The 50,837-nt window shown below is 38.3% G+C and overlaps 1 protein-coding gene across 9 annotated transcripts; it reads right to left on the bottom strand.

Annotated features, from left to right (window-relative positions):
- Nucleotides 1-14,073: 14,073 nt before the first annotated feature.
- Nucleotides 14,074-40,701, bottom strand: tial1 (TIA1 cytotoxic granule associated RNA binding protein like 1). Of its 9 annotated transcripts, none has more exons than XM_062976006.1 (14): nt 40,460-40,701; nt 32,630-32,697; nt 27,386-27,482; nt 24,598-24,696; nt 24,354-24,408; nt 23,677-23,764; nt 21,843-21,918; nt 20,571-20,679; nt 19,320-19,415; nt 19,151-19,235; nt 18,575-18,698; nt 18,235-18,374; nt 15,643-15,734; nt 14,074-15,269 (listed from the first exon to the last, which is right to left on the bottom strand). In XM_062976006.1, exons 3-14 carry the CDS (start codon nt 27,395-27,397, stop codon nt 15,217-15,219), a joined length of 1,029 nt encoding a protein of 342 aa, XP_062832076.1. In that variant the 5' UTR covers nt 27,398-27,482; nt 32,630-32,697; nt 40,460-40,701; the 3' UTR covers nt 14,074-15,216. The 9 variants fall into 9 exon arrangements, with proteins under 9 accessions (XP_062832076.1, XP_008105003.1, XP_008105001.1 ...); XM_008106796.3 differs by having other exon boundaries at nt 24,598-24,747; XM_008106794.3 differs by lacking the exon at nt 32,630-32,697.
- Nucleotides 40,702-50,837: the final 10,136 nt, after the last annotated feature.

Below are 50,837 nucleotides of genomic sequence, written 5' to 3' on the forward strand. Positions count from 1 at the left end.
AATAACCACATCCAGTTTGCCCTGTCTCATAGATCTTACATTCCAGGTTCCTATAGTGTGTTGATCTCTAGAACATCGGATTCGTCCTTCACCTCCAGCACCATCGGCCATTAGCCTTCCTTTCGGCTTTGAGCGTCATCACATCTGGGGCTACTTGGACTAGTCCTCTGCTAGCATTTTGACCATCTTCCGACCTGGGGGTCCAATCTTCCAATGGTATACCAACATTTCTCTGGTTGTACTAATCCATGTAGTTTTCATGGCAAGAATACTGGGGTGGGTTCCCATTACCTTCCCCAGGGATCGTGCTTGGTCTGACCTCTCTTCCATGACCTTCTCATCTTGGATGGCCCTGCATGGTATAGCTCATGGCTTCATCGAGGCACTCAAGCCCCAGCTTGAGTGTCTATGGAACATCAATAAATGTTCCTGGGTCTCAACACACAATAATAATAATAATAATAATAATAATAATAATAATAATAATAATAATAATATGTTTATACTTATTTATACCCTGGAGACTCATAGATGCAAATTTAGTCCCATCTCATTAGCATACATGCAAATGATGATGATGATGATGATGATGATAATAATAATAATAATAATAATAATAATAATAATAATGGTGTTTATAGAACATCAATAAATGTTCCTGGGTCTCAACACACACATTATTATTATTATTATTATTATTATTATTATTATTATTATACTTATTTATACCCTGGAGATTCATAAATGCAAATTGGGTCCCATCTCATTAGCATACATGCAAATAATAATAGTACAGTAATAATAGTGGTGTCTATGGAACATCAATAAATGTTCCTGGGTCTCAACATACTATTATTATTATTATTATTATTATTATTATTATTATTATTACTTATTTATACCCTAGAGACTCATATATGCAAAATAGGTTCCATCTCATTAGCATACATGCAAATACCCCTCAATGCAAAACCCAAACCATTGTTGGAAAAGGGAATGAAGGAGGAGAACTACACACCCCATTATCCACCATTGGCTTGCTCCTGCTGCCTTGCAAATTTGCATTTCCTAAACATTGTAACTCCTCTTGCGTTGGTTGCATATTATTGTTGTTGTTGTTGTTGTTGTTGTAAGGAACCCATAAAGAAAGAGAGTCAGCTCAAACTCACCGTTCCAGCTTCAGGAACTGTCCATGAGGACTCCAAAATCTTTTTCACACATACTGCTGTCGAGCCAGGAGTCCCCCATTCTGTATCTTTGCATTTTATTTTTTTCTACCTGAGGTATTCTGCATTTGTTGTTAGTTTCAGCCCATCTCTCTATTCTGTGAAGATCGTTTTGAATTCTGTTCCAGTCTTCTGGAGTATTGGTTATCCCTCCCAATTTGGTTTCGTCTGCAAACTTGTGACTTCAATTCATAGGCCCAGTTCAGTAGAAATAATGATTCAATGGGATTTATATAACTGTGGAATTACCATTTAGCCATTGTTTTCATGCATCTGCTGAAATTGAAACTTGTGACTATGGTTGGACTGAAGACGCCTCCTCACAATGTCTGGAAAGTTTGCACAAACACAATATGTTGTTCACTAGGGCCTTCCAAACCTTAGTTTAAAATTCAAACAGGATCTGGAGGGGAAGGCAAGGGAAGGATGTCTACTTGCAGCAATTTATTTGCATGTTCCTACATCTGGATGCCGCTCTTCTGTCCAGTTGACCTTAGAATGTAAACTAACAAAATGGAAGTTGATTTATGGAAACATTCATTGTAACTTTGCATGTTCTAGAAACATATACAAGAAGGTTAGGATAAACATTGCATCAGAGAGCTCGGCCCTCAGGCCCTGTTTATCCAATTCCTAACCACACACAAATAACATGTCTAAATAGAGCCACCTTACTGGTAACAACATTACAATCATTACAGCGTGATCCAGTCTGCAACCAAATGGCACCATGATGGAATTAAGAAATTACATCAAAATGCTATATTATATATAAAACCGTAGTTGGGGCATAAAAGCACCGAAGACCAAGAGCTTGTTAATGTTATATAATTATAGCATTGTGATTCCATTTCAGCTGCCATAGTTGCATTACAGGGAGGGCATTTATAATTCTCAGAAAGAGCTGTAGTGTCTTACCAAACTCAATCCCAAGATTCTGTAGGATGGAATCATGGCATTTAAAGTAGAATTATAGCATCATAATCATTGGGTAAAACAGCCCCAAGTCTCTGGCCAGCAAAGGGTTTCTTTAGCTCTTCTTCGCCATACTATTAAGTTGTTTTTGAGTTTCAATATTCTGTTAAGGGTTGTAGACTTGGTAATGTAGCAATGCACCATCTTTCTTCAGTTGTTTTTTGTTCGCTGCCATCAAATTTACTTTGACTGACGGTGACATTTAAAATGAGAGACCTCCAAGCCAGTTTTGCTCTGGTTTTGCAGACTCCAATCTGTGACTTCCTTGATTGAGTCGGGAAAGTTAAAAGTTAGTTACTATCAGGGCCGGCCCCACTATTGAGGCACCTGACGCCGCCGCCTCGGGCGCAGGCCCGGGGGGGCGCCGTCAGGCTGGGCGGGAGGCGGGGCACCGCCCTGACGGTGCCCCGCCTCCCGCCCAGTGCGCCCTGGCCCGTCTGGCCTTTCCTAGCTGGCCAGACTTCAGCGGAGGTCCCTCCAGGCCGCGATTGCGGCCTGGAGGGACCTCCGCTGAAGTCTGGCCTGCTAGAAAAGGCCAGACGGGCGAGCGGGAGTAGCGTGGGAGGCGGGGCCAACTCTGGCGCCGCCCCCCCGCCCAGCGTGCCCTGGCCCCGCCTCCCACGCTGCGTGGGAGGCGGGGCCAGGGCACGCTGGGCAGGGCCAACTCTGGCCCCGCCCCCCTCACTATTCGCCCTGGCCCCGCCTCCTACGCAGCGTGGGAGGCGGGGCCAGGGCACGCTGGGCGGGGCCATGGCGCCGGTGGCGGGGGCGCTTTTCAGCACCCCCGCTTCACATCAAAAAATATCTCCGGCCGGCCCTGGTTACTATAGCATTTTGTAGCCTATTTATGATGTGTGAAATTAAAGTTTTACTTTAGCATACTGTGTGTTTCTTTTTTATCCTATGATGCTTTCATATGTTTTTGTCATATAATGTAGAAAGCAATCTTCAAGAGAGTCAAGGGTTGACTTCTGCAAGACAAATACCTCTAAGGCAGAGCTCAAAATAGCTGCAGCAGCAACAGCTGCTGCTTCTCTTTCTCCCTGTGCAAAATATACCAGCTAAACAACACAAAATATATCATGCAAGCTTTCAATACGCCCCTGGCTTTTTCATCAAGCAAAAGTGGTATCACTGTTTTGATGGATTTTGTTGTATTTTGTCACCCATGACTACCCCTGAATAGTGGCTTCTGAAATTCTCAAATGATATCAGAGTAAGCAGACCAAGAACAATCCGAAGACCCAAAGACCTCAACGGCGGAGCAGGCGGAGGATAACATGATACATGTTACAACGGCTGTGAAGGCTGCAACAGACTGAGAAGCCACTCTCGTTGTGTTAATCAAACCACTGCTGGGACCTCAATCTGTGAAGACTGTGTGTTGACCGGCCGTGCACCGACCTCCACACATTAAAAAAAATCACACACAGGCGTCTTCCAAGAAATGGAGGACCATCATCCTCGAACTACGAGGGATCACCTAAGTAAGCAGTACATATGCACATATACTCTCCTGTCTTGATATAGTATTTTGTTGAGTCAGATCTCTATGCAAAATTCCTGAGAGATCAGGCGAGGCAGGGATTCCTGTGGGTCACCTCTGAAAAACACCCAAGCCAAGTGATTCAGCTGATCAAAGAAGGGTAAGAGAATCATTACTGCTAGGATAACCTCCTGAGGAAGAAGTCAGAAAGGACTTGATGGTTACAACCTTCTTTCTGTTACAGAATACTGAAGCTACATTGAGTAAGCAAATTTTGCTTTCATTCCATTTCAGAATGTTTCATATAACACTTGTACTGCAAATGTGAATACAATCAGGCTCTATAGGATTCTGCATTCATGGATTCAACCATACAGTTTGAAAATATTCTCCTCCCACCACCTAAAAAGTCCTGAAAGCAAACTCTGATTTTGCCATTTTATATAATGAACACCATTGTACTATGCCAGTGTATATAATGGGCCTTTTGCAGTCATAGATTTTGGTACCCACAGTGAGATCTTGGAATAAAACCCTAGCAAACACCAAAGGTCCACTGTACTTTTGTGAAAACTGGCCATGTTGAAGAGCACCAAATTCTACCAATCATCCACCCATTAATAAATCAGGAAAATAGGTGATATGTTGCAGGGAGGGTGAGAGAGTGAAGTTGACTGTGAGAACTCATTGGCTCATCACAGTGTTTGTGTCCTGAAGTCTGGATTCAACCGGATCTCCAAAAGTGTTGGTTGTGCTTCTTTCAAACCCCATCTTTCCAGCTTGGAGAAAGCAGATAATGATTCTGCCTTGATTGAGGTACAAGCCAAAGGAGAAACATTCCTCAAGTTAGTACTATGGTTGAACAAAAAGGGAAAAATATTGTAAGTGTATGAGAGGATTGAAAAGGGAAGGAAACAAAACAGATTGCTATCCTATTCCCTGACATCATCTGAAACAAAAACAGTGGGATGTGGGAATTTTCTCCTGGTCCTCCAAAGTTCCTTACCCCCAAGATGAATCTGGAACAGGATAATAACAGTGGCCATCTAAAAATGAACAAAAGGAGAACACTGGAGAGTGTAAGAGAAAAATACGGACATACCATAGAGAGGATTATCATTACAATATAGTATGAGACCCAACACAGCTGCTTTTGACCTTTAGGATAGGGGTGGACAAGATGCAGCTTTCCAGGTGTTATATTATATCATCCAGAAGTCCAAGCCATCATAACCAATGGTGTGGAATGTCAGAAGTTGGAATCAAAGATTTAGAGGGCCACACTTGCCAAAGTTTGCTTATGGTAAATGAACTACTTGCTATTTTTATTGGAGATGTGTGCACACATAACAACTTATGACTCTGATTTGCATTCTAGCATCTGGAAGACCACTATGAGCTATATGATTAATTTTCATGCACCTCAATATGATTACTGAGACACAAGTCTTGCTGAGTTCAGTTGGACTTACTCCCATTTAAAGGTGCATTTACACTGTAGATTTAATGCAGTGTTACAGCACTATAACTGCAATGGCTGAATGCTAGGGAATCCTGGGAGCTGTAGTTTCACAAGTTCTTTAGCCTTCTTGACCAAAAAGTGCTAGTGCCTCACCAAACTACAAAACCCAGTATTCCAAAACATTGAGCCAGGGCAGTTAACATGCTGTCACATTGCAATAAATATACAGTGTACATGCTCTCAGTGTACAAAGGATTGCAAAATGCTGCTTTGAAGAATAAAACACTGTGAACCAACAGGCAGCATGCCAGCAGAGATCCATCACTGTTTGCTATGTATAAACTGAGAATAGACTCTTATTCTAAATATTTTTGAAAGTCTTTTTGAATTCACGGTCTTCATATACAAGCCAGCATGAATCTTCCTGTAAAAGCTTGTGCTTGCCAGAACTGCAATGAATACAAAGATACTTTTATTGCTGTGCTGTACTGTAGTAAAACATAACATTAGGAATTTGAGCCCAGATCATATTTTGTCAAAGACTTGCATCTACCAAAGCCAAATGCTGTCAAAGTATCAGCAAGCCAGCAAAATGAGAAAAAATAAGGATATTTCAGCTCATTTAAACTTGGGCTCTAGAGCCCCACATGCTTTTTTTTTTGTAAGCAAGAGTGAGGAAAATATTGTAGTTGCATAGGAGAGAACTGGAAGAGAAGGGGGCAACACAGTATTTCACTTGAAACAAGATTGAAACACTATTGGCACATGGCAGCAGTTCTTAAAACTTTTTCAACTTGCAACTCCGTTCTGTCTGAGAAATGTTTTCATGACCCCTTTCTGCCCAAGACATTTTTATGAAACCTCAGGTATATAAAACAGAAATAAAAATAAAACATTTACTGATAATAAATCAGCATTTGCAAGGCTTGCTAAACAGACTAACTTTCCTTTTTCCTGAAGTATAGCTGAAGCATTTTCTGCAGTCCACTGTAAACACTGCATGTTGTTGTAAATGTCTAGGTGATGTTCAGAATTTTTTTTACTGTTGCCAATTTTTGCAACCCCAACACTGAACTAAAGAGACCCTACTGGGGGCCAGGAGCCACAGTTTAAGAAACGGTGGTATATACAAGACTGCTAGTTATCCCATTATTTTTATTTTTCCTGTATAATTAATTAGATACTAAGTCTAAACAAATAACTTCTTTGTGTTCATTTAACAGTCATGCAGAAGGTTTATTATACCACTAACATGAAATGCTTAAGGAAATGATTCGAAGGTTTTGCTTAACAAAGCTGACTCATTTTGATCTTTTCCCCAAAAAAGACCTCGTAGCTTTTCTTTTCTGTTTCATCCAGCTGTTTTCTCTCTGTACACAGAATCATCACATTTAGGCCCCTTGTATTACATCTGAATATAACATCAAACCCATGTTCTCATATAGGTATCCAGAATTAATTAAGCTTCAAAGTACCCTTTGGTGCCTATTCTGCCCAGTTGCTAATATCCCTCCTCTCCTCCCTGCAAATTCTGTTGTATAGGATATACTGTTTTTTTCTAAATGATTGTCTCCTCTTAAATAGCCATTAACCTAGTGAAAACATTTCATGACTTGAGAAATTGCAAGAATTATGCAAAACCTAATTTAACTGATTTACAACACCATTAAAAATTGTCCAGCAGCATGTGGAGAGGAATGAGGAAGTAATCCATCAAGGACTCAGTGTCACAGTGGATGATGAAGCAGCAGCTCCCCCTGTGGCCGGAATTGAGCATACTCTTATGAAGCCTGAAAGCTGGAATATGTTAAATTGCTTCTGTGTCTTCGTCTCTGTCTCCGTCTGTATGTCATATGGCATTGAATGTTTGCCATTAATATGTACATTGTGATCCGCCCTGAGTCGCCTTCGGGGTGACAAGGGCAGAATATAAATAGTGTAAATAAATAAATAAATAACACCTGCCATCATAGTAAAGATGATGGCTAGTAAACGGGCTAGATCCAAACTTCGTTGCATTTAGGATTGACCTGAGATTTGTTAGCCATTATTTTCTTAATTTCCAGTTATTTCAATGGTCTCCTGTAAGCATGATCAAGTTGAGGTTCAGTCTATTATCTTTTGGAGATGCTGGTATTCCAAAGAATATATTCGTCAGACCTTTAAGCCTTGATTATTTTTTTTCCGTGTCAGGAGCAACCTGAGTTGCTTCTGGTGTGAGAGAATTGGCCGTCTGCAAGGACATTGCCCAGGGGACGCCTGGATGTTTTTTGATGTTTTTACCATCCTTGTGGGAGGCTTCTCTCATGTCCTCACATTGATAAATGTGGCCTTGATAAAATAAGCCTTCTTAACGCTGAGTCGAAATGTAGAAACCACCTGGTGTAGATAATAGGAGGGTTATTGTTAATAAGAGAAATAAGATGTTATTTTTTCTTACCGAAAAAAGAGGATAAAATATCCCCAGACCAATAGTTTAACACTAAGTAGCAATGCTCAATGAAACCATTACTAAAAAGGTCCTTTAAAAGCTGCTAATTTCATATATTTTTAAAGCTGTGATGTCAATTATAGCCCAGCAAGTTGACACATAGAAGTTGTGCTTGAGCTTCACACTATGAAATCAAAAACAGTGTAAAATACAGTAACGGTTCAAATAACATTGTGCTGCCCTTTCATCTTGCCATAAAAATGCGGTTTTAGAAATCAGCCAAATGGTAGGGCTACTCCTGCTCTGTGAACATGTTTATAGCTCGAAGAGTTCATAAAAACACTTCTTCAGCACCATTCCATTACTAGAAACATGACAGTTTGAGAGCCTCTCTTAAACACCGGTGCTATAAAAATTAAAGCCAACTGGTAAACTATGAAGACTGTGAATACATATAACAGGTATGCATTAGAATAAGCATTCCCATGAGTTAGCCATATATAATATAAACGGGCTTTCCAGAAGAGTTTGCAAGGACTGTGTTTACTATTTAAACCATCATGTGCTTGACAATTAATGCAGTTAAAAATATCCTATCTATCACAGGATCATTGGTTGGACCATTGTACAGAACAGCTATTGTATTATTTTTTTCTGGGGTACTGCTGCTATAAGTATTTGACCAGGAGTCAGAGAAACAGTTTACAGACTTGTGTCAATACTCAAGCATGATAGGAATGGGCAAAAGAGGGTGAAGTGAAACATAAAACATGCCCACAGCTACATCTGGAATATCTACACTCAGGCTTTCTCTTGGCAGTTTAATTGTTTGTTGCTCAGAAAATCTTACAAAAGTACTGTAACTTCCATTGTTTAAATTAAAACACTTTGTCAGCTTGACTTTGAAGCACTTTTTAAAAAATTAAATGACATTGTATATTTAAATTGGAAGCCACAGAACCTGCTATTCAATGTATTTCCAAAATATAGTCTGAGTCTGGAAAGCTTCTATCTTTGGTCACTAACCCATAGAATCCCCCAGATATCATGCTTATGGTTTCTGGGAGTTGTAGTCAGAATTTTTCCCCTGAAATTCTGCATATAATACTTATTCAAAAGAATACAGAATTAGTATGCACAGGTGAATTAGTTTGGCTTTCTAGAAACTGGAGAGGCTAGGATCTAAACAATCCTGCTAATACTGTTTCAAAAGCTGCTTCTTAGATGGCAGAGAATGCAGGATAATTCTTATTAAAGAAACACCAAAACCAGAATAACTTAAAATTTATTTGAAATGGAGATTCTTGCAGTAATCACCGTGGATCCCATTTGTTATTATGTGTGTGCTAGAAATCAAAATTATTAGAGGCAAATATTGTAAAGTAAGTTTAGGATACCTAAATCTATAGTTGTCACCTTCCAATTATCAAGGAGTTGCTACAGAAGACTTTTCATATGAATATAAATTCTATGGGTGAGCAGGAGGCCTTTACAAAGTGTCTATCTGTATTTGAAAAGCACTTCCAAGGCTAGATTAGTATTTTTCAAAATGTTTGAATGCCATATCCCCTTTCAATCTTGATTTATCCTCCGTAAACACCATTCACCCCTAGCCAACTTGTTCTAACATGATTTCTACCCTTGCTGCTACCCTGTTTCCCTGAAAATAAGACATCCCCAGAAAATAAGACCTAGTAGAGGTTTTGCTGAATTGCTAAATATAAGGCCTCCCCTGAAAGTAAGACCTAGCAAAGTTTTTGTTTGGAAGCATGCCCGCCAAACAGAACACCAGAGCAGGCAGGATCAGTAAATGTAAGTACCACACATTGTTCTACATGGAAATAGTGGTAGTAACAAATTCTTGATAAGATTAACAGTTTGGTTATGCTGGTTTGTGATGACAACTACTATACAGTATATAATAAATGTTCATTTTTTTGTTCAACAATTAATGTGAATTCTCCTTCATGGAAAAATAAGACATCACCTGAAAATAAGACCTAGCGCTTCTTTGGGAGCAAAAATTAATATAAGACACTGCCTTATTTTCGGGGAAACACGGTATGTACATGCAATCTGCTGTTGCAAGCTGGAATCTGTGGAGGTTGGGGCACTATGACAATGGTATGAGACTAGAAATATATTAGGATGTTTGACATACTGCATAAGAGGAAACACCACCAAAGCAGAACAGGAGTTGCTCCAAATCTAACTGGAAGGAGAAACAGTCATCTAGGCAAGTCCAAGAACTACCAGTGAGTGCCTGGTCTATAAGCCCAGAACCATCTTGGCCTTGGACTCTGGATGGAAGGCACTTCTAGATTTCTGAAGATACTCCTCTCATTGGAAGTTTGTACTACCGATTTAGACACCCACACCTAAAGAAATAGATTTAAAGTCTTTATTAGGGACTCTCAGGAAATGGTTAACACCTTTGTTTTTACCAGTTGATGATATAATGCTCGTTTCGAACTCCCAATATTCTGCTTGGCTGATAGCTTCACCTTGTTTTCAGAATTGTTTTATTTTAAGTTTTGTATAATTGCACATAATTTTTGTTCATTTGTTGCTATCACAAGAACTAGGTGACAAAACCGGTTGTTTTCAGTTCACTTGTTCCACCACTCTCCAACAACTGGCAGCAAAATGTCTCAGTGAAAGATGGAAATATCATAGAATCATAAAGTTGGAAGAGACCTCATGGGCCATCCAGTCTAACCCGCTGCGAAGAATCAATTCCCCTCTTATTATGAACATCTACTGTATTACCTCAGAACATTGCACTCAAGAGCAAAAGATATTTATAGGTTCCTTAAAGTTAGACTGGTTATTTGCATATACTGTATTGTATAATGAATTCCACAATGAGGTATTTATTTTCTCCTTGTCTCTTATACATAAGGCACAGCCTTTTAAGACCACCTATAGTCCTAAATTACTTAACAGTTGTGCAGTCAAATTGGAGTACTGCAAAATTACTTCTGCTTTAGCTGTCCTCTTACATTCTTTTTGCATCTTAAGATTAATGGGATAAGTTGGCTATATGATCCACGTATTGCGTGATTTTTAACACTTGATATCCAGTTATGTTTTTATTCAGACCAAACCAATGTGCCCAAAATTGTGGGAAATATGACTTATCTAGATATCTCAACTAGACAAAATAGCAAAATCAAGGGTTGAGGGCAGAGGGAGAAAAAAAGCTAATAACATTGAAGTCATAGAGTTCGCATCATTAAAGTGAAAATAGAACACAGAAAAAGGCAAACACTCAGGATTGTTGGGACTAACGCATAATGGCTGGCGTCCCATCCAGTCCCCCCAAATCTGGAATTTCAATTAACTAATTCTGCAGAAATTGTATTTTCTTGCAACCGGTTGCATTCTGTGCCTAGGCTTGTAAGACGCCATTTTAGCCAGGTACAACCTATCCTGTATTTTCCAGGTTTGTGTTCAAGGAATAAATGTATCCATTTAAGATTAAAATATTATAACACTAGTAAGAAAACACAAAAAACCCTATACCCTCATTTTACTATTAGAGCATGGGATGTGAAAGCCTTCATTTTTAATTTGAGAAACATCCCATTCCCTGAGAATAAGGAAGCCAGTATAGTGTAAGCAACACTCTGATCACTGTTACTATTTCCAAAAATAAATGATTTTCCATTCCAGGACATTCTCATTAAATACCACTTAGATTTCCATGTGTGTTTATGCATTCATTCCTGAACAACTGTTTATGGGCTGGTATTTTGGATGGATTTTCCATCAGTATATCCCGTTCTTAAAATGCACTTCTGTATACTGAAAACTGTTTCAAGTTTGCGGCAGCATAAACCTCAACTACAGATTTCAGCAGTATTTTCAATCCCTCTGCACAGATGTAAACATATTCAAAATGCAGGAACCAAGGATTTATGTACAATACAGAGTATCCAATTAAGTGATGCTAGGTTTTGACATTATCATGGGGTCTAGAAGCCCTGGGGTTGAGTGTGACTGGCCCAAAATCACCCAATGGACTTCCACAGACAAGGGGGGAATTGAAAACTGGTCTCCAGAGTCATAGGCCAATGCTAAAAGCAATACACCTTGCTGGCTTAATGATCCTCATTTTAAATAGTTTCCAGCACAGAGCTGCTGAAAAAATTCATCAAAAATATTGCATATTAATTTCAAAGCAAAAGTTCTTGAGATACTTACCTCTTCCCAATTCACGTCCAGATATGGGGGACTGGGACTCCTTTAAGCACAGGTGTCAACAATTGCCAACTCCAACACATAGGCAATTAAAAGATGTTCCTCTTTTGCAATTGCTACAGATGCCTTTGCATCCAATATGAAACACTTTTAAATATATGTAATTGCTTTAGGCATCTGTGTGTCAAAAGGAAGTTTATTCAAGAATCTTCACAGATCCGAGTGATTTGGGGACTATATTACTGCTAGCACAACCAAGAAAGTTAGCCAGCATGTACAAAAGGAATTGTCTGACCCTCCGTGTACTAATGCCACTTCATTGCTTATGCTGGTCAGGGCTGCTGGAAGTTGCAGTTCAACACTTTGCTATTGATTCATTAAGAAATTCTCATCACTAGTAGACGGGAATCGTGTAAGTAAGAGTGTATGCCTTATGTGTTTGTTTTATTGAAATATTTTCCACAGAGGCAGATGGAAACCTTAATTTAGGCTACCATGTGCACTCCCAGTTTCAGCAGTTTCTGTGTTTCACATTCCAGTGATACTAAATGGAATAGGAGATCTCTACAGCCAATAGAACATTTTACTTCAAACAGCATGTAGCACTCGGGGGGGGGGGGGGGGGGGGAGAGAGAGATAGTATGGCATCCAAAATACTTTTCTGCCAAAATCTCCAACTTTTTTGGTTAGTTATTTAAGAAACCAACACTTGGTGCTCAAAGAATTTAATTGTGAATTAAGTCTTGCTAAGCTGCAAAGGAATGCCCATTTCTGATCGGTATATGACTGCACTGCTGTTCAGCCACAAAAGGTTGGATCCAGACATACACCCACAGAAGAGGTCATGCAGAAGGTAACAATCTGTCATGTTCTCTCTACCATAGTTATCAAAATACTGCCTTGAGAGTAGCAAGCTACTAAGAAAAATAAGAGAGAAGCAAGTTTTGAAAGCAAATGACTCAATCTGATTTCATACTCCAGTCAGCAAGGCCCTCAAACCCTGCAAGAGATTATTTCTAAGGTCTCTGCAAAAAACAAGAACAGAGTCAGTTGCTACCCATCCTTTCTGCACGTGAATATCTAGATCCAACCCTATGAATACTGCAGCCTGGACAGACTGGAAAAAAGCACAGATCATTTATTAAGATTAAAATACCAAGAGGGTGCATTCCCAGATGCAGCCCTCTATAGTTTTCTGTCATTCTTTCAGATGTGAATATGAAAATATATATATATATATATATATATATATATATATATATATATATATATATATATATATATATATATATATAATAAAGAATTTTAGGCTTAGAACCTCAGCTGAGCTTCCTGTGGCAACTTTCTAAAAATAATTCTCAGGCTGAGAACATATATTTGCTTAATGCAGCCTTACCCCACATGCTTCTCTAAATATTTTCGACTACATCTCCTGTGAGCTGCAAGCAAATAGTCAAGAGATAAATGTGTTCTTACAAAATCTGCCACCAGACTATGACCCATTAGTTGAACATCTTTGGATAATGTGTGATTTTTCAATGTACTGCTGCATAGTTTGAAAAATGAAGCTTGATTATATAAAATCCTTTTTGGAGCAGTTGCATATTTTATGATGAACAAAATGTTTTTAGCAGGAAAGGAATGTTGAGTACCAATGAAAAATTTGCTATTCAAGTTTTTATATTTTCCCCTAATTCTTCCAACCTTTAAAAAAATAATAAGTTTAAAACTCCTAAAGAATATTTAAAATAAAGGACAGTTGTGTACTGCAAACAACATTGACTAATATCAGTGCAGAGAGCACCTCCAAACATAGACAAAACACTTGATCCTTACACACAATGAAATTGTGCTACATGCAAGTCTATGCCACAGCAACCTAATATAGATTGAACGTCCTTCATCAAAAATTCCAAAATCCTGCAACACACAAAATTATCCACAGGGGTGGCTGGGATAGTGCCCCATCTTTGCTTTCCAGTGATTCAGTGTACACAAACTTTGTTTCACGCACAAAATTATGGAAAATATTGTGTATAAAAATACATACAATTTAGGTTGTGTGTATAAGGTGTCAATGAAACATCAAGGAATTTCATGTTTAGATTTGGGTACCATCTCCAAGATATCTTATTACGTGTGTATACTGGTATTTCAGAATCCAAAATACTTCTGGCCCCAAACATTTTTAATAAGGAATATCCAACCTGTACTCCAAATTAATATTTTTTGCAAAAAAAATCAAATATGCAAGGATTCCTTTTTTTTCTGGGAATGGAGTCCACCAAAACAGAGGTCTATTTTTTTTATTAATGGAAGAGACTATTCAGCTCAGTGATGGCATCAGTATGTTCAGAGATGAAACATCTGCACCACCTAGCTGTCATATGTTTAACACACAGTTTTTGTATCTTAACATACATTCATTTTCAATTTCATGGAGGCAGTTGTGTCAGTGTACGCAGAGTGAGAAATATCCCAGGATATAACATTTGAGCAACTTCATGATTTTATCCTGAAACTACTCAGTGCACTAACAACTCAGCCTCTGTACAGGTCTGTCACATGCAAGCCATCCAAAAATACAAAAATAAAAACAAAAAACCCTTAAGTATAAGTCACAACTGAGTATACTCTTTCAATTGTATTTCTCTTAACCAAATGGCACATTGAGGAATTTCTAAAATAACATTTTAACAATCTGGTTAAAAAAGCATTGGGCTAAATATTTCTAGACTTTAAAAAACCCCAAGTTCTTAACACTCAGATACTATACAACTTATAGGACCTTCAGGTAGGTATACAAGGTTGTCAACCAAAATATTTACATAATGAGTAACATAAAGCAAAATAAATCAGATTCTACTGACATAAGGATTGAATTAAAGGTTTATGAATTTAAAATTAAGGCTCTTTGTAGAGTAACTTTTCACTTTAAATAGTAGTTAATTTTGGAAGTGTCAGACTTGCATATTCTTGACAATTCCACTGCAAACAGAGCAGAATTATGTTCAGTATTATGCAACAAAGCATTACATTGAATAATTACATTGCTACTTCTATTTCTGAGCATGCTTTTGTAACATTGTAGTTTGGTACAAACTTTTACGTAACACAATGAGTATGGCTACCAAGGTGCCATACTTTTAGAAATCCCAAATCAAATGCAATTTTGCACTTCAAGCAAACTAGAATTTTTTTAATACTCTCCTGAATGTGGATAGCAACTATTTGCTCAAGTATTGCAGACAACAATGTTTTCCAGCAAAAGATTGAAGCATTTATACTATGCTTCAGTTTCTTCAAATCATACAGAAAAAAGATAGAGATATTTCCACGTGTATGTCTTCTGATGGCTCTGTGGTTACTGAAGAAAACACTGTCTTCTTTGATGTAATGTTTGGTCCACAGTCAAAACGCCAGGTATTAATGTTCAACTAAAAGCATCTTTAATGTCATTTTTCTTAAAATCTGTGATGTAAAACACTGAAGACAAAAAAAATGGAATGGTAATCTAAGAATCAGATTGTTAAACATTTCCTCCTAATATACCAAAATTTGTAGTCAGAATTGTCTTTATTGACTTTATTTTAAATTTTATACATAAAGAAAACATGTTCATATCCATCATGAACATAAAACTTAAAAAGGTGTAACTAGAAGATATTTGTGTCCTTCACCAAAGCAAATGCTGTGCTAAAGGTTCCAAACAGTTTCCATTTTCAAAATAAATATTCTTTCCCCCCCCGCCAATGTCTATATTCCAGTCTTCAGAATAATCACTGGAAATTGAAACCTATTTTGAAATCACACTTTTTAAACAGAGTCCCAGCTCACTGTGTTTGGTAACTTGCCATACCATATCCAGCCTGATTTGGTATTACAGGAGGCGCTTGTCCTTGGGCAGGCTGAGCACCAAATCCACTCATCCAGGCTGCAGATGGCGTCTGACTTTAGTGTGAGAGCAAAAAGAGAAAGAGAAACAAATGATTTATCAGGAAAACCAATCAGCAACCAAGTTAACACAGACATCTTTCAATTTGAAGACACTAGTCTTCACACTAAATAGAAAAGCTGAAAAATTCTGTTCACTAAAACTTCAGGATGCTTCACGAAACTTCGAATGTATTGAATGAGTTCAATCACCCTATTCTCACACCTATATATAGCAAGTTAATGTAGTAGCAGATACACATCTATTCTGTACGCTGTTTCCAGAAACAATGCCACTACAACAGCTTGAAAAGGTAAACCAATGAATCAGTGGACTTGTAACTTTTTATCATTAATTTAAGAAATTTTGAAATTGTATTTCAGGGAATTTCCCTCAAAACGTAGTTTACAGCCTTTAGAGTCATGGTAAGATAACATTCAAAAATTTTCCAAATTATTAAAATAAAAGTACTGGATAACAGAAAATAAAATAATTCAGTAATACATATAGCCAGAACTTGTCCAAATGTGAACTAGAAATGTTGTCTTCATAGATGACATCAACAGGCAGAATGTGTTCCTGTTGATTCTGACTGACATTTTCAAGGCTTTTAGTGCCATCAACAATGGTAGCTTTCTGGACTGCATTATAAAGAAGGGACTAGGAGCACTATTTTACAATGGCTCTTTTTCTATCATGAAGTTTGTAGGCCAGGGGTCTCCAAACTAAGACCTGTGAGCTGGATGAGGCCCTCCAAGGTCATTTCCTTGCCCCCGTCCTAAACTTTAAACTTAGGGTTACCCAAAGTCTGAAACCACTTGAAGGCATACAACAACACTCCTAATTAACTTGACTATCTCATCTGCCAAAAGCAAGCCCCACACTTTGCATTGAAATACTAATAAGTTTTTGTTGGTTAAAACTGTTCTTCATTTTAAATACTGTATTGTTCTTTCATGTGTTTTTGCACTGCACATAAGATATGTGCAGTGTGCATTTGTTTGTGGTTTTTCAAACTATAGTCTGTCCCCGCAACAGTCTGAGGGACTGCAAACCGATCCTGTGCTTCAAAAGTCTGAAGACTCCTGTTCTAGACCATCTTTAAAGGTAGCCCTACATGGAAAACAATGCAGCATCCAAGTCTGAATATTATCAAAACTGTGAACCTAGCCCAATAGAAGTTCAGCCCCATCTAGAAGCAGCTTCACATCTCCGTCAAGGTAAGCAGATTTTTCAACCTATATAACTTCCATCATTTCTGGAAAAAGTTTCAAACAAAACAACACTTCAACTGTGAAACAGAAAATCCTCAGCATAATATCTTCCAAACAACCACGACAACCCACTATCTCCATCCTCCTCTTTAGACAAGATGCAGAAGAACATGACAGGTTTATTTATTTATTTATTTATTTGCTACATTTATATGCCGCCCTTCTCACCCCGAAGGGGACTCAGAGCGGCTTACAAATTAAATTTACATACAATATTATATTAGTATAGTACAATACTGGTAACAAATTACTATATTGTACTGTATCAACATATTGTAATATTATTAGTAATATTACATGTAAAATATGATATATAATTAATATTATTATATTGTATTATTAGTATTATTATCATTATTAGGTTATTATTAGGTTATGCTTTTAAAGCCAGAGAAGTTCAGTAGAACTATCAGGGATGTATTCCCCACTTCTATCACATCCATCAAGACAGTTCCCATCTCCAACTGGCCTGGAGCTGGACTGAAATGAATTTAAACAGTATCTTCCAAGATAATTTTGGTTATTTCCGATTATTACGAACATAACACAGAACATATGGGAATAAACTCTTAAGTGTATTAATATACCTGCACATGTTTGTAACTATTGCATATTTAATAAACCTAAATCCATTTTATTATTTCAATGACACAAATTTCAAAGATTTCTCTACAATATTGGAACAAATGAACGTATTTTAAGAGATTTTTCTCATAAATATAAAAAGTGTATATTTAGTTAGGAATAGAGAAAGCCGGTAACAGTTGGTAACAAAATGAAAACAAGTTAGTATGTTTCCAAATTAAAGGCTATAAACATTTGAACTCCATTTACATTTGTTCCATGATATAAATAAAAAGTAATAGTCATGACAGTGGCTACTTAAAAAGTATTCAGCTTCACTAGAAAAAAAAAAGTGATGTCAAGTAAGACACTGGAAAAGACTGTGTTCCTGCATGTGTCTTCAAGCCACCTGTTGACTTCTGAGAATCCCATGAATTCCTTAGGGTTTTCTAAGGCAAGGAATACTCAGAGACAGTATTGCGAGATTCTTCTGCCTACAGTACCTGATATTTGCAAGTGCTTCCCCATTCAAGTACGAATCAGAACTGACACTGAGTAGTTTCCTAGATCAGATGGGATCTGGTGTGCCCTTAGGCTGTCCCAGTAAAGATTGCAAAAGAGAATTTACACCCTTGGAAAACAGTGTATGCAAATACAAATATGAAATGGAAGCACTTACTCCACACCAAATCCTTGCTGATTCCATGCTTGTCCATACATTCCATAAGATGGTACTTGCCATCCATTGGTCACATATTGCCCGTATTGTTGTGGATTCCCATACACTTGACTCCACTGTCCCCACTGACTGTAATCTACCTGGTGGTTGATAAAAAGATTCTATTTCAGAAAAAAATATCAAGTACTTAACACTAGTCACCATCTGTTTATCAGAAATGGAAACAGAAATTTAACACTTACTGCATTCATTTCCAGATTCCAAACACTGATTTGACTCACTTGTTCAAATGCATGCAAACACCTAGGGGGAAACACTATCACACTAACACTCCAATTACCTGTTGGAAGTTTTTTGTCATATCAGGTGATTCTTTACCCCAGTAGCATTTAACAACATGCCCTTCAATTGTAGTGCCGTTGACTGAAACAATAGCATGTGCTGCACTTTCATGAGTTGAAAACCTAACAACACAGTAAGAGAGTTTTTGTTACTGTACGTAGAGTGAAAAGTCATCTGGCATTACTTTACAGAATTTACAAGTTATAGGCTACCAGTGGAAGAGAAAACTGCCTTAAATCGCAAGTATGTTTGTGCTACTTTGCTTGTCCTCCTTCCTGCTTACAGTCTTTGGCATGAATAAAGTGGGACTAGGCAACATTCAAACCTTCCATCTTCAGGGATGTAACTTAGCGATTCAACTATTCAAAAACTTCTAATACAAAGATGTGTTAAATAATAAAAAAAACTATATACACAACTTTCAATGACACAGCATTTTTTCTAATTCTAATTATGCACCTTTATTCTTGATTCAAAAAATGTAAGGCCCCTTCCCAATTCTTAAGGCATAGATGATTTTAGACAGTGTTTTCCATGTATTATGGATTCAAACATGGAATATTAATTGGCCTACCTCACAAATGAATAGCCTTTTCCTGGAAAAGCTCTTGTTTCCAAAATTTGTCCAAAAGGAGAAAACGTCTGTCTCATCAGCTGATCTAAAAATAGTAGAATTTTCTGTTAGTTGAATTTGTGCTAAATGGCTTCAGTAACTGTGTTGGAAGTTTAAATGTGATTATTACCTGTTAATCCAGAAGCAATTCCTCCACAATACACCGTGCAGTTTTTGGGGCTTGACTGATTTACTACATCTTCAAATCTCAATTGTTTTGTGGTGCCTGGAAGAAAAAAGACTTTGTAAATGATTGCTATTTAGTTATTTTCAGAAACTGCTAGTATGGGAATCACTGCTTTTAGGAATACTAGCACTTACTTCTATGGCGAACTGGCCTAGTGCTGAGATGGGAAGTGCCTGGAAAAACGTTTTTACTAAAGACAAAAACTCATCATGTGTCCCATATCACAAGATGTGAAGGGACCTTAACAATTACATCACTTTCCGTAAGCAGTTAGTGACGCATTGTATTGTCTAAATCCATTATAATGCAATATATTCACTTTCTTTTAAAGACACTGGCAAAGATACAGTGAGGAAAACTGTAATAATCAGAACCTGTCATTTCAGTGCCCCCTGATATTTAACAAATTAAGATCACGAACTTCTCCTTTTTATCTGCTCAGATTTTGCAACTTTAATGGTCAAATAAATTCTATGTATGTTTATTTAGATTTTTTTACTATGTTTCCATGTGATGATGACACATTAGCAGTATCTACCATTATTATCCAATTTTGCAAAGTATCAGTTTTAGATGGACCAGTCAACTCAAGATTCTTCTGATATACATTATAAGATATATAACCATGTGGTAAACATTGGTTACTCTTGTGACAAATAAGAGTTCCCCCTATGCTGAAACTTTCCCCAGCTCAGTGTAGATTCTTTCAATTGGAAAAAGAACAAAAAATTCTTGCTTCAGGCTGAGGGATCCTAGTTCCATCAGATACCTTCCTCATTCAGACATTAATACAAAGCAAAAACACTAGACCTGTCCTGTGCTTTCTGGTGAAAAGTATTTCAGTGCCTTTGTTCCAACATGACCCACTCAAAAACTATGCATATCTTCTGAGCGAACCAGAAATTACACTAAACACAAGATCAATTTCTTTAAGGCTGTTTTGAGATTTTTTTAAATTGATTGACAGAAGAAAACATAAAAATGTTTTCAGTATATATTATGGCTGCTAATAAAACAGGTGGAATTTTGAATTGTTCTGATTCTCAACAACCGATTGGGCCAAACTGCTAAGAGATAGGTGAAAGACAAATTTTCTCTGTACGTTTTTATATTATGTGAAATAAATCCCCACTTCTGGTTCTCATTAAAATATAGGAGTGAAGTTTCATCCCTGTCCACCATTAATTCACTTACTTTCTTGTGTAGTTTTGGGGGCAGGCGGCTTTCGTGTTGCCCAGTTAGTCCTGATCTGACGACCACCTAACCACTGGCCTCCCATGTGCACAATTGCATTTTCTGCATCCTGCAAGGAAAACCAAGGGTTAGTACCAAATGGAAAGGAAAGGCACTTTTAAGCAGTAAATGTTGAAGTTAAAAATCAAAAGAATGGGTTCAATCTGTTTATCCATAGTCTCTATTTCCTGAATTTTGATCACTTTGGAATCTGTAGGATGGCCAACTATCTTTCTTCATGGCTGACAAGTTTTCCAGGGAGCAATTACATGAAACATCCTTGTCAACTGGACCTTGTCAAGAGAATGTGTGAAAACCCGGGTGCACACAGAAACCCATTTATATACTCATAAGCTATTCTATCCAAAAACTCTGCTTCTTTCACGCATGAATTGCAAAGTTCATTTTGATCTAACAACTTTAAAAGTCTGTTCAGTCAGACACTACTCAGACATGAGACAGACTCATTCGTTTATCCTGTTCTTGCTTATCCTAATATGAAAACCTCGGTTGTGTATTATGCTATTGCTTATTTTGTTATGTGAGCCTGCTAAATTTCTTCAGCCATTTATGGCTCTAGACGAAGTTTGTCTCAGTGACAGTTTGAGATTCACCTCTGGTCAACTATAAAATAGAGTAAGTCAGGTGTACTAAAATACCTAAGGGAAATTCTGCAGGAAAGTGGTTCAATTAAGAACAGGGAAGTCTCTGCCATCATCAAAACCCCCTCCACCCAACATGAATGTTTTTCACATTATTGATCTACTAAATGCAAGCCAGTTCCCAGGGGGTCATTAGCATAAAGGTTGATAATCCCTAATCCGGAATTTCAAAACATTCCAAAATCTGAAATGATCCACATGGGTGCCTGAAGATAAATGGCTCAACTTGATTATATGCACAAAAGCATTAAATGTGCTGTATAAAATACTAAACATAAATGACGTTTTGTGTTTAGGCTTGGGTCCCATCTCCATGCAAATACAGGTATTCCAAAACCTTCAAACTCCAACAAATTTGTGGTCCAGGCTATAAGGAATATTCAACCTATATAGCAAGTCCTCCATATACCATACCTCAATAAGAATAGGAAATTCTGCTCTTTACATACTCAACACTCAAGTAATATATAGAAATGGAATTTGCAGTAGCACACATTAAGCATTTGCTTGTAATATATCATATACTCTGAATTAGTTACTCAGAGAAAGGTGTTAACTTTTGATTACTCACTAGTTTATTGTAAAACGATACAAAGCCATATCCTTTTGATTTTCCTGTTGCCATATCTTTAACTACCCGTGCATCCCTGGGAAGAGAAGCACAGTTATATGAGGAAAATATTAAAGATTTTCAAAATAAAAACTAAAAGGAACCACACACACGGTATTGTGAGCATAATTTTCCCTATGATAATCTCAATAACTCCTATAACTATAGCCATTCCTATACTCTCCCTAATCCTCCTTTACCTGTTAGAAAAAAAGCAGTAGGACAAAAAATAACATGTAATAAACATGCAACCTATCCATATAACCTACACTTTCTATAACTAGACTGTTCAGATCTGAAAATTTTAAAAGGAACTAAGTTTCCTTTTCTAATACTCTATTGGCTAGGGTTCACTAAGGTTCACTGTTCTATAAATTACTGTAACATTTCTAACTATTTTTACCATGCATTTTCTAAATAAATGCCCTCTGCCTAGTGATATAAAATATGAAATATTAAAAAATTGAAAAAGAGGAAAAAAATAGGAATTAAAAGGCATACATGGCCTGTTAACAGATTTCTTTATTTTTCTTGGTCAATTCTCTACCATCATTTTGGAGTTTGGGCAGCTGTAAATTTTGAAAAATTGACATTTTCAGAAATTTAAGAAAGGAGAATAAAACTAACAACAATGCTAAGCACACCAGTACGAAAACAACAAATTTTACACATAAATTTTAGTGAGTAAGTTAAAATGATTGGAAATATAGAACTGCACTGAATATAGAATGTTAAAATGTAAATACTAAAATATGTATATATAAATAATGTATAATAAGAATAAATAGAAATGAGAAAAAAAATCTACAACTGAGTTCCAGTGTGCACAGTTCCTTGCAGTTAGCTTCAAGATCCTGTCCATTCTTATGAGCATTTCTGTAAAATAATCAGAATGCTATTACTTTTAATTGTGACTTGGACTTAAGAAAAACTGCAGGTCTCAGGTATAAATAAAGAGTGAGAAATAGCAACCTGTATTAAACCTTTTTATATTGGCTCATAAACAGTACTACTTACCACATTGAGATAAAAAGCAAAGTAAACAAAACAGACAAAATAAGATTTATGTTTCATTTGTAAATATGTACAGTATATATATAGAGAAAAGATTTTTATTTTTAGCAGAAATATGTTCCTGTAAAGTTAACACAAAATGGTCAGGTTTTGTTGTAGAAGCTAGATTATGCAACAAAGGAGACAGATATGCTACAACACTTACAGGAAACCTTGCAATGTTAAAATGTGCAGTTTTAAAAGTATGGATATATTTATATTGGTTTATACAGAAAAAGGTATGTTTAGAATTGGAAAACACTGTTGTAGTTAAAAACTTACCAGAAAGATGTGAGTTTTAATCTCCATAATCAAAAGCCCTTAATAAAATGCCACTTTCAAAAGAATACATGCATACAACTGGGTTTTATAATTTGCTATACTACATAATATATTTCCTCTGCAGTTCAAAACTACCTACATAATCAATAAAGGTATAAGATACTTTGATTCTTCTAACATGTCTTTATAAACCCCCAAAACACAGATTCGTTCATTTTGTCACCCGCAAACACATTGCAAATGTTGAAAGCACCCAGCTTTCAAAAGATTTGATACTGAAACCTTGTTTGTATGCAACAATATGATGCAAGGCCCACTCCCACCACAAGATCATTGTATACCACAAACCTTAAAAGAACAGTCTGAGCAAAGTTAAGGGCATTACCTATTAACAGAACAGCAATCTTGTATCATGACTCTTTCTGCATTAATGATTTAAAGTGAAAACTATGGTACTTACGATATTTTACCAAAAGGAGCGAATGCTGACTTGATGTCTTCTGTTGTTATTTCTGGACTTAAATCTCCCACAAACACATGAAAGTGATCTAAAGGAAAGCAAAATGGAGCAATGGGTTAAACCTTTGTGCCAGCAGGACTGCTGACAGCGGGTGAGCTCCCTCTGTCAGCTCTAGCTCCCCATACAGCAACATAAGAGAAGCCTCCCACAGGATAGTAAAAAAACAAAACATCCAGGCATCCCCTGGGCAACATCCTGTAGACGGCCAATTCTCTTACACCAGAAGCGAGTTGCAGTTTCTCAAGTCGCTCCTGACATGAAAAAAAATTCATAGATCTTACGACATCTAAGCTGTATTGTTGCTATATAAAATACATACATAAACCAGTTATTGTTATGCAACTCTTGAACTACTATATGAACATGCATGTATTTCAGATAATCTTATAAATGCAATAATAACAACAATAGCAAAATTTTATTTGTTACTTGTCTCATAGAGATGTGGTTAACAAATCACTAATTAATCACTAAGTCTCTTCTCTGGCTTAGTAGAATATTTAAAGAAAGATGGACACTATATAAATGTGAAGTGATTCAACTATTGCACAAAGTCAAAATGCAAGAGAAAAGTGGCAAAATGAATAACTAGTTAACTTTGGTATAATGTTACTTACTTGATGTATCTTTTTTCTGGCTACTTGGTGTTGTTGCCCAATTCACTTTTACTTCCTGAAAAGAAGGAACAAATCAATACCAATATAATTCTAGAAAGCAAACATCAACCCAGTCAACAAAAAAGTGTATTTATTCCTTATAAGAACATAGACTTTAATCTAAGAACAGTATCAAAATGTATGCCAGGAGTCATAATTAATATAGTTGCTTCATTTCCTACATCTTTTTTTCAATGCAACATACCTTTCCCAAAATTTTTCTTCCATTCATTGCAGCTAATGCAGCAGCTGCATCTCTGTGTTCATAAAACTCCACAAAGCAATAAGGATCATTGCTTGTATGCTGCAAAACAGAAAATCCAACAGAAGAGTTGACCCTTCTGCTATCGGGTTGCTGAGAAGAAAATCCGGGAAAATATATTACTTAAACTAGAAAAGAAAATGTAATTATAAATGCTGATAAAATAACCATTAAGAACTGCTGTCCGCACCATCACATTCGGTGCTTAATAACACTCACAAAACTGCACTTGTGCCCCTGATCTAGAGATGAACATAAAATAAAACTGTAGGTTTATTGCTGTAAACCAGAATGTCTCTTCTAAACGGAAGCAATGTTAGCGATACTACTGAAAGAGGGATTCAGTCATCTGACACTGAAGAAGTTACTCACAAATGTGACACTAAAGCAACAAAAGAATACAGAGAACACAGCACAGAGCTGGATATTCCCCCCCCCCCCCCCGCTCCCCCTTTTGGGCACACTGGACTGGATTCAAAAGAGGCTAGTGAAAAACAAAACTTTCAAAAAGGTTTTTACGCAGGGATTATTACCTTCATTAGATTAGGTTGTGTATGTATAGACTTCCTTGTTCCTTTTAATAATTCACTCTAATCCCGGATATATATATATACATATGTGTGTGTGTGTGTGTGTGTGTGTGTATCATACTAAGTAGTTGTTCATTGGGAGTTGATAGAAAAATGTTTTCTGTCTTTTGTAAGACAACCATGAAAACCATGGGGTAGATCTCAATATTTATACAAAAATGAACTAAATCATGTATTTTCTCATATATCTTCAGATTGATATGGAGAAAATTAGAGGCAATCTATACTCAGGTCATACATGCTAGAGGAATCTACTAATACAGACTAGATGCTACTAGAAAAGAAACAGGAACATTCCCTAACTTTCAATATGAAACATAAGGTTTATTATTATGAAAACCTTAGCTCTATAAGGCAGAGATGGGCAACCCATAACTTTCAGAAGTTGGACAGCAACTCCTTAATAACAGCTCACAAAGACAGGTGTTGCAGTCAAATATGTTAAGAACCGCAAGTTTCCCACTTCCACTCTTAAGATCTCAGATTAAAGAACTCGTACACTTCAGAAATGAAGATAAAATTCTGCATACACATTAAGGCCTTTGCTAGTCTCCAGCAAACATACAACAGACTCCGGATGCAAAATTTTCACTAAAGTTTGAATGTTCCATACCTCCTAATTAAATTGTCAATAACAGAATTAAAATCCCGGGTAGAAATCTTCTTCACCTTTTGTTAAAGAAACATTGAACATAAATCTGAAAACTGTTTCTGGTTTCTAAAGAAATATGTAATTATAGAGCAAGTTCCAATTCTTACACTCGACTTCAGTAGAACCAAGATTTTATTCCCATCCTGCTGAGGCTTTTTGTGGCATCAAGATCTGCTCCAGACTATTCTGCCCACTAAAGTCAGTTTTAGAATGCACAGGTGACAGGAAGGACAGAGTTCTCAATTATTTGGCTTAGAATATGATCTTATAAACATACCAGGGAGAAAATTCCACTGAACTCTACAGGGCTTATTTCTTACTAAACAAGTATAATATTGCATTTTTTTTCGTGCCAGGAGCAACCGGAGCTGCTTCTGGAGTGAGAGAATTGGCCGTCTGCAAGGACGTTGCCCAGGGGACGCCCGGATGTTTTGATGTTTTTACCATCCTTGTGGGAGGCTTCTCTCATGTCCCCGCATGGAGCTGGAGCTGATAGAGGGAGCTCATCCACACTCTCCCCAGGTGGGATTCGAACCTGGCAGCTTTCAGGTCAGCAACCCAACCTTCAAGTCACTTAGTCCACTACGCCATCTGGGGGCTCCCAATATTGCATTGTAAAGACTGGAGTCCAAACACAACGTTTTAAGTTCAAAGTGCTGGTTTTGACCTACAAAGCCCTAAACGGTTCTGGTCCTGCCTATCTATCCGAACGTATCTCCTCCTATGAGCCCATTAGAACCTTAAGATCTTCCAGGGAGGCCCTGCTCTCGATCCCACCTGCCTCGCAGGCGCGGCTGGTGGGGACGAGGGACAGGGCCTTCTCGGTGGTGGCTCCTCGGCTGTGGAACTCCCTCCCCAGCGATATCTGGCAAACCCCATCCCTCCTGGGATTTAGAAGAAGACTAAAAACTTGGCTCTGCGCCCAGGCATTCAGCGAATAAGCTCATTGGCTGATGTAATCGGGTCGCAAATCTGTAATTGTAGCAGTATTGAATGACTGAGGATGGTGCATTAAAATTAAACATTTTAATTTTTGTATACTTTTTATCATGTTTTAATTGTTTTGTTTTATAGTATACTAGCTTTGCCCGGCCACGCGTTGCTGTGGCTTATGGGAATCCTTTGTTAGCCAGGTGGAATAGCAGTGAATAGCCTTGCAGTCTCAAAGCCTGGCCGTTTTCTGGAGTAGCTGGAGCTTTTTGTTGTACGAACGTAGAGGCATAGATGAGGGGTTGTGCTGCCAAGTTTAGTGTTTCTGGGATGTGTAGTTTTGTTGTTTTGTCCTAGGCCGAAATTTCATTACCCTTTTATATATATAGATTTGTTGCTGGCCCTCGTGGCAGAATGTAAGCCACTCTGAGTCCCCTCGGGGAGAAGGGCGGGGTATAAATGCATGTAATAAATAAATAAATAATAGGTATCAAAATCAATAAATAACTTACTTTTAAAATGAAATAATATTTTATATGAACTATGTAGAATGCCTTACCTCTGTTATCATTTTACAGCTTTTGCAGGGCCCAATTTGACTGAACAACTGAAGTATAAGCACCTCAGTAACATCTCTGGAAAGATTTCCTACATAACTAGACAGATAAAAGAAAACATAGTATTAATCCAAAAATACATTCCTTGCCAATGTTATTCCAAATAGCTTATGAAAATATAGGTAATATCTTTTATAAGCAAACTGAAGCTATCCCACGCTACATCACAAACAGATCTGGTTGCGCATCTCTTATCCAAAATTCTTGAGTGTAGAATTTCAAACATGAAATTCATTTATAAACACTTTATACACAATAGCTTGAGGAACATTTTGTATGCAATATTTTAATCATTTTGTGCATAAAACAAAGTTTATGTACATTTAACTCTCAGAAAAAAAAGTGTCACTACTTCAATTATCCATGTGGACAATACTGGAACATTTTGGAATTCTAGGTATGAGATGCTCAACCTTTATTAAATAGTCCATTGCAATTAAAGATACAAGGATGTCATGCCAGTCAAACTGCCATAAGTTATTAGACATCCAAAGTGTGCAAGAAGAGCCAATTCTGAATGTATATGTGCTCATCAAATAAATGCTAATTTTGAATAAACTTTGAACACAAAAAAACAGACAACAAAAAAAGAAAAAAAAACTAGAATAAAATATTGTCCTTTGTGATTCAAGATTTTAAGAGAAGCACATAGATGTCATTTTCTTTTTACAACCATCACCTTAGGAGAGAACAAGAAAAAAATTATCAGTTATGTGAGGAAATCTTCCAAGGAAAAACCTTGGAAAAGTTCTTCACACTTGTATGCATGCTTTAACAATGCACATAAATAGTAAATACCATCCTGCTTATGATAACATCACTCAAAAGTACACTTAGATATCTGGATAAATGGGCAACAACAACATATACGGTATTCAGTGAAGCTTCCTTCTGAGTAATCATGTATATGACTATACTGAAAAATCAAGGCTTCTATATCTAGGAAGTACTAGTGTAAAGGAATACATTTCAAAACTAATATGATGCAGCATGGTGGGGTAGAATATTCAACTCACATATATCTATTAGCCAATCACAAATTTCTGTAAATGTCAAAGCCATAGTGAAATAACTTTTTTCAGATTTTTTCCAGAATAACTGATAATAGAAAAATGCAATGATTGCCCACTCAAGTACAGACTGAAAGCCATTTTCTAACGTTAGGAATGTAAATTCATTAAATTTGCTTTGCATGGAATTATCATGTTTGGTATTGTAGAAGTTTACTCAGAATATAAAGTGGACTTTTTAAGAGCTTTATTTTTTGCTCCAAATGAGGCTACAAAGTCTGAAACTATAAGGGATATCTAAACGATGGGGTATATCTTGGTTTTACTAGTATGCGGACCAGGCAACCTCCATGCCCCAACTCCCAAAATCCCATGACAAAACATCAGCGTTATAGGAAAACTAGATCAGATTATGTTGTCTTTACTAGTTCTCCACAGTACCAAGCTCTAACACAAGAACCCTGATCCATAAGGAGAGGAATGTTGCCCTTGCATCAATGAATCATAGAATAGTAGAGCTGGAAGAAACCTCATGGGCCATCCAGTCCAACCCCCTGCCAAGAAGCAGGAAATTGCATTCAAAGCACCCCCGACAGATGGCCATCCAGCCCCTGCTTAAAAGCCTCCAAAGGAGGCTTTTAATCATTCACATACAGGCATATATACAGGCACTTCTCAAGTTAAGAACAAGATAGGTTCTTTAGGTTTGTTCTTAAGTTGAATTTGTTTTTAAGTCAGAACAGGTACTTTTAAAGTGTAACTCCAGTCGCCTTTGAAAAAAGTTTTGGATAGCATAGGAAAGGGTGAACACCCATAGCGTTTGTTTTGCTGTCTGTGCCCCTATTCAGAAGATTTCACCTCACTTTCTGTCCCTGCAATAATTGTATTTTGAAAAAAATTGCTTGTTGTTGAAACAAGGATTGGTGAGAAAAATTCAATGGAGACACCTTTTCCCCATAACTCTTCCAGGAGTGAATTTCCCTTTCAGGGGATAGATTTCCCACTTCCTGTTGTCTCAGGCCTATTCTTAACTATGAGTCGCTTGTAAGTCGTATGTTTGTAACTCGGGGACAGCCTGTACTGGCAAACCTCAGGAAATGAAGACTGATAAAAAAGCTCCTTTATATGTCCCACAGCCCCCATTCCACCTCTTTTAGAGTTTTTAGCAGCATCAGTACTGGAGGATGGTGAAGAATGGCTAAAGAAACCGGTTTTCAGTGTCAGGTTGCAGAAGTGTTTGCAGGGGGGGAAATGCAACAAAGCTTGAGCTATGAAATAAGAAATTCTGCTTTAGCAAACCCTACTGTACCTGTGTGCACCTTCCTACAATAGACTAGGTAAACAACAGCTGCCTCCAGAATCTTGTACTGGGAATGTGTGAACAAAGAAGAGAACAGATATGCCTCCTTCACCAGTTTTCAAACGAACAAATCATAGATTTTTAAGTTTCGTCAGATAAATGGAAATCATTAGAAAACTGGAGGTTTGATGCATGTTGGAATAAACTTTCAAGTGGTCTGTAAATGATCCAAATGTTTTTACTTTTCTTATATAAAGCTTATCTGACCAGTGGTTTCATTTCACATGCACATACAATTTTGAATAAAATTGCTGTACATATTAATCTGCTCCTATTTTCTCAATTCTTTGTTATTTCTGCCTCCAGTTCCAAATTTTCTGTCAGAGAAGAAATGCCCAGGAACACATTCGCTTTGTTAACTCAGGTATACCTATAATGTACTTCTTTACATAAAACGAACTGAAAAAAGTAAACTGGGATAACGAATTACAGTGATCTGACACTGCATTTTACATAAAAGGAATTTCTCTTGTTTGGAAATAATTTTGGAAGTAATGAATAGTACAAACACCTAATATTAAACATTTTATTCATCATATTGAATCTATATTTTCCATTTTTCTGAACAATTGGGAGCACTCCGCCCCTAATTTTCCTGTTTTTTCCTAGTCTCCCACATCTGCAGTCTACTTCCATGATTAATCCTCCTGCCATAATAAATATCCTTGGTTTTTAAGTCACAAGACTTTTCTGTAATAGTCGAGCACAGACTTCAAGAATTGCTAAAATCAGGTTGTGATCGAGCTCAGCTTGGGTAGATCACTTTTCTTTTGTTCAACTTTCATGAAGTGTTTGTGCATGTAACTTCTCTGTCCATATTTTGCTTCTCTCAGTGCTCGTAAGATTACTTTTAACACACTTAACACTTTGCTCCTATATTTAGATATTGCTGAGTCCATCCAAACCTGACAACAATCCCAGGTATTCAATTGTCACAGCTCATACTGTTCTGTTAACAAAGATTGATTTTTTTTTTCTTATTCCTTTGTCTAACAGCAGACAATATGCAAATATCACATGCTTTATTATTTATTTATTTATTAAGTATTTCAGGGTGACAGCTGCAATTCCTTTAGAAAATAAATCCTCTTCAAAGCACTTATTTTGAATACATGATGCTTTTAAAGGGTAAGGTAAAAGTAAAGGTTTTCCCCTGACATTAAGTCTAGTCGTATCCAACTCTGGGGGTTGGCGCTCATCTCCATTTCTAAGCCAAAGAGCTGCCGCTGCCCATAGACATCTCCTAGATCATGTGGCCGGCATGACTGCATAGAGTGCAGTTACCTTCCCGCCCGAGCAGTATTAATCTACTCACATATGCATGTTTTCGAACTGCTAGGCTGGCAGAAGCTGGAGCTCACCCCACTCCCCGGATTCAAACTGCCAGCCTTTAGGTCAGCAAGTTCAGCAGCTCAGTGGATTAATCCGCTGTGCCACCTGGGGCTCCTTACTTTTAAAGAGATTACAGTAAAAAAATGAAAACGTTTATGAATTGTAACTAAACCAATAAAAGAACTGGATCATAAAATATTTGTTAGTAATATAATGGCATTAAAAAGTCATATTGTATTTTAGAAGCCAGTTGGCCATTTGTTTTGACTGCTCTACCAAGGTGGACTATTTTAGAAGCATGTTTTAACTAAAGATTCACAGAACTCCTGAATCTACTCCGCTGAAGTTGCCACTGATCAATTATGAAGCTCACTGACATTTAGGCATCTGGTAAGACTCAGCAATAAAATTCAAGATTGAGAAAGCTGTAAAAAAATGGAGTGTGCAGGCAATTTGTTAATAGGTTCTCTGCATAAGGCTGCAAGGTCAAAATGGAAATGAAGTGGGATGAAATTCAGGGAGCAGAATCAACACAGAATTTTAACTGCTGCCTTCATACTATTACTCAATACCTGTTACAGACCTGGCATTATCAGGGTTTTGTTCTTGTCTCAATAATATTGCTGTAAATAAAATGTTAATTCTACAAACCACAAGAACCACTAACATCTTTACAATAAAATATGCTAACTTTCAACAGGTACAAAATTCCTTTTCAGCATCTATGTTTAACAACCAGGTACATGATTCAATTTTGAAGTACAATTGTGAATTCACAGAATATTAAACTAGATGCAATAAGCATGAACAACCTTATTAAGCTGCTATTTCTAACAAGACAATAAAGTTTGCTTTAGATGGTTCTTCTATTAAAAATCTCATGTGCTTTCCTAATTGAGGAAAAGTGCTACATCATAAATGTTTGTTTAACTCCTTTGCACCTAAATTCACTTGCGAGTATGAACTAGAATAGACCACTGATTCAACTGTTGAATGAAAGATCAAGTCTCATGTAAACCTTTCTGATTCAATGGGACTGCCCTAGTTGGGATGAGGAAGTGAACACTAAAGATAAAGGCAGGTTTTAAAACGATCTCTCACTTAAGATGTGGAAGGTACCTGGAAAAACAAACACAAAGCTGAGGGTGTTATTTAATACAGGAGAATTTGTGAACCTTTCCTATGAAATCACATTATTAGAAAAATAAGGTTATGTAATAATTAATTGCAACTGGGAAAATTATTGGGAATATGAAGACAGCCTACATAAGCACAAAATGTATTTTCCTTTCATTTCTCAAAAGCACATTTTAAACTTCATAAATGTTTAGTCTGGCTTAGTTACCTTAATCTTGCAAAAGACTGTAATAGAGGACTTGAAGTAAACTAAGTAATTGTATAAAATACAATTTTTCTTCCAATTATTTCCTAAGTACACATAATTTGCAAAACCATAAATAATGAAATAAAGGCATATACTATACCTCTATAGGCTGTCTCCCTAATTCATGAGACATCACTTATGCTGCATTGACAGGCATAGTATAGAAACCTAGATAGATAACAGAAGTAGTTTATATTCTGACATATATAGGTTCCAATACTAGGTACTGTTCTGCATGTGAAAAAACATTTATATAAACCCCATAACATAGAAGGAAAAATTGCTCAGCCAATAAAATGAATTCAGGCAGGAAGACAGTACACACTTACCTCACTTGTGAATAATTCCTAATGATTTAATTGAAATTCAAAAGTAAACCGTTACTAGTACCATACTGGTAGTTTATGAAGATGGAATAGAAATAAATCTATCTACTTGACATGATGGATGTTTTGCATTTATCATGTTATGTTGACATTTTGACTTATCTAATATGACCAACAAAGTGAAACCTGGGTATTTTAACATGCTGACTACAATTTGAACTCTTAACAAATGTTCAGCATGAAGGAAAATTAGTTTCAAACAGGTAATTAATGTATTGTCTGAAAATGCCAGTCACAGATGCGGGTGAAACGTTAGGAGAAAATGCTGCTAGAATATGGCCATTCAGCTAGGAAACCACAGAACACCCCAGATAATTAATAGCTTATAAGCTTTATAACTGAGAGTTTTAAGAATCTTTTCAATGGAAAACCGAGAAGTTCAGTTAGGATAATATCATCAGCTTCTTCTCTCCCATCATCCTAAACAGCATTCAGGGCTTCTAGTAACAGTTCCATACTTTTTGATGAGATGTAGTGAAGAGTATTACTTTATTGCTTAATTGCATCATTTCTTACTCCTTAGCGAAAGTACTATGGACACTTCTGTAACACTTGTGGCAGTCAATCGCCTGCACAGGCTTGTCTTTTTTAAATGTTTGACAATAAATGGTCCAACATTATTAAGAATCAAGCGGGACATTCAAGTGTTACAATTTTATGCAGAAGTAGACTAACCACAAGCTTCTCCCTCAATTTTCTGACATTTAAAGAAGGTGGTGATTAGAATAGATCTTGCCTGATTTCAAAAGTTAAACAAGATCACACCTGGTAGGTAGTGCAATTGAACCCCACAAGAGAACACCAAGACTCTCCAATTTAGGGATAAGAATTAATCTCATCTGAAATGTACGGCAGGTTGGAGTTGACACAACTAGGCTAGGTATATGGCAATTTCCTATGTAAGAACTCGCAAAATACATTTCAAACGTGCATGCAGATACAGATACTCATGCAACCATATGCTTGGTATTTTTAAAGCTCCGATTCCTCAAAATATAGATCCAAAAGAAACCCTTCTTTATATAACAAAAATGTTTCCATTAAAAGCAAAGCCAGTTCATAGCTGATAATACTGTAAGTTGTTTCTGCCTTTTCTCCCACACCTTGCTTTTTCTCTATGCGAACATGACCCCTAGATCGTATATTTACATCTTCCGTGCAATGTTATGGATAGACTTCAGCACACAGTGTAACAAAAGAATGTGCTACAAGGTCCACATGGTTACACTATCTCCTATATGTCCACTTCTTTTAAAACAGGAGACAGGTTCTTATTTACACATGGACTTACAAGATTTTAACAGTGTTCTTCTAGAATCTGTGCACCATTTACAGTTTACAACAACTTAAAATCACAATTAAAAGTATACTTTCAATAAGAATACAGAGGAAGTGGTAATATGTAAAACATATTTTATATAAAACACCCTTTGAACAAAGCAGTCTTTTAGGAAGCAGAAACCAACCACTGTGGAAATGCCTATCTGAAAAATACATCCAGAAAGGAGGTTTCTTGCATTTCATGGTGCAAAGTGTTCCACAATATGAATTTAAAGTTACATAGTGTGATAGGAGAGAATCATGCAAAAATGTCACACATAAAATGGTTCTAATCTTTCCAATAAGAATAGTTTACCTTGTGTAAACATTATTAGTTTAAGTCCACAATTTAACTTCTACAACCATAGTTCATTTCTAATATACAGAAAATTCTTTCAAAACACACACACACACACATATTAAAAATCTTACAAAAAATAAATGCTTATCCTCTCAGAGTGTATGGTGGAAAAGAATTTGAACACATCATATGTGTGAGCTGCATTAAAACACAGTTACTATCCTTCAAAACTGTTCTCCTTCCATTTCTTGAAAATATGAATTAACACAACATTATATTGCTTAGGGAAACAACACAGTTTCTTCATAAAGCAAACAATGCAAGTAGTTGTACTGTTCTGGCAAACACAAGGAAATTAGTAGTGATACATGACTCCATACATACACAGCACAAAGATATGGCAACTGCCAGTGAAAGACCAAGTGAATAATCCTTATCTCTAATAATGTGCTGTTAATTAACTCAAAAGTCCTACTGAGTTCAATGGGACTCATGCTCAGCAAACACACTTTGTATTGTAGCTTGAAGAGTTGGGTCCTATTCTTGCATCAATACATCAGAAATCTCCCAGCTACAAGACTTTTAGAAAGCAAAAGCACCAATCGAGCACTACAAAAGAAAGGTAACATTTTGAATAAATTCAATTCTGATCAAACTCCCTAAATTCTCATTTATAAAAAAGCTTGCAGACAAGTAGTAGAAATAGTGAAATAAATTGTTAGGCTTAATGTTTAAATGCAGCCATGCAACAATCATTTATTATTGTATGATAGATGGATGCAAGCTGCATCCCAGCTACATCCTACTCAATGCTCTTTTCCTTGGGCCTGTGATCTCTTTTCTTTGTTGTTGTATTGTACCTTCAAGTAATTTCCAACTTATGGCAACCCTAAACTGATCCTATCATGGGGTTTTCATGGCAAGATTCAGGGAGGTTGAGTGTTACTTGCATAAGGTCATGCAGTAGGTCTCCATGGCTAAGCAGGGATTCAAGCCCTGAACTACAGTCATAGCTGATTGCTGAAATCATGAGACCATGCTGGTTCTCTAGTCTGCCAAAAAAAGAGAACATTCCTAATTCAAGCTATTAAGACAGTTAGGATCAGTGGCTAAATATTCATAATAACTAGGGTAAATTGTTTTCAAGCATGCAACCGAAGTAGAAATAAAGTTGGTCAAAGAAACTGTGTTTAAATTTTTCACTTTTGTGGAGTGGGAGAGGGAATTGAAGACATCCAAAATATTCCAAATGAACCATAGAAACTGAATTGTCATTTTAAAACAAAGAAAATATTACATTCCCAGCTCATACTGTGTGAAACTAAACCTACGGAATGTTTAATTACAGAAGACATCTGAATCCAGCAGGACAAGGTAGCCATACACAACAAATACGAGAATTCCAAATTTCCTCTTTTTTTTGTTTCCAGTCATCAAGGTAGGAATTTTGAAAATTTGATGGTAAAACTGTTAAATGACCAAAATCAGTATGATTTTAAGATGTAATCTTTCTTAAAACAATTATATCCTCAAATTTAAAGGTATTTTATGAGCACTAAATAAATGTACCATATTCACTATTATCACATCTCTAGCTCTAAAAAGTAAGTTATGTATACTGTTGATTTCCATGCTTTGATTGCCTTAATTCATTTTCTTCATTTCCCCCCAAAGTAGCTAAAAACACTGAACTAATGTACCCCCTTTTCCCTTTGCTGCTTCAAAATGTAAAAGAGTTGTACAAAACTGCTTGGCCGGTCTGTTAGGATGTTTAAATTATAAGTATTAGGCAGAACCACAGTGAATTCATTAACACAAGAAACAATATCAGTGCTCCCCAAAATTCCCTTTTTCATTTCTTTCAAAAGAAAGAAAGGAAATAGAATATGAGAACTTAGAAAATTTTTTCATTTAACAGTGAAATCTGAAACAATTGCATCATTTGTTCACAAATAAATTTTTCTGCAGGAAGGAGGAAAAAGAGGTTTCATCTGGAGTCATATGGTAGGAATATAGTTCACATCCAGTTTCCCAAATGAAGAAAACCTTGTGTCATTGTACCTTTCAACTGAACAAAACATTTCATATCTCATTTAGATCTCTGACTTCTCTTGCCTGACCATGCCTTCCAAAGAATTACCTTTCAAATTTCCTCTTCATTCTACTATCTCTATTCTGCATCACTATACTTTCACTATCATTTCATATTGTGTGCCTTCAAGTCATTTCCAACTTATGACAACCCTAAGGCACAGAGTTTCCTCTGAGGCTGAGAGTATTTTGACATATTATTCCATTCTGTGTTCTATAATCTTTCACCTTTTATTTGAGACATACATCATCTGATGTCTCTTTGCAGCACAAACTGAGTATCCCTTATCCAAATAATGGGGGACTAGATGTGTTTTGGATTTTTTCAGAGTTTGTGTTATTTGCATATGCATACATAATGAGACAACTGGGAGATGGGACCCATGTCTGGTGGTAATTTCATAAAATATGTTTCTGTGATTTTGTGAAAAGTTTTAGTATATCAAACAGCCAGAAGGCAAAGGTGTTGTGGCCATTCATGTGGATGCTTTTGAAGTATTTCAGGATTCCAGAAAAGGGATGCTCAACCTGTATTAGATCCATATGGGATCTCCCTTTCTTCTCTACTCTTCCTCCAGTTTTTTCAAAAACATTGACCTGATTTGAAATTGCTATTTCTCTGCAACCACAAACCACTCATGAATGAAACTCTTACCCCTAGAAGCCTCTCTCAGTGCACAAACAACTCTTAGCCTCAGTCAGTCACAAAATGGTAAGATGTTCTTTCTTAGATTTGTCTCTGGCTCAAAATGGGAAAACAGCTTAATCTTTTCCAACAAGATCAGCAGAGTGGTTAGGAAAACTTGATAACTCACCAAACTGATTGCAAGTTTGTATTTGTAACATGATGCCATGGTGAAATTAACTGCTTTGAAAATTAGGTTCACCATTTTGAAGCATCCTGTATTTTGAAAATCCAGACAAGGGATGCTCAACCTGTATTTGAGCCATATAGTATATCCCTTTCTTCTCCCCTCATCCTCCAGTTTTATTATACGTTATTTGGGAATTCCAGATAAAGGATGCTTAACTTGTATTAGATCCATATAGCATCTCCCTTTCTTCTCCTCTCTTCCTCCAGTTTTATTATACAACTAGCTTGGGAACCCGGCAATGCCCGGGTTATTTGATACAGGCATTATTTGTTTTTGATTGTTAGGTATTCTCAGTTTGGAGTGGGTAAACTACAATTCCCAGAATTGTGGGTCAATCCTCCCCAAACCCTGCCAGTATTCAAAGTTGGCCATTTTGGGTCTGTGTACCAAGTGTGGTACAGATCTGTCATTGGCTGGTCATCGCCTGGCTGCAGTGCTCTCTGGATGGGGGTGAACTACTACAACTCCCAGTTTGCAGGGCAGTAGGCGGGATCATGCAAATTTCACACCAATGGAGAACCCTGGGATGTCTGCCAGTGGTGGAGGACAATGCAAAATCTAGGATGAAATGGTCCCCAAATGAAAGCATTCCTTGGCTGGTGGGCCATAGTGTTTGGGGAGGACATTGGCAGGGGTTGAGGCTACATGTTTATGGCGCTTGCTGTAACCACAATGTCAGTGGAAAAGAGTGGCTCCTTAGCACTGAGAACTGTAGCCTGTTTGTGGAGGCTAGAGGCTGTCTGTGTGAACAGACACCCATGCCACATACACACATATGGGTTTTCACTTTTATTATAGAGATAGATAGATAGATAGATAGATATTTGGGGATTTCAGATAATGGATGCTTAAGCTGTACTAGATCCATATAGTATCTCCACTACTTCTCTGCTCAGTTTTATTATACAATACATTTGGGGATTCCAGAAAACGGATGTTTGACCTGTATTAGATCGATATAGTATCTTCCTTTCTTCTCCCCTCTTCCTCCAGTATTATTATACCATATTTGGGAATTCCAGATAAGGGATGCTCAACCTGTATTATATCCATATAGTATCTTAATAGGACCTTAATAGGAAACTGGACTATCTATATAATTACATGTCCTTAGTAGTAAAGGACAACCTGGTAGTTAAGGCCCCTTCCCCCAGTAACATGCTATGCTAATAATGTATTGTGTGGGTGTGTGTATTTGAGTGTGTGTGTGTGTATATAGTATATAATATACAATATAATTTACAATAATAAATAACAATTAATATACAGGGTGTTTGAAAAAGAACTCCCTAGTTTTAATGTGTTTTAACTTAAAACTAGGGAGTTCTTTTTCAAACACCCTGTATTGTAAATACATGTAATATTGATTATAATATTATAATGCAATGCAATATAATAATAACGATAATAATAATACAATATAATAATATTAATTATATATTATTTATTTCATGTAATATTACTGGTAATATTACACTATAGTGGTGTAGTGCAATGTGCTGGTATATAGTCTAGTGTTGTGCTGTGCTATTGATATGATACACTGTATGTAAATATTATTTGTAAGCCGCTCTGAGTCCCCTTCGGGGTGAGAAGGTCAGGATATAAATGTAGTAAACAAATAAACCTAGAACAGCAGAATACCAGGGTGGGAGTGGGGTGAGGGGAACAAGAGTATAGAAGGTGATTACTGTAAGGTTATACCTCCCAGCTAGGAATCCACCCAAACAGCAAACGCTACAACTGGATAGGCTGGCCATAGAGATAGACTGGCAACAGTGTAGCAGTTGGATAACAACCTCGGGATCAGTTTTAAATTGTTTTATGTTTATGTCTGATGTTTTGTAGTTTTAATGCTTTAATTTATAGTAGGCCATTGTTTTAGATATGTAATGTACTATTTTATTATTTGTGCGACATTGAGTTTTGCCATTTCTTTGATGTAAACTGCTTTGAGTCTCTTCAGGGATGAGAAAATCAGTATATAAATGCAACAAATAATAAATATCTCCCTTTCTTCTCTGCTGTTTTATTATACAATATTCTGGGATTCCAGATAAGGGATGCTCAACCTGTATTAGATCCATATAGTATCTCCTTTTTTTTACTGCTCAGATTTATTATATAGTATTTGGGGATTTCAGATAAGGGATGTACAACCTGTATTGGATCCATATAGTATCTTGCTTTTGTCTTTCTCCAGAATTATTATACAGTATTTGGGGATTCCAGATAAGGGATGTTAGACCTGTATTAGATCCCTATAGCATCTCCCTTTCTTCTCCTTTCTTCCTCCAGTTTTATAATACGATATGTGAAAATTCCAGATAAGGGATGCTCAACCTGTATTAGATCCATATAGCATCTCCTTTCTTCTTTAGCTTTATTATATTCTCCACGCTCCCCAGCACTTACAGGAATGATCCACACTGCAAAGCAAGATGACTTCCTGGAGGCTCCCTCCTGGACCTGGAAGCGCATGCACAACTCTACCCAACGCCAGAATACAAGCAGCGGGAATGTAATGCGAGGCATCCTCACAGAAGAAAATCGCGTGGGGGCATAAAGGCATTTTGTTACGTTTTGAATTACGTGCCCTGATCGTTCCATGGGCTTCGCCGTTCACGTGTGTGGACGCGTGGCAGGCCAAACTAAAGAGATGAGGTAATGGGGCGGAGGAGGAACGCCCTCATGTTCTCCAGGAATGCAGCGACTCCTTTCTGGCGTCCAATGTGGGGGACAGAGGCGTTAAAAAAGGAACAATAAGGTCTTTCCTGACGAAAATTTCCCTTCAGCAAGGTGCCTGTTTCTCCTTCGGCTTCACTGCTTTGCTACCTCGCTTTTCAGCTCCTCAATGGCTGCTGCCTCTCCTTGCTTCCACAGAGGCCTCCCTCCCTTTCCCTTTCTCTCCATTATGAACCAGAAGGGCCTACCCGGTCCCCACCCCACTCACTCACAGTGTCTTGGGCTGCCCGTCGTCTTCCATGGCGGCGGCGAAGGGCTGACTGGGCCCGGGCCCCTCACCGAGGAAGGCCGGGGGAGAGGCTCGCACACGCGGCAGGGAAGGGCCCGAGGAGGCGCCCGGCTCCCCAGGCCCGAGACAGCGAGAGAGAGAGAATGGCCGGGGAAAGAAGGAAGGAGGGGGGAGGGGGGCCAAGGCAAAGACCCACAAAATGGCCGCTGCCGCCAACCACTCAGGAAGCTACACACTGCGCATGCGCGGCCCACCAAAACCGCCTCTTCTGTTTCCTCCCGGGAAAAAAAGGCCAGAGCGCAACCTTTTCAGTCCTCCACCTTTTCTTGAACTTCAACTCCCAGAAGGCTCGGCGAGGATAGCTGCCAGGCAGGAATTCTGGGAGCTGGAGTCCGGAAAGACCGGAGGACTACGGATTGCGGAAACGCCGCGCTAGAGCGACACACGCACTGCGGCTTCCGGATTTTTTTGAAGTAGGCGGAGAGGTGGCTTCTCCATTTTAGACGGAGGGGTGGGCGGGATACTGTTGAATGAAGCCCGAGGAAACTGCGCTTTATCGAGAACTGCGTCCCAGGACTCTTCCACATAGCCCTATATCCCAGAATTTCAAGGCAGAGAACCCCACATTATCTGAGTGTGGACTCAGGTAACACAATTCAAAGCAGATATTGTGGGATTTTCTGCTTTGATATTCTCTGATATAGGGCAGTGTGGAAGGGCCCTCAGGCCCCTTCTACACAGCTGAATGAAACCCCACATGAACTGGGATATATAGCAGCGTGGACACAGCCTTTCCACACAGCCACATAACCCAGATAATCAAGGCAGAAAATCCCACAATATCTGCTTAGAACTGGGTTTTCTGAGTCCACACTACCATATATTCCAGTTCAAAGCAGATAATGTGAGATTTTATTCAGCTGTGTTGAAGGGTCCTGGGATATATTATTGCACTAATACTTATATGTGTGTGTGTGTGTGTATAATATTAATGTACAGTAGAGTCTCACTTATTCAACATAAATGGGCCGGCAGAATGTTGGATAAGTAAATATGTTGGATAACAAGGAGGAATTAAGGAAAAGCCTATTAAACATCAAATTAGGTTATGATTTTACAAATTAAGCACCAAAACATCATGTTATACAACACATTTGACAGAAAAGGTAGTTCAGTACACAGTAATGCTATGTAGTAATTACTGTATTTATGAATTTAGCACCAAAATATCACAATGTATTGAAAACATTGACTACAAAAATGTGTTGGATAATCCAGAACGTTGGATAAGCGAGTGTTGGATAAGTGAGACTCTACTGTAATATAGTATATTATGTATTATATATACTTCAACTTACGATGTTGTACAATATATAATACTAATAGTATACTGGTAGCATATATATATATATATATTGTGGAATACTAATATACGTAGTACAATATAATATAATAATTGTATATTATACAGTACATTTAATATGTTCCCTGCAATGTTACTCTGAGTTCAAAGTCCTTGTCTCTTGCTTTGCATGTGTTGGTTTGTTTGATTGCAAGTCCCATCCCTCTCAGAACCTAAATTAGCTGGGCGCTCTCAAGTCAGGGGGCCCCTCAAAGTTACTCTGGGTTCAAACAAAGCCCTTGCTTCTCTTGCTTTGTGTGTGTTGGTCTGTTTGGCCTCAAAGCACTGTGTGGGACTCATTTCCTGAAACCCTCTCTGCTGGAGTGGATTCCCTAAGTCTGGGGACCCCAGCCACGGCTGAATCCTTCTTTGGGTTCAAGCCCTCCGGGTTCAAGTCTCTCGGCCCCAAAAAGCCCTGTGAAACGGGAAATAAGACTTTCAAGCCAGGAACAGATTTCCTTATTCTTAGGCTGATGGGCATCTGTTGGGAGTGGTTTGATGGTGTGCTACGATGTCTGTTCCTGGTTGATAACTGTCACTTCCTGATTGGTTCTGTCACAAAAAACATGGCAAAACTTTATTACACTGCCAGAGTTTTGTCTTTGCGCAAGGGACATGGTGCTCTGATAGCACATTATGGTTTGCTGGGACACTATCCACCAATTTCACGGAGTTTCAGCCACAAAAACAAAGTTTCTGAAGTAGAGCATGGACTTTCAAAGTAAAGACAACTCAATGAAACAGGAAATAAGACTTTCAAACCAGGAACAGATTTCTGTAATGATCAAAAAATGTTTTTTTATAAAAGCTATGAAAATTCACCAAAAATGAGAGGATAAGGGAAACGCTAGCAGTGGTAAATGTGTTCTAGCACTGTACCAAGTTTGATCCGAGGGCAGGAGAGTCCTCTAAAGCCCCCCCCCCCCCCCCCCCGGTCTGTTTTTCGCAATTGTGCATGTGAGTCCGCCATTAAAGTAATTACGAATATTCTGAATTTTTGGAAAGTTTCTAATTTTTTGCTTCAAAATTTGGAAATGACTTTAGAAGCGAAGCACCAGCGCCCCCTACTTTCGAAGTGAGTTTAGAACCATTTTTTCATGGATCGCACATGCCTAGTAAGTACCTGTATGGGATGCTGTCTGGGAATCTCTGATATGTTGCCCTGAGCTCCATGAAGAAAAGAAAGGTCATCTATATGTTGTACCTATAGTCATTCCTTACCAACCTAATTAATGCAACATATGGTTTCTTTAAAATAATGTTATATACTTCAAAAATACAGAATATGCAGTTCTAGAAGCAAATGTTTAAGCTTCTTTCAGGATTGTTGTTCATTTTATTTGATTTGCTTAAGGACTAATTCTCTGATTCAATGAGTTCCATCACTTGACAACTGCACTCTGAAACACTTACATAGTTTTTTTTTTCCTGTATTACCTTGCAGACTTTGCATATCACATGCTTATTATGGTCCTGAAATGTAATAACCGGGACTTTCGAACTACTAAGGAAACAATATAATTTTTTTCTGCAGAATGTCATAGATCTGTAATTTCTTGTATGCTTCTTTGCTTTTAGACAACAGTGGCTAATCATGCATCTCTGCAAAGACTGAGTACTATTGAGAAGAGTGCAGATTTACTCACATAGTATCTGGTTTGGAAGAGCAGTGAGGGATAGCAACAGTTTATTGGTGGAATGGTTACTATTATGCGTATTCACTCAGTCTTGAAAGAGAGAAAAAACAAAAAACTTGGATTAAAGGTTATGATGCAAAATGGAAGCTACTAAAATATCTTTCTGCCAGTATCAATAATCAAAGGACTAAAATGATACTGTCTGTATAAGAAATAAGCAATTTAAATCATTATGAAGGAGACATTGTTCACAGAATGCTGTCTGCATCCAACACGAAGGATAATCCTATAGTGTCTCCAATCTTTCAGTCTCAGTACAGTAATTGCACAGTGAGAGATCACACAGAAATACACATGCTGAGGATAAGTGGGATAGGGAAGTGAGAAGTGGACAGGAGCTGAGTGAACCCAGCCACATCACTAACATTCCCTGCTATTTATAGCTATGGGATCTGCAGTGATACACTCCAGCGTGGAATGCTTCCCTTCAGGCTTCCAGCTAGCCATGACTTCTTCCAGGAGAGTGAATTCCATTTCCATCTTCCACTAACAGACTGAGACCCCACAAAACTTTTTAAGGTGCAAGGCGAAGGAGAAGCCAAAGTGTTATTAATTTTGCCTGCTTGAGGGGAGAGTAAATTATTTTCCCCATCTATTATCACTGAAATATTCGTAATTATGAAGACCCTTGCAAGCAGATTATATATTTAGAAATGCACTCGGTGCATTCACTGGAGTTTACTTCCAAGTAAGCATACACAGTGTTGTCGAGTACCGACCCCTGCTCTGGGTCAAAATAATAAATTAATAAACTCAGTACTGCAGCGGAGAGTTCCACAACTGGGGGACCATGTAGTTCGATTGATTGGCTATGCGAACGTTCACAGGACTGAAGAAGCCTAGTAGCAGCTACTGACGCCTGGGATATTTTCTGCTACAATCTTTCCCCATTTGATTAGTTTATTGCATTTTAACCCCTTCATAAACAAACACCTCAGTGCATTACATCCTATATCTACCTTTGTATAGTTTTGACTTTTTGACTTAGCCAGCCCTGCTAATCTCATGGCCCTCATGACCCTCATGAATGGGGCTTCCCCTCCTTTCTGTACCTCAACTGTGACCCCATTTCACCTCAATCTCCCCTCGTGGATGCCCAGGCCTCCAGAATCATCCGAACCCTTGTATATGTGTACCCTTGCCCTGCGGATATCAGGCCTCCGGAATCACTGGGTCCCCCTTGGTATCCGCAGGCCCCTCGTGTGTGTATGTTTAATATACTATATTTTATGCCTTGATATAAAACTTTGGAGAACAAAGCCACCCAACACAACCTTGGTGACCTCTCGTCAGCACCTCTTGATATCAGAGTCCCCTCCAACACTTCCTGGTTTTCATCACAAAGGACTCAAGCAACCATAATTTTTGGGGCCAATCCATCTCTATTGGCTCTGTAAACCCAGCTGTATAGAGGACAACAGGATCCTTATGCTGGACCGCCTTCCCTTTGTACAGGTATTTGGACATGACAAACAACATCTATTACCTGACATTTTCTTTTCTGATCCTGGGATGACTTGCCCTGTCTTCCACTATGACACTTCCCTTTCCCAGGACTGGATTTGCTGATCCTATCATTTTGAACAATATACTGTATGGACACCTATGGTCCATGGACATGGGCGCCATGGGTGCCGGATCCACCTTAATGAAGACAAAAGACTTTACATAGCCCGCATGGGACCTGATTGCCGTTCTTTGTCCTGTCCGTTGACAATAGTAATGCATTCAAAGTACTTTACAATCCTTTGTCTCCTGGACCAGCCTGCTCCTCGTCAGGCATTGGAGAACAGAAATCCACATCGGAACTGAGCAACGATCTCCGATTGGTTGGCGGGTGGCACAGTCTTTACGGATTCCCAGCTAGCTGGTCGTGATGTCAGTGGAGCTCAGCCAATCATGGCGAAGTCAGGTCCAACTGGGGTGGGAGCAGGAATTTCAAAGGATTTCTGTCTGTAAAATGTATGTTGTGCATACATTTGCAAAACATGTATGGTATCTCAGCGTTCTCCTGCTGCTTACCACGAGTTGGTATCCATTTCAGCTGACTTGAATAAATTACCTCAGTGGCCTTTTCTTCAACTTGGTGTGATTTCTTGATTTGAGAACATTGGGTTAGTTTCTTCATCTCACCAGGTGCACAGATCCACAATCAGCCCGTTGCCAGTGCTGGTATCTGCTTGATAGAACTCAGTATCCTTATTTCAGGTTTCACCATCTGTGGCTCGGATCTCACTATCTGCAATTGCTCTAAATTGCTCAATTTCAATAGGACAGATGGCATTGTTATTCCCAAGAGGACTCAACAACGATCGTAATCTTATAAAACAAAGTCCAAAAAACAGTGATAACTTTATTGACCAACCAAAATGCCCAAAACACCATGCAAGCTTTCAAAGCTCTACTGCTTCTTTGTCAGGCAAATTATGTCTTAAAAAGTCATACAGGAGAAGGGGAAAAGGGGGGGGGGAGGATGATGGTATTAAGAGTCACAAGCCACGTTTTGTATCAGATGTTCTATGTTGTTTGTAGGGATCTCATTACAAGCAGAGCCACTCCCTTCTGGGACTGAGACAAAGGACATTAAAATCTAAACTCCATTAGCAGCTTTAGTATTTCTGAGTGTTTTATTGTTTAATATTCCTCTTACTGATCATCCCCAAGGACACCCAACCACAAGTATCTTGGCATTCAAATTTGGCCAAATTTTGAGTTGGGCTCAACTTTTCTTTGCTAGTCTAGGGAAAGGTCATTTTGTCTATCTATATCTTAGGGTAGGGCACAATATATGGCCTGCGGTCAAATCCGCACAAGCCATTGGTTAGGCCTACCAAGTGCTCCCCCCCCCCCACTGCCCCTTTCCCTCATGCCTCTTTCCCTCGCTGCCAATTCCATACTTAATGGTCTGCTCCGAAATTAAGAATAGGGGAGGCCAAGTCTATTGTCCATGCAAGATGGTATCTGTTTGTCCCCTGTGGTGAGGGCAAGCTCCTCCGGTTTGTGTTGCAATTTGTCTGTCCATACAGGTTTCCAGGTCAGATCTTGGTCACTTGTAATATTTCATAATATAATATATATCTCATGGTAATAAAAGGGAAAGGGAACATGCAGGGTACATAGGACACATGTGGGAACATAATTCATCTTGTTTCACCCATCCCAGAGCCCCAGATTTAATGTAGGGGTTTCATAAAGTGATAAAAGTTCAGAAAAGGGGGAGGAATCTGTGACAATCCAGGCGAAACAGCCATTCCGGGCCAAAGGTCAGCGGGGGGGGGGGGGGGCACTCCGGAGGTGAGGCCAGTTCATGGATGCCAAGCAGGAAGCCCTGGGTGACCCCCTCCGCGCCCAGCACACAGTCCGAACCTTCGTTAGTCTGTTCTTGCAGGGAAAACTGTGCCGCAGCGCGGGAAAACTCCTTTTTGACAGTTTTGACAATCAGCTGATTTGCTTCTTAAAACTTTATTAATTTGAGAATGGGTGGTCTCCTTGTGACGTGGAGGTCTTTGGAGTTATGGGTTAGGAAGATGGTCATGCTTGGGGTCAAAATGAGAAAGATATAACTGGAAATAGAGGCTGGGGGGGGGTTAGTCCATGATTCACAAGGGAAGGAAAACCCTCTCTCCTGTGGTTAGTCCGAAGAGAGAAAGAGAGGGAGGCAGAGCTTCTAAGAACGGAAGGGAAATCATGCTACAGTCAAAGAAAGGATACAAAATAACCACTTGAAGAGAAGTTGGAGCAAGGAGATTCTTTGTTAGGGGTTTGTTACATAATTAAAAGTCTGAAGGGGATGGGGAAGAAGCAGAAGACATATCTTAAGCTACTGCTGGGGCATGCATGCATTGCCAGATTGGTCTCAGCATGGTTCCTTCCGATCGGTGGAACTCACTGCTGCAGGTCAGATTAGTCTGAATGCAGATGGCCGCCCTGGTTCGACCACACTAACAGTCTTAGGCCACTCCAGATTATGAAAGCAGATAATCCACATTATCTACTTTGAATTGGATTATGAATCTACATTGCCATATAATCAAGGTCAAAGCAGTTAATCTGGATTTTATATGGCAGCGTAAAAGGGGCCTATGCCTATCTAATTTTGGCCCCTTACTACTCACAAGTTTTGCAGGCCTGCCTTGAGGCTTCCCCTTCCCCTGCCCACATTTATTTCTTCAGACCGTGGAAGTTTCCCCAGAGTTTCTCTGGTTTTTCAGTGTCTCAGTTTGGGCATTGATCCAATCAATTCTCAGAAGCTGATTTTACTATTCAAAGGCATGACAATGTTCCGCTGCTGGATTTTAAAGAACATTTTAAATTATTTCTTCCCTAACTCAAGTCTGAGGAATTTCGTATAAAACATTGCATTTGAAAGTACATTTTCTCTCATATGGGCACAAGTTTAATATGATTATAGTTTTTTAGTATGATTATAGTTTTATTCAAAATATCTAAGGAGCATTGAGTTGGAAGAGGCTGATTTGAAAATCCTGAAGCCCACTCTCATTAAAATAATACCTGGACATGGCATTTAACAATGAAGAACCTAGCAACTACTGTGATGCCTCATGGGCCTTGTAGTCCTGTTCCTAGTGCCATCGAGGCAGATGAAGACGAAAACATGGGGTTTTCGCCGGTTCAACAAGAGCCGGAGTCTTTTCACCTGCCGGATGTTGATGTTTGTACCCAAGAATTCAGTAAAACAGACCTTGGACATTCCTCGCCTCCGTTCCCTAGGAGAGAATCCTATTGTGCTGACAGAGGAGTCAGGGAACAGAATCGCAGGAGTTTACGGATTGCAGCCAAACAACAGGCTGATTAGACCTGCTTCCCTTGGGAAATTCTAAGGAGTCTTGCATCTGGACAAAGTTGGGTTTCGCTTCCCGTTCTCTAGGGAAAGAGGTTGTTGGTGGGAAAACGAGACCCAATATAGGTGCCTGACGCGGGAGAATCCTTGCGGAGTCAACAGAGCTGCTTCAGGAGTGAGATCGTGTGTGGACTTCGTAGCCCCAGTTCCTTGCTTCCCGGATCAAGAATTCAAGTACTGCCTTGCCTTGCTGTTAACCACGGACCTTGTTCCAAGATTCACTGTTTGCCTTGTTCCTAGTCACGGACCTTGTTCCAAGATTCACTGTTTGCCTTGTTCCTAGTCACAGACCTTGTTAAAGAACCAAGACTATTTCCAGCCTTGTTGTCAAGCTTCCTTGGACTTCTAAGACTCTGGCATTTCCCCACACTATTGCTTGGCAATAGTGTGTGTTTCGGTATTGGATATAAACTTTGAACTCTAATATCATTTATTGGACAATACATTTTTGGACTATTTTTGACCTCATTTGAAAGGTCTGCTTCTGAACTATTTTCTTCACTTGTTTTTATTACTTTTATATATTTCCTTAATAAAGATATTAGATAGAGATTGGCCTCCGTGTATGGTTCTTGGTGCCCTGCTGCCTGGGGTCTGACAACTACCCACATCTATCAGTTACTTGCTGGCTCTGACAAGAATGACAGGGCAGAGGTGGGTGAGCATGTGTGACTAACCCTTCTGGAAAAATAAATGAAAAGGCCTAAATAATTTATTTGGGTGGTTGTCAAATATTCTTCTGGTTACTGTGACATTTTGCTATTGTTTTCTGTGTTTTAAAATTACATTTGAAATTATATTATTGTAAGCTACTATGAGTGTTTTTCAAACCAGCAGGAAGCCAGAGAGGTTGTTTCTGCAATAGAGTATTATGTTCCAGTTGAAGCATTTTAGACCCACTCAAATCGATGAAATGGTTCCAAAGGTAACCCCACAATGTGTTATTGTAAACCAAATGAGATGAAATCAAATAATGTGTTACCGTAAGTGGAGGATGTGATGGCACACAATAATAACAAGTTATTGTTGTAGGCTGCTCCATCATTCTATAGGCATCCAATGTTTTTTATTCTCTTTGGTTTGTAATGTTACAAAACTAATTTTCAATTGCAGTTTCAGGCAGATTCCTCCATCCATTATCTTTCTACATCCACAGATAAAAAGGATTTTACATATCTCAAAGGCATCCAATTAGATAAGCAATCAGCTCTTGGCAGGTTATATGAAGATTCCTTGTAAACAATCAGTTGTCAATTGTGTAGAGTCTAGACACTTGATCTTAATATGCCTTAAGGATACTAATTGTTCCATTTCCCAGAGCAATGTAGGGACAGCCCGTGATTCTAACAGAGTATTGTTCCCTGGATTCATTCTGTTAGTATTCACAGATTGGCAGCTAGTTTCAGGGCGTGGGATATGGACTAGCATTTGTGCCTTACTGTGGTGACTCAGAAATAATTTGTAGAGGCTCTCCATTCTTGGCAAAGAAAAGAGAGAGGAGCCAAAGCTGAAGTCGAATGTGCCTTCCTGCTAAGGCATGGTCTTCACTAAGATGCTGCAGCTGTTTTCCTGAGTCAGTGCCACCATGGTTCCTTGCCCAAAATCTTGGCCAGGCAGCAGAGGCTCTGACGTAGATTTATGAATTTTTGCAGAGAAAGACTATGACTAATGTTTTGCTGGAAAACAGGGCCAACCAAGGCATGTTGCTACCTGAGGCAAAGGAAGATCCTCCAGTACACACACACACACAATATGTATAGACACCAACTGGGTTGGCAATTTAGTTTCATGATCACAATGTCTTAGGGGCCGGGTGCCTTAGTGATAGGTCCGGTCAGCCTCATGTCGATACCAGGTAAGATTCTGGAAAAGATTGTTAAGGAAGTGGTCTGCAAACACTTAGAAACAAATGCGGTCATCGCTAATAGTCAACACGGATTTATCAAAAGCAAGTAATGCGAAATTAATCTGATCTCTTTTTTCGATAGAATTATGAGCTGGGTAGATGGAGGGAATGCCGTAGCTGTAGCGTATCTGGATTTCAGTAAGGCCTTTGACAAGGTTCCCCATGACCTTCTGGCAAACAAGATAGTCAAATGTGGGCTAGACAAAACTACAGTTAGATAGATCTGTAATTGGCTAAGTGAACGAACCCAAAGGGTGCTCACCAATGCGTCTTCTTCATTCTGGAAAGAAGTGACAAGTGGAGTGCCGCAGGGTTCTGCCCTGGGCCTGGTTCTGTTCAACATCTTTATTAATTACTTGCTTAGGTGAAGGGTTGCAGACAATACCAAATTGGGTGGGATAGCTAATATTCCAGAAGACAGGAGCAGAATACAAAATGATCTTAACAGATTAGAGAGATGGGCCGAAACTAACAAAATGAAGTTCAACAGGGACA

The sequence above is a fragment of the Anolis carolinensis genome, chromosome 3 (genome assembly GCF_035594765.1).
Source record: "Anolis carolinensis isolate JA03-04 chromosome 3, rAnoCar3.1.pri, whole genome shotgun sequence".
In the NCBI taxonomy this organism is placed as follows: domain Eukaryota; kingdom Metazoa; phylum Chordata; class Lepidosauria; order Squamata; family Dactyloidae; genus Anolis; species Anolis carolinensis.

What these genes read in the sequence shown, in the direction of transcription:
- tial1 (XM_008106792.3), bottom strand. Translation starts at nt 40,488, where the DNA reads ATGGAAGACGACGGGCAGCCCAAGACACT. An exon ending in GCTCCTTTTGGTAAAATATC is followed by an intron (nt 21,919 to 23,676) that starts GTAAGTACCATA and finishes TTCTCTTCCCAG; the next exon opens with GGATGCACGGGTAGTTAAAG. An exon ending in AATTGCTTCTGGATTAACAG is followed by an intron (nt 19,236 to 19,319) that starts GTAATAATCACA and finishes TACTATTTTTAG; the next exon opens with ATCAGCTGATGAGACAGACG.